Source organism: Nipponia nippon, unplaced genomic scaffold (assembly GCF_047370975.1).
Source record: "Nipponia nippon isolate SJK-2023a ecotype South Korea unplaced genomic scaffold, ASM4737097v1 scaffold_3, whole genome shotgun sequence".
Taxonomy (NCBI): Eukaryota; Metazoa; Chordata; class Aves; order Pelecaniformes; family Threskiornithidae; genus Nipponia; species Nipponia nippon.
The window spans coordinates 59,262,645-59,334,733 of record NW_028262347.1 but is presented as its reverse complement, the minus strand read 5'-3'; the positions used below and the strand labels follow the sequence as shown (position 1 = coordinate 59,334,733).

Genomic DNA, 72,089 nt, shown 5'->3' with positions numbered 1-72,089 from the left:
TTATCCACATGGGGAGAAAATACTGGCTACAAAAGGGATCTTTTAATCTAGCAGTCTACCAGAGAGAGACATAACAAGAACTAATTACCAGAAGGTGAAGCCCAGCAAATCCAACGTGGTAATGGGGCACAACTTCTTAGGAGCACAGATGATTAATCACTGGAACAAAATACCCAGGGAAATGGTGGGTTATCCATCTCTGTAATCAGGTTGAATGCCTCTCTGTAAGACCTGCTTTCAACATGAGATGCCAGACTCCATAAGGACACTCCCAGTGAAAACCTATAGCCTGTGCTGCACCAGACTTTTTGGACTCTTCTTTCATCTCACATCCACTTTCCCTCAGCATCTCTTCTGCACAAAGACCCTCAACCCCACACCAATAACGCCACTTTCTTACCTTAACTTTGCCACTTTTTCTGCTGCTTGTTCCATGGCCAGTGCTGGGAAGAGGGCTTGGATGCCCAGCCTTTTGCTGCTCTTGATCATCCTCTCCGTGGCCTGGACATCTGCTCTTATTTTCCCCACACCATACTGTAACATCTCTCCACTTTGCTCCTTACAGCCTGCTCTGTTTCTTTGCATGCATCCCTACAAAAGCTGTCTGTGCTACCAAACAGCAGAAGGAACCAGGGCAAGGAGCTCCAGGACAAAATCTGTCACTATCTGCTTCCACTTGCAGGCCACCAATGCTTTCCTCATGAAGCCGTCCTTTCTGCAGTGGCAGCTACCCTCTGAGGGACACACAGATCCAGAAAGGGCTTCCCAGGCAGAGTTCCCTTTGTGCTACCACGCACCTTACAGCATTTGGCCTTGGGGAAATGTCTGCTCTGCCTGTGCTCTGCCTCCCCCTTCTCACCCCAGCAGTCTGACCCAAGGAACGGGACTCAGTCTCACCACCACTCCCACTCTATTTACCAAAGCAGTTCTTCCCATTTTGTATCCAACCCACCACCCTGCTTCTCTGGTAATATATTCACTGCCACAGTTGGAGCATTTGCTTAGAGGGTGGCTCCATTGGTGAAGCCCATTTGTCAAGAATGGTACAAAGCTCCAGAGTCCCACCAGAATCCTCACTAAGCCTGGGCAACCAACTCACATTAATTTCTAAAAGTGCTTTTTTTCATCTTCAGCTTGCAAGGCAACTTTATCTCTTCCTTCCGGGAGTGGGACAAGGCTAACATAATCTATGCATTTATCAGCATCGGCATGGATTATTAGAAGCAACCATATCTGGACCTCAGTTTAAGGTTGCCACTCAATTCCAGCTGGTACAAAATGTTGCCTTCTGTATGGTTGGAGCTGCAGCAGGCATGCAGAGCTTCTGCTGTAGTCCCTTCCCTAGCTCGCAGATAGCCTCTGACATCAATTCAAAGTCTCATTTTTCAAAGAAGCTGAAGGATTGAATCCCTGCTCCATTAAGGACCAAATTTCAATCTGTGACCCCTGTTGACAGCTGGGATCCTCTGAGCCAATGCCTCTGAGAACTGACAATGAAACAGATCTGATCAAAGGGAAGTCTCTGTGGAAATTATTCAAGTGGGGAGCACGTGCACTCCCAAGCCTGGGGGTCTCTAGGGGATGTCACTAGGCTTTCCTTGGATACAACTTTACTGTCATCACTGACACTAACAATACAAAAACCTTTATTCTCCCCACCTCATTCCCTCCAAAGAGAACAGCCATCCATGCAGAGTGCTGACCCCAAAAAAGGAAACTGCCAGATGCCCCATGGACTCTATGTGGGATTTAGTGACTTTTTTTTTACATGAAAAAGTGCTTGGAGGCTGCAGTAATGGATGGGATAGAAAACTCTACAAAGAAGCAGGAGAACTTGACCCTGAGTTTCTAGGTCAGCTGTCGAAGAAATAACCCTAATTTCTTGCCCTCTGGAAATTAGTGCTGAATAAGGGAACTGCACAGATGAGGAGTGCAGCTTGTAGATGCAAATGAAGTCTAACCCACCCAACTCCAACTTAATTCTAACATCAAATACAGTTCCAGAGCTCACTCCAAAGCACTGTCACTATACCTGCATGATTTCCATTGCCCCAGGAAGAGCTATGTAAGATGTTGCAACTGAAAAGTTTAGGTGCAAGACTGGGATTCTCCTGTGGCTTTCCTAACATCAAGATGCCTGAGCTTACACCTTTTTTTTTCCCATCTCGTGTTGGGAGGGGTAGCAGGAGCCATGAAGGAGCAATAATTCAGTACATTAAATATACATGCATGTAAATATATATTTATAAAGAGAGAGAAAAAAAGAGGGTTAAGAAACTGCAATATCCATGAGCCAATTACAACTGACTTTTTCACCCTTCCATCTTTTTCCATTTATAGTGCAAAATGGGCCTTAAGTTCCAATTCCAAAGTACTCATTGCAGTAATTTCCTCTAGCACAGAATCATTATTTATTGCTTGCATTCTCATTTCAAATAGGAAATATCAAGTTGTAAACATAGAAGGACTGGGGTTAAAGAAAGGTACTCCCATTTCGCTCAGAATGGCATTCCTAGAAGCGTTTCTTGCCACGTAAAAGCTGTGAATTGTATTTGAAATTTTCACTGAATTTTCAGTGAAAAAAATCTATTATTTCTGGAGCCTTTATAGGTGATATTTATCTCTTGATAAATTATATGTTTATATGGCATGGAGTAAGGCCACAGAACCAAACACTCTATCACACAATCATTGAGTGTTGGTGGGAAGCAAGGGGAGGCTGTGGTGACGAAAAACTGAGAGATACCAAAAAAGAACCATCTTGGTAACAGGTGTGACCTCACTTGTGATGTCAGCAGCCGAATATTGGTGATAATGCACTGAAAGTTACTAGATATCAAGCATCAGAAGGTACAAAATTACATTAGGATCATGCTTGCAGCTGCATTCAGGATAACACACTGATGTTTTTGCCATGCTAACAATGCTAGTCAATTAACAAACCTTCCAGGCCAAACTAGCGACTGAAAAAAGAGATGCTAATCCGGTCTCTGAAGTGCTGCAGTGCACAAAGCGTGGGCTCACTCCATATGTTCTCTACCTCCTTACAGAGTAAACGTCAGTGTTGCTTTTGCATGTTTAATGACAGTTTTCTACAACCCACTGAGCCTAGGAAATATTAGAGGAGCTATGAGTGATTAAATTCAACTGGAGTGAGGCCAATTCATCTCACCATTCTTCAAAGTTGGTGGAAAATGCACATCAGTAAGACGTGCGGGTAGTAAGTTCCCCAGCACTAAACAAAGCTGCCACCCTGCTTAAAGTTTGCCCCAAAGAGGCAGTCCTGCATGTGTTCATGCCTGAGCCCCTGCCAGTCCACCATCCCAGGCCTTAGTACTCGTTGGTGGCCCCTGCACTACACCCAGCCTCACCCTGATCTCTCTACAATGGGATTAAGTCATTTATAGAGCAAATGAATAACAGGAGGCTATGAATCATGAGGCTATTATTCCTTCAAGGGTTCCTGTTCTAATTCAGAGCAGAAACCTTCTAATGATGCCATCAGCTGCAAGAAAGGAAGCTTGAGTCATCATAGCCCCTGGATAAAATGATATGTGTGCAATACACAATTGCCTCTTTGCTTAGATAAGCTGTCTTTGTTACCCGTCAGCCCTCTGGCTGCCTGTAATAAGGAGGAATCGGTTTGATACTTGCCCCCACTGCTAGCTGAGAGCCAACATGCTATAATGTACCCACTCTTTTTCTTCCACTTAAGTGCTGAGAGATGGATCACAAATGGCCATTTGCAAATGATGAAAAATGTGCCTTATTTGTGCCCAGCACAGTCCTATCATGTACTTACTCAATCTCCACAGACCCCTACCCATCCTTCTCCCTCCCTTCCTAGGATTTGTTATGTGAGTCGGGGATGGAATAGATGACGATGCTCAGCTTTGCCATGTGGCTCTGATGTACCTACAGGCCAGAACCAGGAGAGGACATAGCTACAACACCGAACTTTTGGGCTGGGATCCTCAGACTGGCAACCAGAACCTGTGCTAAGGGCCCATGAACACTATGGCCTGTGGGCAGAGGGGGTCAGTATGTCAGAGCATCCTGAATACGGCACTGATCAATGTAGTGAGCATGAGGCTGAGCAGGGTTTAGCTCTTGGGGTTTCCTGTCTTTTGGGAGAGCTCTACAGGGAGATGTTCCCATTCCCATTCCTCTTTCCAAGGATGGAGAGTGAAATGTTTGCCCCTATCCAGTGGTGGGTTTGAGGCATTCTCTTCCTAGTGGAAGACCCAAGTTTGCTTCCCTGCCCAGTAAAGACATATACCTGTCTTTCCTATCGGAAATATACCTATCTTTTCTATCATGCCTATCTTTCGCAACACTCATTTGAGTTACTTAACAACCTGCCCATCGTTTAGGCTTTCCTAGCCCTTATCCAACATGGGCCATGAGGCAGATGGGAATGGTCAATCATCAGGTCAGACAGCAAGAGAGTAAGAGGGACTATTGCTCTATACTCCACTGATCAGAGCATTTGCCTGGGCGGGAAGAATATCTGAGTTTGGCATTTTACCCTAAACAGTTGTTGAAATGTTAGGTAATGGTTCCCTGAGGCAGAGCTTATTAGCTTGGCCCCACTAATATGACTCAAATACCTTCAAACTGGAGCTTGCATCTCAATGCACTACTGCATTGTGGAGATACCCAGATGGCAAAGGGCTGGCTCTGATGCCTCTAGGCAAGTTCACCCTTGTTAGAGGAAGTGCCATACAACAGCAGAGGACAGAGCGTGTACGGAAACGATGCATGTTTTTCTTTTGCTCAGATTTCCCAAGTGAGTGGCAGTGCTCCAATAGACCCTCTGAAACGTTCTTCTAGAGCTCTTCTAAAAAATACATACTGATGTCATTCATAAGCTCTTCATCTGTGCTCTGTTAAGCTCATCCTTGCTTACTACCTATCTTTCAATGTCTGTTGCTAATGTATTGTCTCTTGTCTCCACCTCCTTTTGCAGATGCCTGCAAGAGTTGCTCAGAGACTGGAAGACAATGCCCAGTAGAAAGAGTTTCCCAGCCCTTTTCCTGTGGTAGGTGGCTTCCCTGTCACCTTTAATAGCTGTTGGGATTGGACCCCTTTGTTGCTGTTTTAACCATGCTTGCCAAAAGCTCACTGTTCCAGCTTCAGCATAGGACTTGCAAATGTTCATCTTTTGATCAACTGCCAAATGCTTCCTCAGGAATGAGGAGAGGGATGGCTGCTTAGTGAAGCCAGCCTGCATCCTGAACTACAGCTTTCCAGCTCCTGCATTTTAGATTGCACCCTTGTTCGGAGTGCAGCAAACAGAGGCCATAAATTGCAGAAGGCTATGAAGTCCAATCACAAAAAAAGATGAGAATAAAATTCAGGACTATTTTTCTTCCCTGCCCTGTATATGTATCCTATAGATCACAGCAGTAGGAGAGAAGTGTATATGCCCTAAGAAGAGTGCTTCTTTTGCTGGGAGTCTGGGTCCTTCAAACCTGTTTTAAGTTGTTAAAGCATTTGAAATGCAGCCAGGTCATTATGCATTGAGATTAGTTACAGCGTATGTCAGTAATAAAAAAAATAAGCATGTAACCCTATTTTATAAAGACCTGTTCCACACTACAGGCTGTATGCATTGTGGTCATTCTGTTGGAGCCAAGGAAACTACTCAGAGCATGCAAAGTTAAGCATTTTTGTAAGTCTTTCCAAGATCAGCGTTGTAAGGAAAAAATTAGGGGGGGAAAAAAAAAAAGAAGAAAAAGCCTTTACGGTGCATGGTTGGTATGGGATTTTCAAACATACATATCTCAGTTAAATAAAAATCAATTTCCTTCACAATAAGGCTGGACATTGCGACTTAGGCATAGCTATTTCCATGGCAAATCACAGTTTTCAACTGTCAGCCATTTTGCCCGTAAGAGTTGTTGAAAAGGGTCACAAGATACAATGGGAGAAATATATTCTGCTTTTCATTCTCACTTGAAAATGGTCTGAATACTTTATATGTAAACTTTTCAGAACTATTCACCAAGCATGGCAAATTTTAGCATAGAAGGTGGATGTTTCACAAGCTACAACTATTGGAAAATACAGTTTTATAATAAAAACCATTTTGCCATCTTAAATATAGAACTAGTTGTCACTTACTTTAATATCTGGTAATATGGTTTTATAAATATGCAAATAACATATCATTTTGCATCTAGTACCTTGATTTTAGGCTTTTAAGACTTCTCAGAAGAAAAAAGTAATCAAAAATATGAAGCAACATGATAAAAATTCAGGGCTTTTTTCCATTCACTTTTGAAGCACAAGAAGCATAAAGGTATTAGTGTTTGTAGGTGTTGGAAGAACCGATAAGGCATTGGCTTACTTGGTGTTACAGTGGGATCATTCTGCTATAATCTTGCAAGAATTTTAAAGTGATAAATGTAAAGGTGTTTCTCATGCCTTTTCCTACACTAAACAAGAGACCCCATCATCACAAACTATGTTCTTCAACTTGGGCACAGGTCTCTGCTGTGTTGCAAAAGCTTCTTTGGAAGATCAACTCTAACAGCAAAGCAAAAAGCCAGTGCCTTAAACTCCAGAAAGCAAGCTACCATTCCACCTCTTAGAAAGAAGCCCCTCCCCCCCCTCCAGAAAGCAAATATTCATCCTCACACCAAACTCCATCTGGTTAGTGCTCAAACTGAAGTAAATCTTTTTTTTTTTTTTATGCTGCAATGTTCCAGCTGAATTATTTTCTTTAATCACAAGACTTAATTAAAACCTGCTGAAGTCAGTGGAAAACCTCCTACCAATTGAATGGGAAGTGGTCAGTCTTACAGAGAACGCTTGGAGTGATAGGATAAATAGTGCAAAATGGCAGCAATATGTGGACAGATATGTTGGTTACACATGTCACAGCCCCAGTTAATCACAGTAGGATTTGGCTCACTGCGGTACCCTGACGTTATATCTGTATGCCTGTATAAATGTAGCTGAACGTGCCTTTTAGCCCTCTGGTCATGATAGCTCCCCTATTTCAAGTTGATGTTGTGCCTGTTACTTGCTATGAACCCGTACAGCATTTGGTAGGAATTCTTTTTTAATTTTGAATAGAAGGTACAGTGTGATTTCTTGTGGCAGCAGATCTGCTCCATAGGAAGGCTTGGTCCTTTGGAAACATAGGATGGCTACTTTCCACAACCACACACAAACTCCGGGTTCTGCCAGATGCAATTTCTCAGCCAGAACCAAAGCAGCTATGGAAAAACAACAGAAATGGCAACAAGCTTAACAGTCCTTTCTAATGACTGGTCAGTACACAGTACCAGAGGATATAATTCTAAATCTGCTCTGGGGAAACACAACTTACCTTCATTTGCTTGAATGTCAGGAGAGAATTGCTACCTTCTTTGTTGAGATGTATAACTCCACCTGAAGTGTCAAAGATTTTCTCTGTTGATTTTTGATTCCCTGTTCTCTCAGCATAAATGTCTTTGTAATGTCAAAGAAGGATATAATTCTTGGCCATGTGCACAGCGAATACACTGGCCTGAATTGCAGTTTCATGCAGATATGTGTGAAATACAGGGGCTGACACAGTACAGTGGCAGTTTGCCTAGTTCACTGTCCTACCTCCGACATCCATGGATGCACAGTTACATTTAAAGAGACAGCCCCAGTCCCACCCTCACCTCGGAACCATTACACCTTTCTTTCAACACTGCCTCAAAGCTTTCACAGGCACCACGGATCTCACACCCTGCCTGCATGACAGCTGCATCCCTCACTTCTGTTGTGCAAACCGTGGCTGCCCAGAATCACTGCTAGGTGACGGGATGGCAGGAAAAAAACCTTTTCAGAACAGAGGTTCACAACCAAAAGAAAAAATGTCACACTGTACCACCTTAGGCAGATACTATGGTAGCAGTCATAAGAGTGCAGCTGCCAGTAGCATTTTCTTCCTCCCCGCTAGACGTTGTACTGCTTTGGAGTGGCTAAGGTGATACTAACGGCGCGTCTGTTGCCATTTGGGAATATGAGGACTTTAGGATGTGGCAGACTTTGCAAGGATGCAAAATGACATTCAAGTCAGATCTAGCCCTAGGGCAGAGAAGCAGAAAGTCAATTCAGGCAAATATTATTGAGTGATTTTAATACATTTGTTGTTCTTAGTCTTTTTTTTTTTTTTTCCTTTCTTGTTGATATAATTGATCCTTTGGAAATTAAAAAAGAAAGATTCAGCAAATTCATTTTGGTTTATAATGAATAACAGCTTTTGGGATGATTGCCAAGTGCCTGAATTAGGACAAAATATAAATTTGTAGATGCACACAGAGAAAAAGGATAAGGAGAAATGGAAATTATAAAGTAACTTTTATGATTTATGAAAAATTCTTCATTTTACTGCTAATCATAATGGACTCCTGCTGCTTATAACCTTATTGTAATCAAAGGGTTATATTCATTTCTTGCATAGTTATGTGCACATAACTCCTATTGAAGCTAATAAGTGTTATGTGCTTGCTGTGAGGGGCAAAGAGGTGCCATACAATTAAATAATTTACTATAGCTGCATTGTAAATGATAAAAACTGCCTAGAATTTTATAATTATAGATAGCATTACCCATTTTTTAGTTTCAAAAAGGATGTATAGCATTGGTCCTTTGGCCTTGTGCTTGAGGGAAGACGGAAATGGTCGCAGGCATTGGAAGCAATGGGAGGATAGGTTTCTGTGCATGGTCAAGCTCTCTACAGACCTCCAGCAAGTCTTGTTACGTGCTGTAAGGAGACTGCTTAATCACTTATCAATAAAGCTTCCCATGGGTGCCTGCAGGGCCGGGTAAAGGCTACCCACTTCACTACGCCCGAAGCTGTTGAAGAACTGGATCTTAGTGGGACCAGACACCACACTGTAAATATCATAGAGAGCAACTTTAAAGAAACAGCAGAGATGTCTGCATTGACCAGCAGGAAATTAATATCCCCTTTTCAAGGGTATTAAGGAACCTGCAAGTAATTGTCTTGCATATCTTGGTTCATTGTATTTTAGATGTGATCCATTGGTCAGGGTCTGACATCAGAGTTCAAACCAGTGGCAGGATGTTCAGCCAGTGCAGTTATTTTGTGTTCCTTTCTGGGAAAAGTGTGTCCAGATCCACCTTGGACAGTGTAACCACAGCTGCAGGTAAACTGGAAGAGGATCATATTTGTATATAAATAGTGCCATTTTGGCCATATCATTTCAATTTTGTATGGCAGGCTGAGATGAACTTTCAATATTAAAAGCCAAAATGGTGCTGCTTAGCTATTAGACTAGAGCTAAAAGTTGTTTTGATAATGCTGAACCAAAACACTTCCAACGTGCTGACTGAGATAATTTCAGATAAGGTGATGTAGATGAAATTCATACATCCTAAAAAAATACTTTGATTTTGGTAAATTACTATTTTCCAGAAGACAACTGAAGTAATGTTCTCCAGTCCTGAGCAGTATTTTCCAAATTTCTGCAAGGAAATAATATAAAAAGAAAATAATGAAAAGTTCACAAACCTGAATAAGGGACTATACACTTATGTATCATAGCTAGTGAAGAAACAATTCATCATAGTACAGTTCAATGTGTATGGAAATATTTGAAAGACCACTGTCTTAGGCTGCTGCACTTCACACAGTCTCAGGATGCCCTGACATGAGTATTCTTGAATACAGCAGTCACAGGGCACCTTAGGAAAGCAAGGATAGTGCAGAAACCAGAAAAAAGCAGGTTCCAAAGCTGAATTCTTCAGAAATTTTGTGTCATTTTGAGTTTAGACAGCCTGATTTGGAACAAAAGGCACCTTGTGGATTGATGGAAGTCACAGCAGAACTACCCCTCCCCCTACTTCACCTTAGAAATCAGCATCATTGTCTTCTCATGTGATACACAGCATTTAATGGAGGAGCTGCTACCAATAATTAAAGCAGCCAAATCTTCAATGCTTACACAGTACACACAAGCCCATGAATGTTACAATATGGGAATAAGGACAAATATCCAAATCCCTATTTAGTTAATGAAGTAAGTAGCACTTTTTCCCAAATGTGCCAGACCACCCAAGGCTCCAGTTTAATTGCTTTCAGAGGCTGTGGACAAACATCCTCCTTCAGATCCAGCTGTGCTGCTGGATGTTACCACTGTAACTGCTCATCTGTTATGTCCCCTGGCCTCCTCTTCCAACCCCTTCTCTCCCCTAGCATTAAGCACCCTTTTGAGCCAGCCCACACAGTGGTTTATGTCAGCATTCTATTGTTTGTGCCAAGTAAAATAACCCAGGTTAGTTTAATCAGTTTAAATAGGAGGCGGGAGTAGTGACTGTAGCCCTGAGAGGCACCAGTCTTCGGTCAGCAAGGCAAGGATGAACAGTAAGCAGGCAGCAGCCTGGGAGCTGATGAAGAGAACTAAAAAGCTCAGGCGCAGAAAAAAGGCAAAAAGGCAGTTCAGACCAAATTCATCCTTTCATGGTGCTGGGGAAAAAAAAATGCAGGACACTGCACTGGTCAGTCCTGCAGGTCTGACCTGCTGACCTCATGCCATCCTGTACATCTGGTTTTTCAGCTTCTCCCATGATCCAAAGTGTCTCACTTGCCATGAATGGAAATACACTCTTCATGTATGACATCCATCCATCCACAGTACCTGGAGCACATTCCTCTGCCTGGAAATGCTGTACCAGTGACCTTTGAGATTCTTGTTTATTTGATATTTTTTAGGGATTCAGACAAACATTGTTAGTCAAATATCATTGCTTAGCACAATCCGTCCAGAAAGAGGTGGCTTTGCTGCCTCCAAGATACACACTTAGCAGCTGTGATGCAACGAGAGAGCATCTAGCTCCTCATCTGTGGTGTGTTCCCATTCAGGAAATCCCAGTCAGAAATGTGGCAGCATTACCTGGATGACACACATAACCCAGAAAGCTTGACTGGTCACAAAAGCACTGCTTGTCCTATGTTTGGGGATGCAACATCTGCACCTGCAACACATGTTCTCTTTCAGTCAGTGACTCCGAACAGCAAATCCTGCAGCCTTTCTCATTTAGATTATTCAGGCTGACTTTCTCCTCTCTCCCCTTTACCCAACCCCACCTGTTTGAAGATGCTGCCATGCAGTGTTTGCTAATACTACTAACGTGTCAAAATGTTGACATGTCAAAATAGCAGCACCTGTGTGAGAGACAACCCAGTCTCCTCATCCTCGTCTTTGAGGAGCTGTGCCCAGTGAGGCATGAAGTATACCAGCAACTTTCTCATCAAGTGAAGCTCAGCCGCAGAGCGGTGTGGAATCCCCATCCAAATCAGCAGACCAGGCTGGAGAGCTGGGGTGTGGGAGGGAATGCAGTCCATGAGAAACTGAATCAAGAAAGTATTAACTAAAGTCACCTTGCTCTCAGCGAGGACAGGTCATAATCCTCCCTGAGTCCCAGTGGGAACATAAGAGCTTCAATAATGAATCTCAAAGTCTCCTTTGTGAGGTACGGTAATGTGACACCTCTTTCTCCTCCTCAGCTTCTCCTCTGCAGCTGTTTGATTCCCAAGGAATTGCAGTGAACTTGCAGATTCTTCCCTAGTACACACAGGGGGAGGGCGCATCCACCAAGGAGTTTTTCTTACATTTTCAGTCACCTCCTGTCCTGCCCAAGCCAATTATGCAGTTGTGATAGAGACTGTTAAAAAGTAACCGTATTCTGCCCCAGAGCTAGCTGTATTCAGAGAGGTGAGCAAAATCTGGGCTTCTCTCAGTTTCCATGTCCTCTGGATTAAAAATTAAAGAGGAGATATTTGTGTTAACTTTTCTCATAACCCAGGGAAGAATTTAAACAATTTGAAACCTCAGACAGCTTCAGAGAGAGATTCTGCAATTGTGCTACCAGGCACAGTTACGCCTTGTAACCCTGAGGACGACAGTGCAAAGTAACAAGTAGCACTTTTGTGTATAGAGACGCGGATTCTAATTTCCACTACCCTTACAATGGAGTGGGACCTTAAGGTGAAAGTAAATATTATTTTTGCACAGTTTTTCCTTGCTGTTACATCAGGGATAGCCTTACAGGGAGGAGAGTTGATGGGGCTATAGCTCTGCTTATAGCATGTTCTGGTTGCCATGTATGCTCTTAGCTGCAGATTGGGGAGCAGCTGCTTCTCTTTCCCCATTTCCATAGACTGTGGTCATATCCCACTCAACTCTACACTGCCAAAATTTGTAAAAAGACCTTTCTGTGAATGAGAAAAAAAGGCCATATACATTTTTTTAGATCAATCCCTCTTTTGTTTTGTTTTGCAAGAGGTAGTGAAAAAAATTATTTCTGTAGTCACAGTTGTGTTACAGAATTCATTTGGGAAACTTTCTAGAGAGGGATGAGGGAGCAGAAAAGATCTTGTGGTCAATAGAACCTGCATGTTCCAGGGTGCCTTGAAGGAGTCTGTCCTCGTTACAGAAAATAATGAGTGGTTCTTTAAGAAGCTCCAATAAATTATGCCCTCAAATGTTACAATGATGTTACTAATTTTCTTTGCACAAGAAGAAAAAACATTAAGCAGAGGTATGAAGGACACCTACAGTATCCCTCCTTTATGACTCACGTCTGCCCATCTTCACAACCTTTTCTTCTGGAGTCACTGTTTGAAGTCTTTTTTGCTCTTCCCTCTCCAGAAAATATCCACGCTCTCAATGGCCTGATTTGCTAGGACAAATTCATCTAATTCACCATAATTAGGAACATGGTAAACTTCTACTCATGTACAAAAGATGAAAGGTAACAGCTAGCAAGTGATTATTTCTATCAGTAGGTTTCTGTACAGCATTTCAAACAAAACATTCCTGCTCTTAATAGCTTGAATGTCTCAAAAGAAATCCATGGTAACTTGATCAACAGTGTCTGAATCTTTTCACAGGCTGGATGCTTTTCAAGAAATAATGATACTTGAATCATCTTTCTTAATGAAGAAGATATAGCATCAATACAATGTGCCAGTTCTATTGCTTAGCCACTCAAAGTTGGCACTAGCTTCACATTAGGGTTGTTCACTTGGTGACTGCAGGGTGCTAAGGCCCTGATCCAAAGCAGTAATGAAGCACGTGTTCCTAAACATAAGCCTGAGGGTAATTCTTCAGGTGGTCTCATGTTCAATGCCACGCTCCTGCTTCAAGTACCTTGCAGAAACAGGATGGGAAAGCCAGGAGGGAAGGGAGATGAGTGTTATTTGCAAACACTTTTGACAAATAGATCCCAGTGTGGAAGAGCTGACATTATGCAGCACCTGGAGTGATGGTCTCCTGAGCAGATCCAGGATATGCGAATCATTCACATCAGTCTCCTTAATTGCCTCGAGGATCAGGAGGCACAAAGCCATTGTACTGAACTGCACTACACTGGACTACTGTAACTGGCACCTCTAATCATGGTGAGCTCACCGGAGCAGGGACCCTGTTACTAGTTCTGCTTTTCTTCCTGTGAGGTATCTATGACAATCAACCTAAAATTACTCAGTTAAAACGATCCCTGCATCCACTGAGAGGTGTGAAGTGGAAACTACAGACAGATGTGGAGCCTTAGAATTATCTAAGCCCAACTTCAGCCTTTGCCAGGGTCTGGCAAGTTGTTCAGGCACCCATACAGCATGCCCCAGGCACGACAGCATATGTAGCTGATCTGTGGGCAGAGAGGGGATTTGTGTCCCTCCAGCTTCTCAGGTTCAACAACCAACAGAATCTGATTTGCGCTGTCTGCAAGCCTTCCGGTGTGAGAAAATAAGAACGTTTGGCCTGAAGCAATGGGATCTGGCCACAGAAACCACAGACCTCAAGGTTCCCAGGTTGGGGAAAATCTGTGATAAATGTTGGGAGCTTACAGCTCTGCAGAGACCCAGTAAAGCATGAGTATGTCTGTGCAAGATCAGTCTGCACAAGAGCGAGGATGCAAACGGTTTGGATGCTGTGAGCTAGGCACAACTCAGTTTGTGGGGACAGTCTTGAAGGAAGAAATTGTTGCATTTTATTTCAAGCTAACTGTGTGCATATTTCTCAGCAGTATCCCATGGTCAGACTAGAATATTGGAAACCTCTCTTTTTTTTTTTTTTCCTCAGCTGCATTCCTGTTCTTTGCAGAGGCAAAATCACTCATGAATCTTAAACAGCTTTTGCACAGAATCAGCTCAACTAATGAAAAAACAGAGAAGATATTGCCATAATCTCTTGAATCTAAGGAGTAATATAGAGCACTGATTCCATCAGGATGAGGAAGAAGACAGACAGACATGAGAAAGATGGCCAGGTGCATTATGAATTTTTTTGCAATATATTTCTTTAAAAAATGTGGGGGAGGAAGAGGTGACAGTATTTTAACAATACCATTATTTTACATCATCCTTCTCCTCATTACTTATGGACAGGCTGATGCTGAGATATAGCACAGGAAACAGTTTCAAGAATCCATATATTCTTGGCTACAGTTCATGCCCTCAGACTGTGCCAGAACTCTAACTGAATGTTAAATATCTAATCTACCTATGCATTTTTAATGCACGCATTAACATCATATTGAAATAACACCGAGAGCTAATGGCAACTCTTTTTTCTTTAAAACAAATAAAAGGCAGTACCCAGAAACTATATTGAAACAGTAGGTGTAGCCAAAACTGACGTACACTGCAAAAACATATGATTTCTTCCCAGAGATGATCTGCCATGCAGAGTATAGTAAAGAGTATGGAATTAGATGTGACTACACTTGTGGATAAGGTTTGCTAGACTGGGAGATCTTCATTTGGAAGATTGAGGCAGGTATGAACTTTATTCTAGTGCTACCCTTTTGTCTGCCCTCAGCTAAGCCACTTTAGGTGTGTTTGCCACTCAAGGCAAGATGAGTGATGGCTCTTCTGCCAATGCTCTTGCTGTGGAGGTGGAAGCCACATCAGCCTGTCAGCTCTCCCACACTGACCTGGGTCAGAGGAGGGACTCCAGTACAGGCACAGGACCCCATCTGTGAGGCTTTTCTCAATCCAGGGCTTGTTCTAGGGTCTCTGCATAGTACTGCCCTGGGACATTTCAAGGCACTAGCTTGGTCAGAGGTCTCTAACCACGCACTGCTTCGGGTGGGTGTTCCTTTACAAATTATGAGGACAGTCAGAGAAATCAAACGGGGGGACATGTCTCCTCTTTCCTGCCACAGCTTCTCTTGTCTACTTAAGCACTGACAGCTTCAAGGCTAGGACTCTTCCTTAGTGTTTGTACAGATATAGCACAAGGGAGCTTCAATTTCAGTGGCAGCTGCTAAGCACCACTGCAATACATGATAATTAATATGAATTAATTGTATATACCAAAGAAACCAGCTGACTGGCAGGCCCTATGTACCCACTTCTGAAAAGATGATTAGTCCTTTATTTTTCTCTCTGCTTATAAATATATACATAAGTGTATATATATATATTTCTTTTCCACAGAAAAACTTCAGTGATTGACCATTTAAAAAATAAGGTAAATAAGGCTTGAGATCTGGAGAGAATGAAAGGAATATTCCTAAACCATGAAATGTTCAGGATTTTAAAATGGTGTCTTCTACTTTTTTAATTATTTCTGGAACAAACATACCAGGTTGTCATTACTGCTCAAGTCTCTGATCCATCAAGCTTTTCTCTTGAAAACAGAAAAAGACTCAATGCAAGGGGAAGAAATGGAGATCAGCTGCTACACAAGCAATTAAAAAAAAAAGAGAGAGATAATCTATATCTCTGGAACAGATTCCCCCAAACCTAGTCCCCTCCTCTCTGCCTTCCTAAAACATACAGCTAAAGTATTCTTTCATTTGTATTGCCTTCTGCAATATTCTACCTTGGTTTTGCCTACTATTAATCTAAAACATGTTTTCTCCAGTAGTCAGGATGGAGTTCTGAGAAGCAATGCTTCCTCACTGGCAGAAGGTCTTTTCTCTGATAAAAGGTGATGAAACCCTGACTAGACAAAGCAGTTAGAGCTCTTCTAACTTCTAGAATCAGTTCACTAATGACCTAAAGTGGGATCCCTATTCAATAATTCTGCAACAGACAGAAATATTTATGCCTCTAATGCAAATACCGTTTCTGGGTTTTGCTCACTTGTTCTGTCTTTGAGACACCTGAAAAGTATGGGTACTCTGTTACATCCCAAAGGCAAACAGTATCACATTTATTTTCCTCAGGGAAATTAAGTTCTCAGCTCATGTCTTTACTCCAAGGTGTCCAAACACCATCATCTTCATTTCCTATTTCAGGTACTGAAAAGCAGGCAAGGTGACTTATGCTCCTGATGTTTTAGTTGCTTTTTTTCCTGGGAACATAATATGTATTTTGTCCATGTTTCCTCCGGCAAACCTGGTACCGTGGAAACACTGTGACAGGAAGAAGTGCCTCAGTTGCCTAAAGAATAAGCACCTAGTTCTTAACACCAGCTAAAGTTAGCTGAAATGAATCCCACTTGTAGTCACTGCTACTTTCTGGGTAGCTCAAAGCTACCTGTTATAAGCTGCTCATGCTGTGCCAGCAGTCTTGCTTCAATCAACGCAACACCTTGCACAGTGAGACATGACCCAGCTAGAGGCAGAACTGATTTTCCTGTTCTTTAAATCAATGAATTCTGCCATTGATTTTCCTTATGACCAAAATATTTCTATATCTTTAGCATATGGATATAAGTATGGTCTTGCTGGTTAAAAGCAAAAGTCTGTGCAGCCCAACAGATAAAAAAAAAAAGAATGTTAGAAGCAAGGCTGGAGTAGGGTGATTATCCCCATCCCCATATGCCTTTCCAGCAGCTGGAAACTATGTAATTTCCTGAGCTTGTAGTTGTGTCTACATAACTCAAAAAATACAGGCTTTGTTTGGCCTAATGTCAACAGCTTTATGTAATTGTTGTTGTTGTTTTAATTTCATTACATTTGGGCTTTCAAAATTTCCTGTGGCAATGAGTTCCACGGTGCCACTGAATATTTACATTGCTTCTTTTAAACCTGCTGTCTAATAAATTGTTCCCTCCTTCCAGTGAACCTTGTCATCTTCTTCATGAGGTTTCTAGTTCTACATATTCCACACCTACCTCATACTTTTTTTTTATTCTGCCAGGAGACCAGAACTGCAGATAGCATTCAAGATGTCTTTTATTATGTTCTCTATTTCTTTCCTAATAATTTCTAATATTCCATTTGTCTTTTTGACCACTGCTAGCTTTGAGCTGTTTTTGAAGAATTATATGTAATGATTCCCAAATCTGTGTTCTGAGTGGTAATAGCTCGTTTAGAGTCCATCACTCTGAACGTACAGTTAAGGTTGTATTCCCCTATGTGCATTACTTTGCATTTATTAACACTGAATTTCATCTGCCAATTACCCAATCACTCAGCTTTTCAAGCTCCTTCTGCAAGCCTTCACAAACAGTTTTAACTTTGACCGCTGTAAATAATGTGATGTCAGCAGCTGGCTATGCCAAATCACTATTCACCTCTTTTCCAAAGAAAGTACTTCGAGGCATGCTGTGCCTGTGGGACCACACCAACAATAGCCCTCAGCTGTGAAACTGCCCCTACCTTCTAAGCTGTTAAAGTACCAGGGTGTCCTGCTGCCACAGGCCATGTGGCTTTCCCCTGCTCCTTCTAGAGACCCATGCTCATCCACACATTCTTCCCATACTAAAACTCCCTTTGTCCATTCCCAGACCCAGGCCTCCTAGTCCCAGCCCAGCGGGAGCAAAGGTATACTTTGCTTCCCTCCCCGGCCTCCCCGAAGAAGCTCCTTCCGCCGTGGCACGGGCGCAGCCCTCCGCGCCCGCCGAGCGCCCCGTGCCCGTGGTCGGCCCGGCATGTAGCGAACCAGCCCATCTGCAGAACTGCGGCCCGGCCGTGCGCACGGCTCCCTCTGGCGGCGGCCAACGGGCATGGCTGCCCGGCGGGATCCGCAGCCGGGTCGGCATGGGCACCGCCACGGTGTCTCGGCGTTACTCACGGAGCGAGCAGGAAACAGACTACTCGGCAGGAAGAAGGCAGGGAGGCTGCAAGGCCTGCGGCTGAGAGATGGCTGAGAGATAAGCCTCCAACATTGCACGGGCAGTGGAGGAAGCGCTCCAGACCTGAAGTTTGAAGCTTTTGGAGAGGTGTTAGTGCTACAGTCCCCGATTCCTGCTAGCAGTGCCAGTCATTCCCTGCTGCGCTTGCTGCCATGGTCCTTCCCAAGCCATGGCACGGTCACAGCACTTTAGAATTTATGTGGGTCCCAGCAACAGTGGGAGATGAATACTTTTACAGGGAAAAAAAATAAATCCTGTTTGCTGTTCTGTTAACATCTTCCCCAAAGGGAGGTGGGAGAAGAAAATTAAACTGAAGATCTCAAAGAGGAATAGCTAATGAACAGGGAGCCCAGGACCCTGCAAGGCTAGTACTTTTCATCTGAGAACTTATTATCTGCTGTAACTCAGAGCTCAGTGCTTTTGTTAGCATGCTACTAACTGCTGGCAGACTAGCCATCTGTGCTGTACAGTGCAGACTGAGAAAAGCTGAGAAAGAAGTAGCTTTCTAGTTAATTCTTCACTTGCTTAGAGAGAGGGCACTGAGAATGGAGGGTTCATCTCCCTCGCTCTGGGCAGCACTGTGTGTTGATGCAAAAGCCAGCATTGTGAAAGACAAGTCCTTCACCAGGCTCACTCCCGGGAACAGGACTAGGTAGCCTGTTTGGGACTCTGTGCTAACTCAGATAGTTCCATGCATCTTAGAAGCAGCATCTCAGTACAGCAAAGTTCAGCATAATCCTATGAGGAGGAACCAGCATGTTTGAAACTAGCCCGTACATCTCTGTATCACCTTCTAGGTGCTGACATGCCCTGATGCAACTAGAAGGAAGTTCAGATAAAAATGCTCAAACTACATCCATGGTTTAGCTCATCGTAGTGCAGCCCCTTCCACCAAGGGCAGCATGAAGACATAGCAAGATTTTTGTAACATTTTTGTTTTCATAAGATACTGCATTAATTGGGCACCTCTCATCTTACACTCAGAAGTGTCTCCTTGTTCTATACTTTTACAGCACCTAGCACAAGGAGGTTCTTAGGTGCTAAAGGAGAGGTGATCTGTAAACTCAGTCTAGTGCCTTAAGAAGTCCAGGTGAAAGCTAAATTTAGGACAAGTAAACAAACACAGACTGAAAACTCAGTGAATAATATAACTACAGTCTCCACATTAGTAGAAAATCACATCAATTTGGAGCATGTTTCCAAGCCCACAGTTTCCAACCTTTATTTGTGACTGCAGGCTATTGGTCTGAAGGCTACATGTTTCGACTTTGCATAGAGAGGACCTGCTGCAAGGTTTAATGCAGCCGTGATGTGAAGGAGGGCCTGTGAAGACACAGAGCCATTCCCTTTTCCTCTCACCTAGTACACGTGCTGTTTGGCCTGGGTGAAACTTCAGGTGCCAAATGAGGCATTAAATCATCGTCAATCAGAAAGCTTTGTAGCAGTTGTAATTGTAAGCCAAAAAAGCAAAACCTCACCTGATCAATACTCCAGGCCAGCCAACACATGAATCAGGTACATTGCAGAAATTGCAAATGTCTTCACTCCTTTTGTCTGTGTTCCTCCAAATGCTCCCACTGCACTGTATTAATGTCAACCAAACCCTAGTGCTTTTCTCAGCTGTGAGCTAAGTCTACACGAGCAGTACAGAAACTGTACTTGCAGTCCGGTACTTGAGCTGTGGTCCAGGGATACTCAGCTAGCACCCCACGCAGGAATCTTGGCTGCATGGACATAAAAAGTACACAGATCATTTGTTGGTCATGTTTTGTCTTGCAGAAGGTCACTAAACAAATGCTTGTTGTCATTCTCTTCCTCTCTCTCTCAGGAGGCAAATAAAAATACTCTCAAGGTGCACTCATCAGAGTTTCCTCATCACAGACAGAAGCCTGTGCAAACCTTCTCTCTCTCTCTCTCTCTCTCTCTCTGTTTCTTTAAAACACTCTCTATGTATCTGGTCTTCTAAAAGGTCACCAGGAAGATTTGTCAACCATTCACTGTGGAGACAAAACGGGGAGGAGAAGCTGACCATTAGCACTAAAGAGCAACTGCAAACTGGTCAGGCAGGAGTCAGGTTAAGCAACCAGATGGGACATGAGGTTTAAGACATTGTTTGCCCATCTTTCTCCCCGCTCCAGCTGCAAATAGAAGAGATATGCAAGCTGGATTAATCTTTGCTACAAAAAAAGTGGAGCCTGGCTGGGTCCACAGACTAAGTACCCTTGCATTCTCATTGGACTGAAGTATCCTGGATTTGATTAGCTCAGTTACACATGGTGAAAAGTTCTTAATGGAAAGATTTTTGTGGTAGGCAGAGACTGTCTTTTTTGAGGGTGAAGCAGGAAATAAAAAGCTTATGCTGCGGCTCTCCTTGATTCTCTGTATGCCCATTATCCAGGCTGGGTATTAACTGTGCAGAGTCACCCATGGATGTTCCACATGAACAGCTGTGCTATTTCCACATCCAAACAGGACACTTGCATGCTGCTGCATGGTCCCAAGTGGGACGTTGTCTCTGCTGGACATTGACTTGAACATGTATGCACTGACATGGTCTCTCACCACATCTCCTTCTCTATTGTATCCTCCCTGTATGCTCTCTACCCTATTTCAAATGCATTCAGTGCCAGCTGTCTTACTGCTTTTTGCGAATTGTGTTATGCCATCTGTATCGCTATTACCTTGCATTATCAAGAGAAAACAGTCCTTGGCTATGTATGACTCTGTTTTTATGTATGTGTGTGTGCAGTTTTTTTACTTCTGTGTAGCTGTGATGTATTAAGGTGGAGTCAACTGAATATTTAGCCGTTTAGCTTGTTATGCCTGAGGTGGATTTTTATTAGAATGTGATATTTCTATTATAAACTATAAGTCCCAAGTCCAAAATGTGCATCTTCAGAATTCTTGAATTCAAAATACAGTCTCAGAAAATTAATATTTCAGGTGCATTTGGTAGTTCTAACACTTGAGTATTAATGAAAAAGCACAGACATGCTGCAAGCTTGATCCAGCCACCATTTCAATCAAAAGAACTTTTTATTTGACTTTTACGGGAGCCAAGTTGGGCCCTGAACACACAGCGTTTCAATTTTTTTTAAATGTTTAAGTGAAACTATAGATCTTCAGGTATAAGCAGGAGAATGCTTGAATGCAGCATTCAAATTCCTTTGCAGTAGTTTTGTTTATTTAGTACAATTTCTAAATAACCAATGCCAGAATATGAAAAGAGATCTAGACACACTTCCTGTGTCACTATTGTTAGTCTAGTGACAGACTATACATATTGTTAACTGAGCACTGTTTTAAAGGTGACAGATTTGGAGACGTAAAAATAATGTGAGTTTACATTCCATATTCTTCTTAGCTCCCCAAAGGTGTAAAAGAAAATTACTATTTAAAATAGGAAGTGACGGGTAATTATAAACTGATCCTTAAACTCATCTCACCTCTACTATTAGTATACTAGCGTGTAAACGAAATTTAGAAAAGTATTTACAAAAAAAAACCCACGAAAGCTGACAGTGACTGTCTTGTGTATTCACCTAGTCATGTCAACAGTATAGGGATGGCAATTAGTATGTGGTGTCTGCAGGGAAGTTGCTGTGGAATAAAGCACATAGAAGGCTTTGCAGAGCCAGAGGAACAAATCTACATGATGCCCAGGACAGATTAATGCACAGGCATGTGCCTGGGGCTCCAGCTCTGCTTTGATGACAACATCTATGTTTTCATTATTGAGAAATGCTTTTAGCCCTCCTGGACATGAAGGAAAGCTGAAAATGGCAACCTGGATGTCACGGATAGAGCAACATCTGCTTGAATCTGCTGTCAGCATCCAGCAGAGGGAAGGGCTGTACCTAAAGCTAAAGGGAAATTACAGGGACTTTTTTTTTTCATAAATAAATAAAGAAGACAGAAAAGATTTTTCATTTTTAAAAATGCTGTTTTCATGAATTTCATAAAAAGAGCACTGAGAATCTGAAAATGTTTTCATTTTTCAAAACTTACTCCCATAATGATACAACTAAATGGAACATTTCAGCCAATTAGTTTTATTTTTGGCAACCTAAACTGCAAATGACCTTCAGTATTCAGTCAGAAAGGAAACTCACTGCCTTGTTACATTACCATTAGTGTTGGCAGGGGTAGGGGGAGAGGGGGAGATCCTGCACCAGATGCACCTAACAGCCCTCATCCATCCTTGACCAGATTTCTCTTTGCCTATGCAAGGGGACTTCTCAGTGCCTTGCTTTGCCCATGCACAGCTCAGCTGCTCTGCACTCTGTTGAGACAGAGGGGGTAAATTTTCATTTTCTCCTCAGGGTGGGCTGTGGAAACATTTACTGGATCAGAAATAGCACTACTTTGTAGCCCTTTTTCAGTGCCTCACCAGCAGTGACTGACAGCTCATCACCAAAGGAAGCTGAATGAGCCAGGAACAAACCAGAGAGAGGAGCAATCTACCTAGCAGCTCCTGAATAGAAGTATTAGCCTCAGAACCCCTCTTGCCCTCTGGGCTGCAAAATGCCCTTTCATCCCTCTCAGAGATTGTCTGAACGAGGCAATCCTCATCTGCCTCCTCCTCCTCCTCTTCCCCTGTCTGCAGCAGAGTGCCGTGGCCTGTGCCACAGCCATCGTGGTTTTCGTACCTACTGGGAGTTGCAGAGGACACAGACAATGGACCAAAATGAGCAGAGGGAAGGGGGTTGGGCACCATGGCTGAGGAAGAAAGAGTTCATACAAATGAGCCACTTTTCAGGTAATTCATCGGTCCTGCCTGTGAGACAGATCCTCCCACCTTCTGCAGGACTCAGGACATCAGCCTTTAGTATGCCCTAATGCATCTGTCTCTTAATGTATGAGCAGAAGCAATCTCAAGTCTGGCATTGCTTTAGCTTTCCAGTACTTGACTCTGCAGCCTCAGCTAATGTTCTTTAGACGGACTTTCCGGTATGTGATTTTATGGATAAAAAGCAGACAGTGCACTTGAAGAGAGGCCAGGTTGGCACACAAATACAGAAAGGTTGCTTTCCTGCTGCAAACTGCAAGGGAAAAAGAAAAAAAAGCCAACTATATAGCCCAAACAATTTTCATAGCCTGTGGCAGCAGCACATCAGAAAATACAGAAATATGTTTAAAATGTCTGTGGTTATAAAAACATGGGATGGCTTCCTGCAGGAAATTTATTTGACATGCATGAAAGTGGCTATGTTAGGTGTCACTCAGGGGAACCAAACCAGGACTTTTCTGCCCCAAAGGCACAGGCAGCTTTAGCAACTGGAGCTAAACAAACTTTGGCTTGAGTGTGTGTAGTTTGTGGGCCAGACCACAGAAGGACCTGCAGTCAGTTGCAGGTCAGAAGTGTCCATTTCCCTGAAGTCTGAGTTCTCGTGCCACTACATGAGTGGAAACACCATGACTCAGAGACCAACTTAAGAAGGAAAAGCACCCAAACCATACTTTTGCCCTGTAATCGGACAATTTATTCCATTGTGCAACTGAACTCACCGGCAGACCCCCATGCGCCCATGTAGCTTTCGAGGTGTCCTGCCCTTATTTGAACCCTAATGGTGACTTGCTGCTCCCCTCCAAAGATCCTGTAATTCCCTGAGCCACAAGAGCCTCTCTCTTCCCCTGCCTCTGCCACTTCAGCACTTGGCCTTTCTCTGGAGGCATGCAGCAAGGAAGCTCTTAATGGGCCCCTGTGGGACATCACAGGGAAGTCCAGGAGTGAGGAAGAACATCAGGCACACAATTCATGACCTACCTCAGGCAGAAGGGGGCAAATAACAACAGCAGCAGCAACAACAACAAAAAAGCTCTTGTCTCTAGAGTGGATTAATAGGAGCTCCCACTGGAGCCCATTAAACAAAACAAAATGCTGAAAGCCTAGGAATATTGTACACTTCATCATTTTCTCAGGATCCCCGGGGAGAGGACAGGGAAAGTTGCAATGCTACTAAAGTGGAGGAAAGGAGCCTGGGAGAGGGCTGGCTAGGAGGGGAGAGCACTGTGAGGCAAGAGGGGCTCATATCTCCTCAGTACGTGGATGAATGTCTCCTTTGTGTGCCTGCAGGTGATATTTTTCCTTCTCTAGTCTGTACCCAGATATCTTGTGCTCTCCTAAGATTTTGCCAGGCCTCAGTGGACTGTTTGCTTGTTTTGCCATTCTGCCATCTGGCCAGCCCGACACGACTGTCCCTGGCACAGGTTGAAATTTTGATGTATTGTCTAAATTTGGAAATGACATTATCCCCAGGTTTTGTAAGCAGAACTAATGAATCACTACAGTGCAATCTCTTTTACTCTCTCTCATGGAGTTTGACCTGAATTTTAGCACTGATGAAGATGATGTGTTGACAGCACAGGTTGCAAGGATAGTATCCCCCAGTCTGCTCAGTTGATGTGTCTTGCTCCTGCCCAGTATCTTCTCCTGCTATCCAGACTTTTTTGTCTACTGCTCTCACTCCTCTGCCAACAAAGAGTTTATTCTCCTCTTGGGACTTCCTTTGTATGGCTCTGAGGACACATCTTCATGCCCTCCTGCCATTCTTGTTCAGGACCTACAGGGAAATTCGATAATACAAACCATCCCAGCTCCCAGCTCATCCTGAAATAATACTTAAGGTCTCATGAGGCAAGAGGATGTCTGGTCCAGCAGGGCCTGGATCAGGATCAGTTCACTCCCTACACTTTGTGGGATAAATAGGGTTTCGGGTATTCAACAGGAAAAAGCATGAATTCTCACTTTTCCCATTATTAATTTCTTTAAAACTGCAGGTCTAGGGCTGGGAAGTCTGAAGTTTAAAGAAGACAGGACAGCTTCTCTTGTGCTTTCTAGAATAAGTTATCTGAAAAAAAGGGCTTTAGTGACCAGCCTTTAACTGATTTTAATTTACTGGCTTTCTTTATAGATATTGTATACTCTGTAGAGTACACTCAGCTTCCTGAGGAGGGAAAGTGGAGAGGGAGGTGCTGATCTCTTCTCCCTGATATCCAGTGATAGGACGCATGGGAATGGTTCAAAGCTGAGCCAGGGGAGGTTTAGACTGGATATTAGGAAGCACTTCTTTACCCAGAGAGTGGTCAAACACTGGAACAGGCTTCCTAGGAAGGTGGTCGATGCTCCAAGCCTGTCAATGTTTGAGAGGCATTTGGACAATGCCATTAATAACATGCTTTAACTTGGTCAGCCCTGAATTGGTCGGGCAGTTGGACTAGATGATTGTTGTAGGTCCCTTCCAACTGAAATACTCTGTTCTATTCTGTTCAGTTTGGTTTGGTTTGGTTCTATTTCTGTAATTCTTTCCCAACCTGCAAAGCTGCAGAAGCCCATATATGCAAAAAATTGAGGTTGTTCTTGGCTTGTAAATCATGGGGTTTACTGTGTCAAGTAACTGCAGGAGAATGTTTGCATGGAAATCAGGTGGATAAGAGTATCACTTCGCATTCTGTGACATCTTTTCACCATGGGGATGACTCGACTTAAAGTGGAAGACAAGGATGTAAGACAATTTTCACTTCCCCACCTGGGCTGTTGCAGCCCCTGTGTGCTGTCCCACAGGACACACTGTCCTCTCCTGCTTGGCTTTGAGAGGTAGAAATGGTTCAAGCAGTGATCACCTAATACGGGGTCTGTCAGCCTGAACATTGAATTAACTACTGGTAACTAAAGCACTGTTTCACAATACTGTTTGCAAAGCCTATTCAATGAACTGGTGTTGACTGGTTAAAATCCATGCAGGATGTCAGAGCCAGTTGGGAACTTTATGACACAATAACGCTTTTTTCTTGCGGAAAGCAAAGCAATTTTAGAGAAAGGTAAGGTTGGCAAACCGGTACACACTGAAATCTGTGACCATTCCAGACAGATAAAACCCCTGTTACGCATGCAATATAGAATTTCTTTATTCCCACATAAATTATCTATGCAATAACTGCTTTCCAGGATACCTCACAGACTGGACTACTGGATTTGAGAAAAACAGCCATGGAAATAGAGGAAAAGCCTTTGAAAAAAGTGAGTTTAACAATATAATATGATTAGGTAGTTAACTATGCCTCCTGTTAATCAGGACAGACAGCAGCCTTAGGAAAATCATGCATAATATAACTTTTCCTGAATGTTTTCTGGCAAACAGCTGATTTTCCAGTTGCATCTAGGAGACCAGGAAACTGGGTCAGCAGCAAACACATGCATTTGCTCTGCACAACCAGGTTGGTGTTGTCTGGATTCACTATTCATTTTAAAAAAAAAAAAAGACTGTGCAATTCTTCAAATTCTTGAAACATGTTGTTCCAATAGTTTTTAAAAGGTTGGTTTTCCATGTTTGAGATTACTTGTTTATCTAAAAATAGGTAATTATGGTGAAAAAATAATTGAAAGTTCAATAGCAAGACATAACATTTTATTGTTATCAAAATGAAATGTTTTTATTGAGCTGAGGTTAATGAACTGGAAAAAAAAACTTTTTTTTTTTTTTTTTTTTTGAGTCCTAGAGAGTTTGACCTTTGTTCTGATTTGGTGTAGGAGCATCTCTTGAAATCTCAAAATACTCCCAGCATGTAGGAGGCTACTTCCCATGAAACTGTACCCAGGAGGTGAATGACTCTAGACCATTCTTCTCAGGAATGAGACAATAGCTGGCAGCTCCACCCCATTAGTACAGCATAAACGTTTCCCATACAGCCAAGACACTGATGGTCAGCTCAACCCCACTGACTTCTGCCTACTGCTAGGCTCACTTTGTTTGTGTGCACTTTTTCATATAAGCACTTTGAAAAAAGCTGTCTACCAAACCCAAACAGTCCAGTGAACACATGGCTAAGAACACAGGACAAAAAAGGTCAGTCTCACACTCCCAATCAGTGCATTGCACAGTCGATTTGAAGGGGTGGGGCAGGCACCATACTCCAGGCACCTAACTTTCAGATAATTAATCTAAGCTATTTCTTGAGGCTTTCTCTCATGAAAATACAGACAGACAAGTGCTTTTGGGGAGGTTAGGAATATCTCTCTCAGGCATTTACCTGAGGATAGCTTGAATTGCCCATTTGGAAGTGCCAGTCTCCTCCCCATTGGCAAATGAGACAGCTTGCCATGGCACTGTTAAAAAGATTATCTTCTGCTGGGCATCTCCATAATGGAAAATGCAGTGAAGGTCTAATTCTTTAATTGCAGTTACCACTATGAAACAACAGCAGTCCAGCATAGCGCTAGTGATTCATGGGAGGATTCAGTGCCTTCTCCACATCTGGGTGATGAAGAACCATTCTGGGACATGGGAAGTTCATTTTCATGCATCACTACAGACATTTATTCACTACCAAACTACAACCAATTTGAAATAATGAGCTAGAGGTCAGGGATTTCTGTTTTACTCTGTTATCGATTCCTGGAGATTTTTTTTTCCTGGAGAATTATTTTTATTTCTGTACATGTAGCCTCTGTAGCTGCCTTCAGTAGGTGGGGAGAGAATTGTTGTTCTTCCCATGTTTGCAAGGATGGGCTACATTAAGCACATTACTTATTTATTTTTAACTTTCTGTCAGTCAAACAGCAGATGGATCAAAGCCAGTTTATAGCCATGCCGGACAGTTCTCCATGGCAATTGCTGCTCAGAGGCCTGAATTGCTATGAAAAGGACAACCTTTGATCTCTCCAGCCCTTCCCAGATACAACAGCTCCTGCTCCATTCAAAGCAAAGAGCCAGGCTCCCCATCATGGATTAACTAAAGATTTTTGATAGAAAAACCTCTACAAAGGGATGAGGGGCCTGGCAGGGGAGAAACAGCATTATGAAATACAAGAACAGGTTAAACAGAGGGTGAAGTTACTAAAAAACACCTTCAAACTATGTAATCAGTGACCTGGACTCAAACTGTTTGTGTGCTTCCTCTCTTGCAGTCCTGCTGCTGCTGTTATTATTTTTGGCCTGGGAGAAATATCTTTCTGAGCCCATTTCACCTTGATGGATGATGATACCATTTTAAATGTCAATTGATAATAATTGTGCCATAAAAAAAACATAATAAATGTTATCAGTTTAAACCTACAGTGTCCCTTTTATTAATATTTCTAATTTATGAGCTTGTTGAGAAATCTACAGAGACAACAAGGCTAATAAATCTGAGGTTAAAAGGACTCCAGAAGGCAGGCTGCATGGGCTTTCTGCTAGATCATTGCCAGCTGTTGAACTTTGAGAAGATCAGAGCAGCTCAGCTGTCACTGGGGAGATTGTCAGAGTCCAGTAAGGTATAAAGGATGGAAGACAACCTACAAGGACATGAGGCTCCAGAGGTGATGTGGGCAATTTGCAGCTGCACCATCACTGGCAACTGCCGGTGCACCTATGCACCAGTGCCCCTGACTTCCTGAGCTCGTAGACTTGCTCTGAACAGCTGACTGAGCAGAAGCCCTCAGAGGTGAGGTGTTGTGAGCTGCAGAATCCATGCTGTGCATAAACACTGGACAGCTCTGACTCCGATTTACATACAAAAGTGGGAGCTTAAAGGAGATGTTTCAGAGGCATCGGGTGGAATATCGTCCCTTTATCGTCTTTATTCAGAGGAAGAGACCAGTGGGGCAGGAACGGTCATGCTTCCTGACTGACAGCATAAATACAATTCTTCTTCCTCTTTGAGACAGGCCATATAGGACAAAGAACTCCCAAGTATTGATTCCAAGTTGATTTTGAGTCCACACATCCAGGATTTTTCACTTTCTGAAAGCACACCATATTTTAAAAACCTCACAGGCTTTGTGGACCTCTAGATTTGCCTGGCATAGGCAGGACGAGTTGAGAAAATCAACACACCATTATTTTGTTCTAGACAGCTGCCTTCTGGTGTAAAGAGTTGCCTTCAGAGCTCAGCAAACCCAGGGGAAAATGTGTTTCCTGCCTCAAGGAATTTATAGACTAAATTAGACAGGTAGCAAAATAATTGTAACAAATGAGAGTCATCTGCATTTCCAGGTCAAGCAGAAATGTAAAAATATCCCCAAAGTACCCTACAAAAGCCATCATATTAGAACTTGGCAGAAAAATAACTTCTTCATTCTTTGGTAGTTTAAAAGTAAATAATTTCTTGTTTTGAATATAAATAATTTGTAACATTTCAGCAACTCAATCATTTGAAAAAGGGGGTCAACTGAACTATTTTAATTTGCAAAATGTCCATTTGCATTTCAAGCTTCTATTTTTTACCACTCATCTTTATTTTAACATAATACAAAGCAAAGAAATTCCAAACTAGCAGTCATTCCAAAGGAAGTATTTCATTTTTTAGTTAATGAAATAGTATTTATCATTATTTTTCCATTTTTGTATTAAAAAATACTAAAATGTTCAAGTCTTTTGGTATTATTTAAACATTTTGATATCAAATTGCATTTTTTTCTGAAGAAACTTCTGTACGCAAAACATAGGATTTATGCATCATTACACTGCTGCTTTCTAATCCCCTTTCATGAGTTGTCACTTATGCATCCTATTTCCTACTTTAGTGCTTGTTGTGTTTTTCTGTATAGAAGAACAAAAATATATTTCTCAGTTGGCATTGCCCTCAGTTTTAATAAAAAGAACGATACAATAAGACAGAACAAAAGTAAAGCCTTCACAAGGAAGCTTTCAAGTTGTAAATTTGCATGTGCGCATCTCATTTAAACGAACACAGAAAATCAACTTGTCCCTGCAAGCAGCAGGGAGGTGTAAAGTCGCAGACTAAGACAGAATAGTTATACAAACATGCACGGTTTGATTTTGTGACAGAGGACTACAGCATTGTCTCAGCAGGTGCCTACCCAGAGTAAGTTGGAGGCAGTGGAGACAGGCAGCATATACTCTCTGAATATGGAGATACTGTGGTTTCACTTGGTATGTGTTGTCAGTGTGATCATTGAGTAAAGGTATTTCACTGAGAGGAAAACTTGGAGTGTGCCTGTCTCAGCTCTCTTTTCTTCAGAAAATTTTTAACATGGAGCCACATGGATTTCTTTGGGAGCTGGTGAGCATTCATAGAGACATAACTGTCATAAGGCTACATTTCTTCCTTTCAAAACGGTGTGTATTTAACTCAGCAAAAATGGAGCTGGAGCAAAGAGGAGGGATGGGAGGTGTATTTTTTGCCCTGAGAGTCTCTAGACTGATTTACCCAGTCAGTGACCTCCAAAGATATAAGTCCTCCCATAAGCAGTGTTGGGACCTATCAGACTTTCCCATTAAATCCTCCTCCTCCCCCTGCAGCAAGAAATGAGCCCCTTAAACACAAACAGGCTTTAGTAACAAACCAAAGCCAAAGCTTTCCACAGCAAAGGGAAATGTGTCCTTTCTTGGGCTTCACTTGGAAACTGAAGCAGACAAATCCATGGGCTTCACTCCTGCACCTACATAGAGCCTTTGGAAAAATGGACAGCAGGGGAGGCTTAAAAAACAGAAGCTCCTTGTCCCTAGAGCTGGTTGCCCTGTGCCAGAAAGCTTTCAGATAAAAGGTAGCACAGTAAACATTAGAGAGTCCAGACACTGTCATATGTGCTAAATTAATACACTGGAGGCTGAGTCAAGGACATTCAACTCATGACATCTGGGAAGTAAGATTTGAAGCCATTGCTCTATAGGAAGCCAGTAAAGGCAAGAAGAGTGGTCCCTTTTCTAGTTCCTTAGGCAAGCTGAGTAGGGAAAGTAAAGCATTTGTAAAAGAATGCACCAGGTTTCTCCTTGCACTTTTTCACGGGTTTTGAATCAGGAATCACACAGAAAAAGGGGAACCCTGTTATTAAACAGGCAGTTTTCATCCAGGGTGTAGATTCAGAGTGTCTTTCTTTCCCTTCCCTCTGCATATAGATGATATACTCACCTCTTCTCAGCCCATAAATTACCCACTGTCTCATTCTGCCTAAGCAGAGAAGGGAAAGACATCCCTCTTTGTGTGTCCAGCCAGAATTACAGGCACCAGCAGCAAAGCAGGAGAGGATGGCTTGGCCAGAGCAGCATCCCCCTCCATGCATCAATTGAAATGGCAAGGTGTGCTCTGCTTACAGAGAGAGCCAGAAGACCTTTTGCACCCACACAACAGCTGCCACTTCATCACACAACCAGGAAGGCTTTCCCTTTACACAAAGGGGATCCTCCTTTATACAAATGGCTCCATTGAGCCACTGGGCAGAGGGATGCAAAGGGAACAAGGAGAAGCACTTCCCACTCTGCCCCATGCATTTCATCAGTGTGAAAGACACTTGCTTGTCTACCCTGTCGCCTGGGGAGAAGCTTGATTAATAAAATCAGATAATTAAATATGCTTCATTACGACTGGCTGCACCATTTTTTACCTCTTTCATTGTTCTTTTCCCCGCCGCCCCCACCTCTTTTCCAGTATCTCGGATCTGGAAAAAGCTGAAAGCCTTTCATCTTATCAGGTGTTGTTTATTGCCCCCTGGTTACACAGTAATTTTGGTCTCCAGTCCATGAAGCAGTCATATGATGGGATATCAGCTCAAGAATTGTCAGTTCATTGGATAAATAAGGCAGGGCCTGCCAATACAATTATAAGAGCCCGATAAGGAAGGTGCAGAGGAGAACCAGCAGGAGAGGGAGACACAACCATAGAAATTTAAAAGGTGAGGGGCAATCCCAGAAGAAGGCAAGAAATGCCAGTGGGGGCAGGGAGAGGGAAGGAATGGGACTGTATCTAACCACACATTCCTCCCAAAATAAAAATTAATGAGAAGATAGAAGCGGCTCAGGAGAGGAATCGCTGGCATTCATCCACATTATCCGGGAAATCTTCTCCCCCTGCGGTGGACGCCTGGCTGGGAGGTGCAAGCGGCTGGTTGCGATTATCAAGCTAGCTTGCCTCACAGCTCAGGAGAGAAAGAAAATAATGTTGTATCTTTAGGAGTACAGGTGGGGGGTAGAGGGCACTAATTCCTATTCCTAAGCATGTTGCAAGGGGCATGTCTTTTTCTCTTGTGACTGATAAAATGGGATGATGTTGAAAAGCACTTGTTTAGAAAGTTCAAAGTAGAAGAAAAGAGAATCTGAACCAAAGCTGATGGCTGGGGGGGGATGGCTGATGGATAACCTGGGGATTGCTGGTGAGGGAGGTTTCCATGTGTGACACCTCCTTGTATGTAAGAGAAGTTTACAGGGTGTCTCTCTTGCTAGTAAATGGCACAAGGGACAAGTATTTGTCCTGCCGATTATTTTCTTAACTTTGTAATAGTACAAATCCAGTGGGCTTGTCACAGATTTCAGCCTGAAAGCAGAAGAGGATAACTGCCCCACAAACAGGATTTACCAACAAGAAGCAACCCTTCCCAGGGCATTTTTTGCCCAGGTCTGCGAGGAGCACACCTCCTCCTGGGATGGCCACATGATTGTTCAGAGCTCTGCAAATCTACACTGGCTGGGGGACGTTCGGCAGTGGGTGGGGTTGGTAAGATTTTTCACCTCCACTTCTAATGCTGTCTTCCCCAGACACGGGAGCGCAGGTCTTGGTCCCAAGCTGATCGGCAGAGAGGAGCACGCATGTGTGCTCACTCGTGGGTCGCCTTTGTTTCTCCTCCCAGCACTCCTGCAGGTCAGCCGGGCACAGGTCGGGAGAGACGCGCACCTTCCCAGCTGCATGTTTCTCGGGGTGCATCAAGAGCCAGGAGAGCAGAAGAGGACTCTCTGCCCTCTGGCCACTTTGGCAGGAAGATGACAGACCCCCAGGTGTGTGCTGGCCAGGGGAAGCCCAGCCTGTCCTTTTCCATTGAGGAAATATTAAAGAAACCTTCTGCCAGCACCACCCCAAGCAGTGAAACCAGGAATAGAAGTAACTACGCTGAGAGACCTCCAGCCCTAAAAGCAGGGTCACCACTGGCCTTTGGTAAGTACCAGTTATAACACTTAATGAAAATACTCCTTTCTTTTTAACCCCTGAAGCTATCCCATTGGATTATGTAGAATTTTTATTCTTTAGCTTTTGTAGGAATCTGGGATTTCCCTAATCAGGTGCAAATCATTCATTATATAAACAGAAATAATCTTTAAAAAATAATTTGCTTTCAACCTTGCAGTAGACTGGGCTCTGCTTCCAGCCTTTGGTGGGATTTTGTACATTATGAAGCTCCAGTGTCATTGAAGAAGTGGGTATGCAACCTGAACAGTTATTGCGGGTAGCTCTCTTCATTAACAGTGAGAAGTGCTTATTGTAAACAAATACAACATCCTGGTGTCTCTCCCTTTAAAAAACAATACTCTAGTTATTAAAAAAAAAAACTGCCTGTCATAAGGAAGGACAGGCGTTCAAACTCAGGAAGCTAGCCTAAAACTGCTGCAACTTAATGAAGTTGTTGGAGTCTCACTTGTACCAACAGCTGACTGTTGTCTGGAATTACAGCCAAATCTCATATCAGTACAATTTTCTGATAAATCCAACCACTCATCTTCAAGCAGAAGAAATGGTCTGTAAGGGTAATGGTAGCTAAGGAGTATTAGAACTCAATTGCTGGAACAAGAAAAGAGAAAGCATTTGTGTTTAATCATTTCTCCTTATCATCATGGACACTAGATCCTCTCAAGAACTAAATAAAACCAGCTAGTAGAAAACTAGCATGACTTCAATCTTAGCAAACCAGGAAATGCATTAGCCTTTTTGACTTCAGTTTTCTCAGTTTAGTTACTTTGGCCTTGAGTGAACTTTTACCCCCACAGAAATTGTCTCTTTTTTTCCTTTAACAAAGACCAATGGCCAACATTTTCTGGATTTAGTATTTCTTCTTCTTTTTTAATCTACATCTTCTGTGAAAAGGAGATGTTTTATGTATACAAACACATCCACTTAACTGAAAAATAACCTGTAGTTTTGACAGAAAATTTTCTCTCACCTCTCGCTCAACTGCTTTCAATGAAGCTTAATGCTACACTTCATTTTTTGTAACACAGAGAGATCCTTTCATGGATCAGGGCCCCATTTCCCAGGACACTGGATGAACCACCCAGTAGTAAGGGAGAGAGTCTTTTTTCAAAAACCTGGCAGTCCAAGTAATCATTGCTTAATCGCATAGTTTCAGCTCTTTTTATGTCCAAACTGGATACTGACCTGGACTGGAAAGCAAACAAGACCTAAATCGGCAAGGAAACTACAGTGAAGCGAGCACCACACTGACTAGTGTAACGTTAGTTACCAGCTGGGCTCGAGCCCAGTCCCACTATCACTGCCTCTCAGCCATGCTTTGCAAAAGACTTGCACTTTCTTGTTCACCTTGAACACAGGGCAAGATCACTGTCTCTGTACAGAGCTTCTTTCCTGACCATGGGGCAGAGCCAGCCCACAACACATCTCACAGCCATGGGAGCCCCAAGCATTGGGGCTGAGTATACACTCACTGCCGTTGTGCCAGTACCTGCGGCTTTCCACAGAAACCTGTGTATGGGGGAGAGGGATAGCGTGCTACTGAATTTTCACAGAACTGCAGGATAATTGAGGTTGGATGGGACCTCTCAAGGTCATCTGGAAGTCCAGCCTGCTGCTCCAAGAAAGGGCAGCTTCAAAGATAGACGAGGTTGCTGAAGGCCATGGCTAGCGTTGCTTGGCTGTTTCACCACTGGTACTGTTGGAGGACTGCAGCATTTAGAGGTTTCCTAAAGTTGCCAGTGCAGGTTGGACCTGAACAACAGCAGACCCAGGCCATGTTTGAAATACGGTCCTGAAATAAGCGAGAGCTTGGTAGTTTGTAGAGGTAGACAAGGACGTAGTTGATGCTGGTGCAAGCGTAATGGGGCTAGTGTGCTGAAGGAGCCCAGTTGCCAGGTTGCCAAAGGGGGGAAACGCTGGCGTGGGCTCTTGTGGGAGTGAGCTTTTGTGAGCTGAAAGTCCTTTCCAGAGGGCCCATGGCAGTCACTTTGTGCCACGGGATCCAAAATGAGACTTTATAACACCACTGAAAATGAAGTCAGTGCTGTTCATAACATGGACCATAGAACTGCATTTTAACAACATGAGACTCTTCTCTGGGAACAAAGAAGCGTGACACAGACAGGACCTTTTTATATTGTCTGTTTCGTGATCAATATGTTGAAGCCCTGTTTCAGTGCATGTCTCGGCTCAGCGTGCTGCTCCAAGCACAAGGTCTGACAAATCTGTATGCAGGATGTGGTGGGTTCCTAGGATTACATTACTACACTGCCAGTACTGTCTCATCCCAAATTGCTCCACCTGAGAGTACAGTCAGTTTTTCACCTTGAAAGCAATGCAGGCAGAACAGCTAGGCCTTGCCTCTGACTTCGCTTCATCTCCTAGCCAGAGACTGTAGCTGCAGCAAGAGAATATAGTCTCTTCTCTCCACTGCTAGAAAGCAAGGTTGGATTAATATACTTACGGCAATGTAAAATGTTAACTAATGAAAATAGTATATACACATGAAGATTCACTTAACTGTCACTGGAGTTGGGAAAACAGGAAAGATGTAGAGATATTCCAAAATGTTGTTGTATGTTGCTTTTGCAATTGATCAAGGATGTTTAAAAAAAAGAATGAAAATTAAGCTTTTTCACTGTTGATTGCTTACTAACACCAAAGAGATGCCTAAGCTTATTACCCTTTGCTTTCCCAGCAGAACTGACGATTTTTGCAGATAAGGTTAATTTATTTCAGAAGTGCAATACCCTATGCTGCACATCTTGGGATAATTGCTGTATTTCATCAAAGTCATTCAACTTCATGCCATATAACACTGGTATTAAATAAGTTGTGTAAATAGTCAGTCATATGTAGTTTGGCTTGGTAGTGGCCAAGGTCAGGGAACTTAAATGAGCTAGGGAACTTCTTGGAAAGTCCAGGACGGGACACAAATCCAGCTGCTTTCCTGGAACAGTTCAGCAGCAGCAAAGAAGGAAGTACTACAGGTCAGGGCTGAATTATATCTTACTATGGATTTTAAGAACATTTCCCACATCTCATATGGTATGTATCTGAGTCAAGCCATGATCCATATGAGAGCAAGAACTGGCACCACACGCATACTCATGGCTACCAAAAGGTAAATACCCAGGCCAGAAATTATCATCCAGCTCATCTGCTGATCCAGGCAGTCTAGGTACCAAGATCACACTTGTCCTGAAGTCTAAATCTAGCCATTAAGAGCTGAGGAGATGGTTAGGACCGGAGGACCAGAAGATGCAGAATGTCAGAAATGAGGGACATAGACAAAGCTTACCCTGGAGTCCTTTCCCAAGAAAACCCAGGGGTGCAGGACTGGATGACTTCTAGAAGTTGCTTCTAACCTAAATTATTCTATGATTCTTTGACAAAAAAGATGTTGTGATGTACAGTGCCAGCCTCTCATGGAAAGATGGGGCAGGACTTGATCATGTATGAGAAGATCTCTGGGTGTGACTCCTAAGTTCACAGGTTTTTGTGAGTGTAATTCCAGTGGCACTTGGAAGAAGGAGTGTGCAGTCTTCTCAGGAGTGTCCGACTTCCCAGTTGCAGTATTAGCCATTTGTGAGTTTACTGCACAAACACAACTACTAGACTACCTGGAATAGCAGCTGTTGATCTGAAGTCTACTGAAATTTTTGAAAGACTCTTACCAAGTTGAAAAAGGAATAGTGAACAAGAAGACATTTTAGTATTCAGTCTATGCTTTCCCTCTCTTCTTTTTGTCACAGTGCCTAGAAAGCATAACCATGGCCTTTGCAAGTGACACAAATAAATACCCAGCAAGTGCTGATCTCTTCCCTAGTGCCAACTCTTTCATTTTACACAGAGAAGACTAGCAGGCCTATTTCAGAAGAAATCCTTCTTCTGAAATTCCTGGGAACTTGATTTCAATGTGCTTGAAAGTACATCTGAAATAATTGTTCATTACTCCCCCGGTTTCTGTCAGTGAGGTTCCACCAACAGGAGGTTCTTTATCAAGTCAAGGAGAGCTTAGGATAAGGATGTTACACCTAGGAAATTAATAGTAAAAGCAGTAACAGATACAGTAATTTTGTCATTCTGCCTGTGTTATGCCCCATTATGTTAAGGACATGCAAATTAATAGGAATACAACTGCTGCTTCACACACAAATGTCAATATGGTGATTGCTTACTTCACCCTTAGCAACACTCCACCCAGATTTATTGCAAAAGAGGAAATAGCTGAAGGAATATAACTGAACAGATACCACCTGGCCAATATCGCCAATTCACCCCACCTATTACAAGGGAAAACAATCCACCTAAAAAAAAATAGAAAAAAAAGGTATAGAAGTAAGAGAAAAACAGCACAATAAAAAGCTGCTTGCACTTCTCAGTGACAGACTCTTCCCTGTTCACAGCCTTAGTAAGACCCTAAAATCATAAGCCTTATGCTTACAGCAGGTCTGTCTCTCTCCAGTGATTACACAAAAAGGCTTAAAAGGAACTTAGGCCATCTGAAATAACCTCCTGCTTCCAAAAGGAAATCTTACTATCTTGCCTGAAATTTCCCATCTTTTCCTGGGCAATTGAAAGTCAAGACAAAAAGACCATTTTGAGCCACAAGTCAAAGTCATTTTTGTGCATGACAGTAACAAATATCTCATGTTGTGCCAGGCTGAAATGCCATTGCCATCCCTGAAAAAAAAAAAACCAAAAGAAAACTGCATTCTCTGGAGGAAATTTTACCCCGTGCCAATTCATAGGTATTTTTCAGAGGTCTCTGCTGGAGTCACATGAATATGCACTGAAAAACACTGGCTGGCCTAAAGAGCTACCACCTCAGACAGTCTCCTTGCTTGTTCAGGACAGCAAGCACCAGAGAAGGTTGCAATGCAAACAGGGCTAGACCTTGGGGCTCCTAACTCTCAGATATGTGCTTTAAACTCAGTATCAACTACCTTCAATGTTATCCTCCAGAAACTTCCTTGATTTTTCCAGTGTCTCTTTAAGGTTCATGACACTCTAATTTGCTTCTTTGATCTCAAACAACAGATCCTCCCACTCCTTTTCACCAGTTCACAGAGACATTGGTATTTTCCCATCTGCCTAGGACAGTATTCCATTCCCTCCCTGTTTTTTCTTCTTTACCTTATCCATGCTCATACGTAAGTCGTGCTCATCACTGGGGTATGTGAGCATCTCAAAGAAAAATTTTGAGGAGGAAAGTTGTGTATGAAGCATGAAGACATGTGAAAAGTCTTCTATAATTTAGAAAATGCCAGCGTCATTCTTAGAAAGCTTTAATCACTGCCCATAAGAGCACTTTGCTCAGGTACCCTTATGTTCTTCATTACTGTAGGATATAAGCACCATCAATTCTGTAACATATTAATCTTTGCAGCATCCCATCTAGCAAGGGAGTGCAACTAGCCCTTAATTTAGGGATGGGGGATTGAGATAGAAACCTTGGGCTAAGAAGCTATGCCAACACTGATATCCTCTGAGTTCTTGAGCAAATCATTTAACCCCAGCCCCATGCTAGTGACCACTCCTAGGTCTATCCTTCCCCTTTATCCCACAAATATTATTCAAAACCTCACCTGTTTTCTCATCAGAAAACTCAAACCTAGTTGATCCTAAAGGAATTAAATGAGTCCCATTTTGCACAATATGCCTCAAACACAAAGGTGGACCTCATACCACGTTTTTAAGGTCAGCACAGCTGGACACATGCAATTGTGTTTAGAAGTTTATCCAAAGACTGGTGATAATTTGAAAAGATAACATTTGAACAACCATCCTTTATTGACATGAGGCTTTGGCTAATTTCCAGAGCTCTTGTAACTGCATTTTCTTCATGTCAGCCTTCTGTAAAATTCCTATTGTGTGGGCTTTTACTGAGGGCAGAATTGGGCACTTTGTCTCCAGATGTTATAATTATCATTGCTCCGAGGCTGGTTACAAATAGAACTTGTTATTTCTTCAGAAAATAAAACTCTCACAAGTCTAAAAAGTTAGATGCTTTGCCAAAGCTAGATACTGCACCAGAAGTAAAATATGTATTAAAAAAGGGAGTTTCTTCCTGTACAACCTGTTGGGGTTCTTCACACTTGCTGCTATTTAGATATGAGAGGGAAGAGGGGAACAGCCACAGGTGCTGCAAACCCCAGAGCCTAGATGTGGGTGACTGCTCAGGAGTGCAGTCCGTTATTGCATTAAGATTTTAATGTTCTTTGGTGGTAATAGCAGACAAACCTGTGCTGTCACATTCAATTCAGGGTCATGCTAACCATGGAACCTGAATTCCCCAATGGGTTGATTATGCTTATGTGTTGCCTCTTACTCCACCTTTCTAAGCAAAGAAATCCAGACATGAAGGAAAACTAGATCAAATTCTAGGTTTGCCATTAAAACAGCACAGACCCAGTTATCTCATCTCTGAAGAGTCAAGCCTGAGCCTTGATTGCATCTACCAAACGCAGTGGATAAAGCACTCAGAATTAGGGCTTGTGGTGAGGCTTTAATGTAGAAAAGAACGTGTAAGAGAATGGGAGTATTTGGTATACCGCTCTTGGGATGCTAACAGCCACAGACAGCCCACTGCCTTGAACTACGAGGCTTCCCAGCATGTTATATTTCAGTGCGTGGCTTTACAAGGTTACCTTTATAAAGAAGAGTAAGGACTCATACTACATTAATGAAGGCAGAAAACTAATCTGAAAAATCTTTGCAGTGGCCCTGCTACACATGGAGATGATGGTGTTAGTAATAAGGCAACACCATGGCAGAAGAAAGATCATGGCTTCTGTGACCAATTTCATCACCACTCAGGGTCAGGTGTCCTAGCACATGTCACCATTGGTTACTGCTGAGGTTACCTTCAGCTCCCACTGAGACTGTTTGTAACACCCATGCTCAAATCTAAGATAACCTTATGGCTGCACTTCATAAAAATGGGCCAATATACACTTCTCTTATGTTTGTTATGTCAACAAGATTGTGCTGATGATTTCATGAAGATGACTTGGCTGTCAGTGTCACCTGTCACAAAGGCAGATGGGAAATTTGACAGCCTGGGCAAAGGCTGCCTTTAGAATTATCCAATGCCTAAATCTGAGCAGCAGGCAGCCCAGATGTAGAAGAAACAACAAATGGACCTGAACTGGGGAAGACACTGACCTTTAGCCTGTTCTCTGACCCATCTTCCTATAGGGTAGATGTACCTATAGGGATGTTTAAGAAAGGACCACATTTTTAAAAGCATTTGGTGTCCAGCAAATTCCATGATGATCTTGCTGACAGATTTTCAGAGCAGCTCCATGTTGAAGAATTTTCACCAGAAAGTGGGTACCTCTAGGTTTGCTTTATTAACAACTCAGAGTTGGGCCATCACCTCAGTGAGTGGCAACTAAGCGTTACAATTGTCACCTTATATATGTTTCTATAACAATTACATGATTATCAAAATCCACCTAGGGTTTCCACTGTGTTCTCAATTCTTCATTCTTCTGGTCAGCAGAAAGTTCTTGATTTTCCATCAGTAAACTGCTTCTTTGCATTCCGTTTCAGTTCTTGTTTATTGACCACATAGACCAGTTCAACCACTGGTCTGATGCAAGATCATAAAAGTCATTTATTTCCCTTCTATGTCGTTTCACAATGCTCTATTTAAAACCATCTTTAAATTCTAAGAATCTGACCTCTTAACTTATATTATGAATGCTTACCTTACCCTTATTCTCATCTAATGTCTACATCAGTTAAAATGTCTTAATCAGCTGTTCAATTATTCATCTTTTCTTACTACATCTATCTTTATCTACTGATTAACTCAACTGGTGATTAATCCAGTCATGGGATAGGGCTATACAGGGACAAAATGAGCAGTGTAGCATGGACTTAGATTAATATAAAACACCTGTAGTTATACAATTCATGTAATATATCTTTTCTGAATTACCCTATACAATAACTATTCTTAAATGCACAATAATATTCAAAGCCTCGATTAACTATTTGCTAACACTCCATGTCTACTGTACTTCTGAGTTCTTCAGAAAAGGCAGCCACCAATTTCGATACTGACAGGGAAGCTGAGCTCCCTTGATCATTTGGTTGTGTATCCTTACTTCTATAGTCCTTTTTTTGAAAATCTCCCACAAAGACCATTGAAAGTTTTAAGGTGGAAGGAAGCGGAGAACAGGCTAGATTTTGAGGATCATGCCCCTGCAACATGGAGTCATCCTGGCATTGATGCATAGCACAGAAGGATTAAGGCCATTTTAAATATGATCAGGTTTGAATGGTAAAGTATCTAGACCACACCCATGTTTCTTTTTTTCACACAAACTGGAAGGTGCACCGAACAACAGTTGCTTTATTGAAAGCTGTCTTGTGCTGCATCCTTCACAGATTCCAGCAGCAGGAGTCAGTTAGACTGTGACTTACCTTCAGCCAAAATGCTTCTCCCTGCCACATGTGCTACACCCATGGCCAGGGCAAAGAAAGTGCAGGCAGCTCGCTGCAGACCTACTGACAGCCCAGTTTCCCTCCTGGGTGAGGACATAGGACGTGAACACCTGGAAGGCAAAAGAAAACATGAGGAAGAAGAAGATCAGCTATGCGATTTCCCAGCGGGCCATCCACTTCATGGTGAGTGCCTCTATATCCAGACTTTCTCCCAGAGTACCCAAAACCACTGCTGTTATCTCACAATGATGTACATGGCAATACCTAACAACAAACACCACGAATATTTCTACTATTAAGCTCCTGGCTGAGTCACAGGGATGGTTCTTCAGTCTCACTCTCAAAAACATAGACAGCCACCCTTTGAGCTAAAGACCTATCTCAGGTCTGCCAACCCTACCAATTTTAGCGATAGGGACTGCTTTGGGTATTTATTGCCCTCCTACTTGGGTTGGCAATCTACGGAGTTACCATGTTCAGCAGCCTTGCTCCCCAGGTCATGCGACGCCCATTTCTTGGTAAATGGGAGTTGCACAATGCAAGGAGCAAAGCTGCTGAACGTGATGAATCAGCTTGATGTGTTCTGTACACCTTGGACCCACTGCATAGGTGATGAAGAGGTCATCAGCATGCACACAGGCAAACTGTCAATGTTCAATAGTCTCTGGCATGCAAGATGTGTCAGGCACAATTTTCAAGCCTGGCCATGTTGGTAGGTCTGCTAATTTCATTAGTTGTGAGCACTGGTAAACAGCAGTCTATTGCTTAGCCAAAGCAAAGGACAACACAAATATATTTTGCCAATATGTTGCACAGGGACTTTAAGCTAAGCAGGATGCATGGCACCTGAACAAGACAAGTTCCTAACAGTCAGAGTGCAATTTATTACTAGCATGAGACAAAAACTTCTTTAAGTTCTTCAAGTTCTAGGAAAGGTTAATACAGATGATTATACTACACTCCAGAAAAGAGGTTCTCAGTAGCACCAGTAAGGTGTTTTCTGCATGGTTTGTTATTATTCACTTCTTTCTGAAAGAAAAAAATAAGCAATTTCAATTAAGTCCAGTGAAGACTCCTAATGGGCTCATGTGACTGCAGATGCAGGGTAACTCAGCTGGCTTCAGTGAGATCCACACATCTTCCTTGGCCCATACTCTGCAAGTTGGCAAAGGAAACATTTATTTCTGTGAAATACATTTGAAAGAAAAGCCTTGTTCCTGCTGCTGCTGCTATGGTATACGTGAGTCTTGTGACAAGCTGCTGTCACCTCCTCCTCATGCACGAGACAGCGTCTGTCTTGAGGAAGAGAGAAACCTTGTAACATAACTGGATATTTTAGCCTACCTCTGCCCCGTAAGCTGCAGGCAGCTGATGGCAGCTGGGCAATATCACGTTGCCTCCTTGCAGAAGAGCCAGGGCAGTATCTATCTGATACTCAGAGCTGCCTGTGAGTGCTAAAAAGGAGTACATTTCATGCGGGAGGGAGTCCCCAGCCATGGGGTTCACACCAGAGCTGGGAGGTGGCTTTCCCAGGGTGACAGAGGAGGGAGGCAGGTGTCCCAACTCAGCACTTAGTCTCATTGACCAGTGGTCAGTACCAGCCTCATCAGCAAAGTGGGGGGGAAGCATGTAATTATCTGCACAAAACTGAGCAGAGCTGAGCAGGCATTTTCAGCAGCAACTTATATTTTAAAGGCATTTTAAACAAAATCCCTCTGTTCCCTGGTGGCAGTGGGGTTTTGAAACCAAGCAGAGGTTTAATGATCTGCCATTTTCTAGGCCACTGGTTCCCGCAGTTGCCGAGCCTTTGATAGAAACTGGCTGAAGGAGAGGGGAGGATCCTAAAGCACTGGACTGGCATTTTCCCTGTGGTGCACAAACAATGATGTTTTGGATCCCATTCACGCACTGTGTCATTCTTAGCAGAAAGCTGGAGGCCTGGGTTTAAAATCTTTTCCAGCATCATAAGCTTCAGCCTCCTTCACTTTACGTTAGAGGGGAAGAGCTGGCATCTCTTTTTCTCCTGCCTCTGGCTGTGGCTGGTGTCACCTTTCCTAGATGACGTTGGCAGCAGCACCTGCAGGAGAGGTAGACTGGCTCCATCCATGGGAGCAGTCTGTAATCCTTACAGCTCGAGCTGATAGCAAATGAACTTCTGTTTGCATGCCTATTGACTCTGTGGTGCTTCAGATGCACTTTTGGCATGGTTGCTATAGGCCAGTTACGGATCCTCTAACAAGGCACCCAGGCAGTGCCAAATGCCCATAGCATATGCCATGGAGGTGTCCCCAGGACCTCCCTCACACCCACACTGAGGATGCCTACAAATGCCCAGGGAAGTGGCACCAACCTCAGCAGCAGGAGAGCTTTCTGATGTGAAAGATATCAGAAGTCTTGGCTGGGTGTTCCCTCATCCCTTTCTCACAGCCCACCTCTATCTACATAAAACACCTGCATAATTTGTGAGGAAGGGCAGTAGGCTCTGACTAAGCATACACATCTGTATAGTTGTCAGGGAGCAGAAGAAATCAAGCGTGCTATGCAATCACCTTGGAGGCAGGAGGGCTGGGATTTGCCTGGTGCTTTTTTGGATAGGAGGAGAAAGATGAGGAGGAGGCTATGACAATATGCCCTTCATGGGCAGGTGGTCTGAGATAGCAAGAGCACCCTGACTGTGACTTGGAGTGTGAATTTTGAGCATATTTTCCAGGAAACCCTGTAACACTGTAGTGTTCCTAAAAATTTGCTTTTCCCACAAAATGGCTTCTGCGACTAAGTGGTTTAGAAATGCAGTGGCATTTAAACTAAATGGATTTATGCCCTTATCACAAACCATTTTCAGGAAGGAAGCCTCTTGCACTTTGAACTTAGAGGCTGCATTGGAAGCAAAAAAAGAGAAAAGCCCTCATATGCTAGAGATATGCTGGTAGTGGCATTTAGTTTTGCTAAGCCCTCAGTTGAATTTGGAAGCCTTCATTCTGAATGTTGGGTGCCTTCACCTGTGGCTTTCTGCGCAAAAAGCTCAGCAGAACTTCTTCGGAAAAGCCGGTTTTTGGGAAGCAGCACTGATAAAACCCATTTTAGAAGGAGACCATTCTGAGAGAGGCTTTACTTCGGAGCTGTGGGTACAGACTCTGCTTGGGCCAGCTCTCTGTGAAATGATTAATTGCTGCAATTTTGCTATGTGCAACCACCATCACTGCCAGGGTCTTCAAAACTTAAGAACAAGCAGGGCAGACTCCTGTGGCTGTCGGTCAGCATCACAGCAACATGTCCCTGGAAACGCCCAAGTTAAATCCTGAGCTCCCATTTTCTTTTTAATTCCTTCTCTCTGCTCTGTGTGATGTCCTTGAGACTTGACCAGTTCAGAACAGCTGAGCACTGGAGCCTGAGAAGATTACATGCCCCCATGCCTGCCCGACCTACGGCAGCTCCTGCTGGAGACTGCCATGTACAAGATCAGAGCCTAGCTCAGATCCTCATGGGCAATTCTTTTGCAACGTCTTTTACACATGCTGGGTCTGATTGTATACACTTGTGTGTGTGTGCTGTAACTATTTACATCCAAAGGCAGTGGATGAGCATGCCCAGCATTGCACATGGGTAATGGTTCCAGTCCTCTGCTCCAGTGAGGGAGCACTCAGTGCCTTGGAGAAGCCAGATAACAGCATCACCTTAAGACACTGGCAGATGCCCAGTCTTGTGGGATTACTTCTCTGGGCAATAATTCAGATACAAGGTAGATCAGGCTTCAATAAATGGAGCTGGCTCCTAATTCCACCAGAAACTGGGGGTTTCAGGCCATGGGAACAACTGGACAATGTTATTTCCTGCAGCTCATGTCTTCATTATTCACTGTAGAGGAGGCTGCCATAGTGAGTCAACATCATCCAAATATTTCCATAGCAGAAATCCTCCGCACATTGCTGACTGGGAGCTCAAGGATCTTGTTATTAATCTAATAGTTTTATTATTATGGTAGCATCTCTGATCCCAAAGCATATTGACAAAATTCTGGTGGCAATTACCATAAAGACAACAGGAAATATAGAGATGATCTCAGTCCAGGAGAACTTCCAGTATAAGTCATGTTCCCTCTGTATTGATGCCAGTTGCAGGCATCTTCAGCTTAGTGTTTATGTTTTCTCTGAAGCTATAAATTCATTTGTACTGTTCATTTATGGACAACATGGTCAAATCCACGTACCCTGTGAAACAGCATGGTTTATCTCTCACAGAACAGTCTTTTCCCCAATATGCTGACTTATCTTAATGCATGTATAATACACCCAAGAGACAATGAAGCACTGTATAATCACAATCACAGACAAATATTGGCTGCCCAGAATATGCCAATGGCACTGCGAGAAAGGGCACAAGCATCCCATTGTCCTGCAGAACAAAAGGAAGCAATTCTAATTGAAAAGGAAAAGCAGGAGGAAAAAATAAATGCCTATATATATAATTTTGCTGCCATTAGCTGTCTTACCAGTCTTCTGTTTGTCAGTGTGAATAGTCCCTGCAGCCCTGTGTCTCTGAAGTGCAGTATTCCTATATACATTTAGAAATGCAACGAACAATTGACCTTGTTTTGGTGGGTTTACCTGAGGCATTGTTGAAGACTGGTTCTTTGTTTTTCTCCCTCTTTGAAGACTGGCTCTTTATAATCACACCCTGGACATTAAATGAAAGGCATGAAACCTGAATCCTTTACTCTCACCCTTCAGACTATGTTCACATAGATGTCTCACTGATATAAGTAAGCACTGAAGAAAGCAAAGCTGTCAGCAGTTGGGGGACTATCACAAATTCTGTTTGTGTTGTTTCTTCATGTTTTTTGGGGTCTGGTTTTTTTCAGTTAAAGCAAATGTTAGCATTCAATGCTTTCCTTGAACAGCCCCTTCTTTCCTGGGAATTTTGGATCCGAAGGGTACATTACACAGGACCCAGAGGTTAATTTGTTCCTGCTAGTCAAATCTGTGTAATGTGACCACTTGCAAAGTTGATGGCACATCTTGATAAGCTTATTTCAAAGGTCTTACAAGTACTTATTGGCTTCTCCTAAATTGTCTGAGAACTTTGCATTACAACCTCGGGATTTGGTGCTTTTAATTACTGTTCTTTAAAATTGAGGGCAGGCCTTTTACCTACTGTAAGTGCTTTATGCAAGTGCTTTATGCTGAAATGGGAAACAGCAGAGACTACGCACTGAAATAATGATGGAATTATGCTTTCTTGGAGGGAGAGCAGACTCTGAGGCAGAGATGTAAACAAGCATGCCTGATGTCTAGAGGTTGCAGGTACAAATAACCACAAAGAGCAGGAATAAAGTAGAAAACAGGCTGCCTGTGCAACCTGCAATAAGCTCAGCTTTCTGCATGGGCAAATGGCTCCTTTCTGACAAAGGTGGTTGACCAGTGAGTGTGGGGAGAGCTGTGGGGAACCTGTTTTCCTCGGTGCAAACCATTATTGGATTAGGCTGGTCACTCCTTTCTCATCTTTAAGGTGAAGTTTGGCAACAGCTAAACATTCGAAGAAAGTATGTTTCGTGCCTGAGATTTAGCTGAATGGGGAAACTACACATAAATCTACCCCAAATCCACTTTGACCTGAAGGAGTTCATGAAGGTGCAGGTCATTTAGCCTGGGTACAGAACTGATACCAGGTGTTGGAAACTAACATACGCCCGTGTCAGTTAGGGTCCCTCAAACCATGGCCTGCATGCTCCCTCCAGATATTTGGCTGACCACTGGCTGTGCCAGAGGTACACACAACACCATCTCAGGGCAGCAGCATTTGTAAACACCGTCATCTCTTTGCTGGCAGATGGAAAGAGTGAAATTCACCAGGGGCTCATGCTGATGATGAGCACCATCCTCTGCAACGAACTGCCCACATGAATGGTTTCATACGTACTGTCTACTCCTTGCCAACACCTCTGACAAGCAGACTAAGAAACTCCCCTGGCCGCTGCCATGCAGCTTGCTTAAACAGATTTCTGGCCTGGTATTTTTAGCATTCCTGCTCACACTGCCTGAAGTCTGTACCTCTCTGCATTTCAGCCTTGCTGTCAGGTGATTAGGCACTGTACTCTGCACCAGGGTGGACGCAAATCTCCATCAAGGAGTTTTGGACTGAAGGGAAGGAAGTCAAGCCTTTAAAACTTCAGGTCGTGCTGCTCTGGCTTAACTTCTGCAATGCCTGAATGGCCAGGAGCTGTATACTAAATGTTGCATTTCACTAGCAGGAGGCTCTATTCAGAGCACATTGTACATATCCAATTAGGATTAGTCTCTCTAGCTATGCCAGCCTTTCTTAACAAAGGCTGGAAAACCACTTTAATAAAGATTAGCCATACTGCCATACTCCCACCTAAATACAGAAGCGCAAGCTCTTTTGAAAACTGTGAGCCACCTCTTTAGCTAGGAGAGGGACTGCCATGGGCACATGTCTGTACACAGACAAGCACATTTTGTCCTGATGCCATCAGCGCTCTATAATAATTCTTTGACAGAGTTGCAATTGTTTTTGCTGTGGTCTTGGCTGCCATGAGCAGAACGTCACCACAAAAGAGTAACATTCAGAAAAGCAATGGGAGGGAACCAGCTGGGAGACCCACATATCTATAATTGGGTGAATTAAAAAGAAGAGGGAGATGAACTTCTTTTAAAGAGGCTAAAAGGGAAAACCAGAACTTAGCCAAATATAATGAGGTTCTTTTTCAACATTCCTGATTTTCTTTCTGAGAAACAAATGATACAGTCAACTTTGTTAGAGAAAAATATACTTCTGAGGATATGTAGCTAAAGCCATTTGCTTATTTACGATGTGACTGCTTTCTCTCTTCTTGTCAAAGAAGTAAAATCTTTGGATCTGGTTATTGCATAGCGTGAGAGGGTGTCTGTCCAGAAACGACAAAGAGGATTGCAGCAAGATAAACTGGTCCCACCAGTTTTCATCTACCTAGATTACATACTCCAAAGCAAAGATATGCCAGCACTGACTTCCAGGCCTTCTCCTGGGTTTCTAGTTCCTTATCCCTCCAGTGTACGCACCCTTCTAATAAGACCAAGTAGGCTTGATACAGTCTTGGCCTGCTAATGGGCTAAGTGCAAATGGGAGATGCAATTGCAAAGATCTCCCTGAGGCAGCATTTATCTAGCTGGATCAGGTATTCAGGGCAGCTGAGAGACAGCAGTGTGAGATGTACCATAGGCTATTTGCCTACTATAGACTACCGTCCAGAATGAACTTGCCCAAGTATGGCATTGCTGCAGCTGCATATCTTTTACTTAGCAAACTCAGGTACAAGCAGTAGTCTTTGGTATTGATTTGCTCATACCTCTAATATCTTGTAACTGTGTTATACTGGACAGTGGAAATAAGCCATAATATGCTAAGCTGAAACTGTATAAACAAGCAATTGCAAATCAGACTCCTTGAGCTTAAATTCCCTTACTTTTTAGGAAAGGAATGATGGGGGGGCTTCAGACCATGTGGATATTTGGAGGTCAGAGATCACATAATAAAATAAGTTAGGAGGGACCTCTGGAAACCATCTTGTCCAACCCCAACTCTAAACAGGGCCAGTTTAAATCAGGTTGCTTAGGCCTTTGTCCAGTCAAGTTTAGAATACCTCCAAGGATGGACACTTCTCAGCCTCTCCAGGCCCACGTCAGACTACCGTTCATGGTGAACACATTTTTTCCTGTTATGTAATCAGAATTTTCCTTGCTGCAACTTGTACCCATTGTTCTCATCCTTTCACTGCGCACCTTCAAGAAGAAGCTGTATTTCTACAAAGTTCAAATGTTTCAACTTGCTCCAAGTCTGACCTAGTAATAAAGCCAGATCTGCAGAGGACAAATGGAGCCTGTTACTGAATTTAAAGGAGCTATACTGCTTTATCAGCGTGGAGAATCTGGCCCTTCCAATGTCAACGGTAAGGCAACGTATAGACAGCTGTATCTCTAAGCATCTGCAAATGCTGACATATTTAGCTGCCTGGTATTTTCAGGCTTGGTTTCAGCAGTCAGCCAACCTGCAAACAACTTTCACAGAGCATAAAAGCACACTTGAATATCCCCAACTTTTACATAGAAAATAGCTCAGGAAACTCAGACAGAGTCTTATTTCCCCAGAGACTCTAGAGCCACGTTTGTAAAGCCAATGTTACACTTCCAACACTTTCTAGTCTTATATCTTCCACCCACATTCTTTATTAGACTGTAATCCTGAACGCTGTTGTTTGCTATGGGATCTCTAAGCTAAGGTCCCAAGGCAAAGGGAAGTATCAAAGCTACATTCAGAGAAAGTTTCATCTTGCAAGGGAAAATGTTACCATACAGTCTTAGATTTTTTGTACTTTTTCAAAGTTTTGTTTTTTTTAAAAAAAAAACAAAAAACACACAAAAAAACCCCACAAAAATAGAATGACTGATTACTTATAGAAAAAAAATGTACTCTTCTAGATTTCCTACTGGCAAAAGCCTTGATTAGTTCACAGGAGTCTATTTTGTTAGCAATTTAATTTTATTTCCAGTTGAAATCAAAGCCTGTCCTTCAGTCTCTACTGGCCCATAGCTGACCTCATGTTATTGTATTTTGTTTAATCTGATGGGTTTCAGCTTTGAAAAATCTGGTTTCAGTAGGATTGACACTTCTGAGCACTGTGTAGATCCTTCCCTTACATGAGAGTCTTGTCTGTAAAACAGTTCACCTTTCAAGAAGGAAAAAAGTGGAGGATCTAAGAGTGAACTGATATGGAGTTTCTTTTGTCCATCACCAAGTTATCTGAGTCATTTTTATACCAAAGAAGCTGATGTGAGACACCAGAAACTCACAAGCTTGTTCTCTCTGAAGCCATGCTCTCTAATCCTGGACACTTAGCTGCCAGTGGGACAGAGTACAGTAAGATTATCTGGCAGATCCATTCCCCATCCCATCTCCAGCACAATTTAAAATAGTCAAGGCAATGGGTCCGACTCTCATAAGATGTCTCTGCTCAGCTAAAAGTTTCTTCCCAAACTTACACCAGCTGTGCACAGCCTTTGTCTTCTCATTCTCATATATTCTTTGTAGGATAAAGTTTGCAGCTCCTTCTAGACTCATGATCTTGACTACTCAGTTTGTTCCACACCTTGGCCCTGTAGAGATGGTATTGCATGGTTTGTAACAGCTGATTTCTTGAGTCTATCTAGGCTGACTAATCCAATGGACTTTGCACCAAACATCCTGCCAGCACCCACAACTAAGCAAGCTGGTAGCCAAGGATAGATATCCGTATTATGGTCCCTGTCTCTGGTGTGTATGAACATACTCTCTATGGAGAAGTCCTGCAGCTAGCATGGCCTGATAATGTAAATCATTTTTTTCTAATCCAGGTAGTATTCTCTGGTTTGGGCACTAAAAGTCTTGGCCTTAGCTTTGATTCCACACTACGAAGAGGAGGTGATGGCTGTCATCATCTGTGCTTACAGGCAAGAACTAATGATGATTGCTGTTTGCATGATGCCCGCTGCAATGACATCTGATGCAGTTGGTCTTTGGCATTCACTTCAATCCCATCATGGTCCACTTCAGTCATCCCATTTCTATAGAGTCTAATTAATGTATGAGACAGAAGGGTTTATACTGGGATAAATCATTGTTTGCTGTATTCTGATGGGATACTAAAATATACTTTTTTATCAGATGTGACAGATTTTAAAATGCAGAAAACGTCTTTCTTGCTTTGTATAGTCATGAAATTATATTTCAGTTCATTAATCTAATATATTAAAAAAAAAAATGGGGCTTTTTTTTGCTAATTCAGAAATCTTCCTGGAGGTAGGTAGGTTTGTTCTCGTTCTCCTGAAGGCTTTCTGACTGCTAGAAGGTACATAGACTGCCTGGGCATACAAAACCTGGCAGGACAAGAACCCTGCCAGAATCCCAGATATTTATGTACAGTTGGGACCACAGGAACAAGGACGTGGTCACAGTTCGAGCTTGGATCTCTTCCTCCACTCAGAAAATGCTGGAGGTAGACTGCAGCTTCTCCCAGGTTTGTGGAGCCAGTCTTCTACCCTGGATAGACACAGGAGCTCAGCTCAGTGTTCAGGGAGACATACCGAACATCTCAGGGCCTCAAATTTCTGAGACCATGACAAGGTCAGAACAAATTTCACTTGTTGTCGGGATCTGCCATATGAATTGCCTAGTGCTAGAGAAATATAAATTCCATACGTTGTAATGATACAAATATAGCAGAGAGATTCATTACTGTATGACAGAACATGATGTGCTTGACAGAATATCACCTTGGTACTCAATCTATCTAACCTGTCTCCCAGGAGGATATGGAGGCCAGCCCCCGCAGAGAGGTGTGAAGTGAAAATCTTCCAGACAAGAGACACCATTGTGAAGTTAGCTCTATCATATCTACAGGGGACATAGTGTCCTGAGATTCATATTCTCAGCACTGATATTTCCCTTTTAATCCATATAGCAATAAATCCCCCTTACAGTCATCTTTTGGGAAGGTTCAAGTAGATGCAACTTTGTAATTAGGGCTTCTTAGGAGAGAGTGCCCATTGCTATCTTCAGCATAAATGCACAAAAATATTTCTCATTTCAGATCTCTGCCCCAGTAGTGCCAGCAAGATTCAATGTAAATAGCATTTTTCCCTTGGGGCTGAAGCCAGAGCTGCAGTCTAATGAGTAGTACTTTGATAGGCTGGTGAAAAGTCTAATGATATGGATTTAACTGTGTTGGACATCAGCTTTATTAGGCTGTTACTGAGATATGGGAGTATCGACAGTGTTTATGATAAATTACGCTCCTCAGTTATTCTTGCATGACTGGTTTCCTTTCAAAGTACCCAAAAGATTTAGAAAAGATGAAATATTCACAATGGAATACATTTACTTACTGATCCCCAGATATTGTCTCCTAGACACCTTCCTACCAAGTCAGCGGACAGAATTTTTTATTCCTTATTTTCTGTGTCTACAAATTCACAATGAAGTTTTGATTACAAAATGAAAAATGTCATTTTCTGGTTGGCACAAAGCCCAATTTATACTGGCCAAGGCGCTTAGTTACCTTTTTCACTGCTTTAGCCCCCAAAAGGAAATGTTTATACTAACGGTTGAACAAAAGGGAAAAAAAAGTACAAAGTCTCTTTGAGGGACTAAGCTAACCTTCTCTGGTTAACTGTTCCCATTAGGAAATGTATGCCTCTAGTTACATAGTATGAATTGGTAGTTGTCATCAGAGAATGGAAGACGAAAAGCAGTTATTCAAAAACATAATTTTCTCGAGCAACATAGTGTCATTGCCAATTACTTCAGGTCATTGAGTAGCAAGCTCATCATAGTCACTAGTGATATTAGAATTTTTATGCTCCTATCAGGCTGCAGTTTTCCAAGCTCAGCAGAACAAACCCTGAGACTCACAACACTTGGGCGATGACTTTTTGCGCTGGTCATTCAGTGTCAGCTGGAAGATACTCCATTTGTGTATCAGAGAGGATTCCAGCCTTGGGACAAGGCTGAACTCCACGTTCTGCAGATCAGCTACCTTAGCTCTCACTTCTGCTGCTCTTTCCTCCTCCTTCTTGCAAGACATCATCCCTTCAGCATCATTTCAGAGCAACCTAAACCTTATTCTAACTTACACCAAGCAGCTTACAGAGTTCATGATCTAAATAAAATACCATGGTGTAGGAGGGCATTTTCAAAACAGTGTAGGAGTGCTGAGGGAAATCTTTAGAGTGGTCACACCACAGCAGGTGAAGGAATGAAGCAGTCTAAGCGTCCCCTTAGGAATTCACAGCACCCAAAGTTCCCCATATGCTGCTCCATGGGTTTTAAGGCCTTGTAGTTCTTAAGGTTAAGCTTGTTTAGAAAGTCCCCACACCACAACTGTGTAGTCGGGAGAATACCATGACTTTTCTTTGTAAGGTAACATTTTTAATGCCACTGTCACACTGCAGTGAAACTGCTGGCTATCCCTAAATACTGCCGAAGGAATGGTATGGGAAGAGAGAAGCAGTCAGTCAGTCTGGAATGGCTGACTTCCTTCCACAGCGTTCATGCATTTTGGGTACTCTTTGATCTTGCTGGCATACAGGAGGAGGAAATTCATCAAAATTGATAGAGTGACAATGGAATAAAATAATACCTCAGAGCTTGAAGAAAGCCTAGTAAGATCAGTATGACAGGAAAAGACAGGGATGAAAAATTTATGAGCTGAAAGAACGATGGTGATTCATTACAGGCATGAGAACAGCACCCAGACAAAACGGCGTATCTACTCTTTCATTCCGTTTACATTAAGGATTTCTTCACAAGTAGTTAATAAGGGATTATAAATTAGCAACAGATGTGTGCATGTGACAGGCGCAAAAAGGGGTCAAAGGTTGGTCCAATACTAAAGGACTTTGATGACAAACCCATTGCAGGGCTAGCCTGGTTAAAATTCATAGGGTTTTGTAGCTGTTGACATGCAATGGATCAATGGAATTAGCACTTCAAACGGGCACTTTTGACTCACTCCTTGAATGATAACGGAGTTCATTCACATTCACTGCTAGGTCAGGAGACAATCACCTATGGTAAGTAGATCTCTAGAAGGTGCTATCCTAGTTGCATAGAAATTTACAGAAATTGCTGGATCTCTGAATCTTCTTGTGGACCTGTGAGCCTTTTCCTATAAAATGAGATACACCTTTCCTTGTTTGCACAGTTGAGAGGAAAGGGAAACGGAGAATTCGAACAACATTCACAGCTGAGCAGCTCCAGGAACTGGAGAAGATTTTCCAAGTGACTCACTACCCAGATGTCCATATTCGCAATCAACTGGCGGCAAAGATAAACCTCCCAGAAGCCAGAGTTCAGGTACATTGTGTCTCCAAAAGCCTATGCTCACTGCACCAATTCTTTATTCAGAGTACGTTCGTAATAGTTTATGCCTGGGTGACAGCACTAATGAAATACATAACCTTTCTGTTACCTTACGGAAGAGGCCAGTATCACTGTTCTCATTTTACAAATACTGAAAAAAGTATTTGTTACCCAGCTGGGACTAACCAAATGGGATTAATCAAAGGGTTAACAGAAGCTCTAAGCATACTAAATGCATAGCAAATAGGTGTTACAGATGGTTATGAGCAACCTGTTGGACTCTAGAGACAGAGCGTCCATTTATGAAAATATTTATTAATCATTTATCAACCTTTTATAGACTAATGTACATCCAGTACAAACTGTCATCCATATCCGTCTTCTACAGGGTCTCAAAAAAAGTGAAAATAACTGCCCAAATGAAAATGCTTTCTTACTGTTCTGTATTTTGATAGCACAGGCTATAAATGCCCTGGCTGTAATTTCAGTGCACGGAAACTAATCCAGTTCCCCCAGCTGTAACGTAGTCTTGCTGACTGAGCTCAAAATTGACCCCAAATGTTTACTGCATATGAAATCTGCTACATTAAAATATACATAACACCATGTATTGGAATTTGGTGTTGTTTACCAGGCACTGTTGTGATGATTTTTGCACAAGGCAGTTTCTGTACTTGCCATAATGCTAGAGTCATCAGTGTACTTCTACGCACATATCTCACTCTAACAATCAAAGTTCAACACAGAGCAGTTTATTGACTATGACATGCCTGGGACTATTGACTAACCATGATAATATTACTTCATAGTTAGGTGACAGGAAGAATTGGAACAGCATAACTGTAATATGCCCATTAGTGATACCAGTGCACCCACAACGCATTTCCAATGGTATAAAGCACAAGCTGGGCTACTAGTCAGTGTTCCCAACAGAACAGCAAATCACATGAAAGAACAGGACAATCTTCTGTTTAAAAAATTATTTATAATCTGTAGGGGGAAAAATAAAGAAGAGTTATCATAGGAAACATCAACCTGAGACATACATGAAGGAAGTAAAAAGCCCCTTGTGTACAAATTGCAGATGGCAAATTCCCAATTTAGACAGTGTCACACATGACACAGTAAATTCTGCGTTTGACCTCATCTTGGCTGATAAAGGGAAAAAGGACCACAGAACTAAAAATTAGCAGTAGCTTAGGTACAAGTTACAAGTTGTTATAATTTTGATTGATTGCATTTGCAATATATAAACAAAATAGAGTGCAGAGAATTCGTATATGCTCTTGGTACTTTGAAATAATAGTTTTGACAAAGCTAAAAGCAGTATAAGTCAAATAACCTCAGAGAGATAATTTAACTGGGAAAGAAAAAGTGAGCAACTGTTGGCTAACCAAGTGAAACATTTCATAACCATGAAAAAGCTTGTGTCCTCCAATCAAGAAACAAAGGTATGATTGCTGTGAAACAGTTTAAGTGGATAGACGGAATTATATCTCTGCATATGTGCATGCCTACCTGCAACACAAAATGAAGGATGCTGAATGAGTAAACGTTAGAAACAAGAAATTATAAAAAATGAATAAGCAAAGCAGAAGGATACAGGCCATAATTTTGGTCAGAAACATTAAGGGTCATCAAAAACTCAATAAAAGTCCATTAAGAACAAAAAAAAAATAAGTGAACAATTATATTGATCTGTTACTTTATAGAAACAGTGGGACTGTCAAGGATAATGCAGAAATGGCAAAGATGTTCAGTCATAATTTCTGCTCTAACCTTGGAAATAAGTCAGGTAAGGTGGTAGTATCACACGATGATGATGAAACACTTTCCATAAGGACAATGTTGAACAGCAGCTGCTACAGACAGATATTTTTAAATCCAGACATCTAGGTGACTTACCTCCAGTAGTACTTAAAATGCTGCTTGAGAAGCACTTTGGGTCATCAGTGCCGATATTTAATCTGGCCTGGGGCACAACACACATTCCAGGGGCCTTGAAGAAATCTAATGTTGTGTCAGTATTTAAAGGGTAAACAGGACAACCAGATAATGACTGGCCTGTCAGCCAAACCTTGATTTTTGGCAAAACAGTAATAAAGCTGATATGAGTCCCTGTTAATGAAGAATTAAAGAAATGGTAATATATTTAATGCTTTTTATTATGAGACTATTGGTGACAGTTTTAGACTGAAAGAGAGTAGATTTAGATTGGATATAAGGAAGAAATTCTTTACAATGAGGGTGGCAAGACACTAGAACAGGTTGCCCAGAGAAGCTGCAGATATGCCATCACTGAAAGTGTTCAAAGTCAGGTTGGACAGGGCTTTGAACAACCTGATCTAGTGAAAGATGTCCCTGCCTACAGCAGGGGTGTTGGCCTAGATCATCTTTAAAAGGTCCCTTCCAACCCAAACCAGTCTATGGTTCTATGGTTCTATGATTCTATGATTCTATGATTCTGTGATTCTATGATTCTATGATTCTATGTATTTGGTTGATAAAGGTAATAACATTGACGGCATGTCACTGTAAAGACCTTGCCTTGGTCCTACACTCTACTTGGATTAAGAAAACAGAGCAGATCAAATGGCATGTGCTAGTAGACGAAAAGCTAGGTCTGCAACAGGTGTCCAAACGCAAATGAAGACATTTCAAAGGTGGTCTTTCATAGGAACCATTTACTGGCACAAATGAGAATTTGAACTACATAATCAGTAAAATCTTTAATGGTAGTGCTATGAAATGGTAAGAAGATTAGGGGACTGGAAAATAACGAAAAGGTTGATTCCTTAGTACTGCAAGCTCCGGATCACTGGTCATGTGTCTGCAAGATAACAACAAAGGGACAGTTGTACAAAGCAACAAATGGAGGCCATTCCTACAACATGGGGCATGCCACTCTCCTTCTGCATTTGGTTTTAGTCCTTGGCCAACCTGCTGACCACTGAGAGGGCAAATCAGTCTTTTGTGAAATCTCAGGCAGCATTAAGGAAGCACTTGTCCCTGGCTTTAGCACTGGTGTGACTTTTGTGAACACACATGGGAATACTGTGCTCTGTCTCAGTGCCATAGCTCAGGAGCACTGGAAAAATTGTTAGTAGCATGCAGAGAATAAATTATATCAGTAGCTTGATGTCTGTGGTAGACAGAGCATGGAGGAATAGGTTTCAGTCCCCCCTCTGCCCTCTGCCCTCAATCACTTTGTCGGTGTTAAAGAGGAGTCGTTTTTATGGTGCTGTTTCATCATATAACTCCTGCATGGTAGAAAGGGAATGGAGCAGTTCATACAGACTAAGCAGTTCTCAAACACGTGCAAACCCAGATAAACAGGACTGTCCTTTCAGTAACCTCAGATACTGCTAACTATCAGCAATACAACAGAGGGCTCCTGGCATTCCCATTACTTCCTGGGCAAGAGTTGCAGAAATAACTGAGCTGCTCATTATTGGGTTTAAAATACACACATATTTACATCCAGCAGCATCTGGTTTTGGTCACTAATACCTTGTGTTCATGTGAATCACTTGCCTAGAAAGAAATGTTTACATTCAAGCAGCAAGTTCCAAAGCCAGCTAGAAACTACAATGAAAGGGGGATTCAACTTTTCACAGCAATGCAACAAGATGCACTACTGTGGCTGCACAATAAATACTTGTGTGCCTCAGTCAGAAGCCAGGCAGGTCAAATCAGCTGCCAGATGAAAGAAACTCCCTTGAGAAAATTAGTTGTCAGTTTTCCAGTGCAAAAGACATGGTGGATAACATACTCAGACTGCTGAGTGATTTAGAAGGTGGTATCCCCTTGGGTCTTTTACTTAGGTCCCTTATGTGAATTTCAAAATGTTACCAGCTAAATATAGGAAGGACTCTTACTACGTCTCCACTGGTGACACATTTTTATTGCAGCCCAGCAAAACATCTAGGTGGGTCTTTTCCCAGTCTGTTCACCTGAGAACAGGGTGAAAGATCCCTGTCATGCAACAAATCGCACCTCCTAGAGAAAACAGAATGCTGTGTGCCTTGACTGCTGCAAAGCTTTGACTGTGAAAGGATCTGCTTTTCCAGGAGAGCCCTGGAAGACCTGCTGCACCCTGTGATGCTGTCTTGCCTTGAATAGGGAGATCCTAGCCTTTCTGTCAGCTGTGAGAGAAAAGAGGCTGTCATGATAGTCCAGAGATCCCACATGCAATGCAAAGTGTGAAAGGTGCTCTGTCGTATCCAATGTTTTCCTGTAGGTTCAGTCCCTGGTTCTGCTGAGCTGGAGGTGAATGTTTTCTGATGCTTATTTAGAGAGTAGGGAAAGTAGTTGGATGCGAGCAGTTCCTTCTGCACCTCCTGTTCACTTGTGTGCCTTTTCTTTCTTCCCTGTATCCAGATCTGGTTCCAGAACCAGCGAGCAAAGTGGAGGAAACACGAGAAATCTGGCAACTTTGGTGGCCTTCAGCATCTGACAGAAGTTGATTTCATTCCTGCTCCCAAGTCAGATATCACAGTGAGTATCAAAGGCTATGTATAAAGCCACTGAGGGACAGACAGCTATCCTTCCCCAAGTCATCTCTTCGCATAGGACTATGCCAAATAAGGAGGACTGGAAAACCAAAAACAGCAATATGATGAAGAGAAATTCCAGCAAACATGGTCAAATAACACATTTCTTCATGAAATGAAACCTGTTTTGTAAATATGCCATAAGGTGTCTCTTGCAGGATGCCCTTCTGCATTTTACTTCTAAATCACTTCCCTGTAAATCATGCTTTGGATCAAAATATCTTTACCATCAGAAATTTCCTGAACAGGAAGAAATATGACATTTGCAGCCACAAAGCCATGTTTCTTTATAGACAGTATCTCTTTACAACGTCCAGCCTTGTTAGGCTGACCAGCACTTTTTGCTGTTGACCTATGTCCTTAGTAAGTCCAGGACAGTTAATATTGTCTAGGCTGGCACACAGGCTCTTTCCATGTCGAGAGTTTTTCCATGGCTAGAACAAAGGGTATTTTGCCTTGCTCACTAGGTTTTAGGGAGTCTATTCTTCTAAACTTTTCTTAATTACAGAGCACCAGGGAGATGAATAAGGTTGATCGTAAATTGTATCTAACTAAAAGTCTGTATTGACTCACCTGACACTTCATTTTTATTCTTGAAAGGCTCCTAGCTTGATGCCAAGAAAGCTCGCTGCTACCATCCCTGCCATGGGATACTGCTCACCACTGCAAGGGCAGCTGACAACTGCCTGGCTGCCCAGCACACTCTCCTTCATCCCCCACCGTTTGGACCTGCTGCCCTTCCCAAAACCATACTTGCTCTTCAACATCCTCTCCCCTTACAGCACACCACTACCCCACAAGTTGGAAAGGAGCAGTATCTGTGCCAGCTCCACATAGAGGAGGATACAGGGGAGTGGGGGACTTTGGAGGCATGCTTTTCTTGCCCATGACCATTTTGGGGGTGTGCGGTTCCTCTCCTTGAAAAAGCTTGCCAGGATGATGGGCAGCCTGTGACACAACGTCAGCTTGCTGCAGAAGTGCCACCACGAGTCACCATAGCCTAGCAAATATGGGCATGAGCCACCAGGGACCAGAAAGGAGCTCCCCGTCGACCTGAGGAGCAACATACTCTGAAGAAACCCAACTGCTCAAATGAGAGCCTGCCCCTGGTTCACCAAGCAGCCCTGCAAAAGGACTGGGGTTTTACTCAGCCCTGAGACAACACTGGATGACCCTATTGCCCTGATGGCTTGGGGTAGGCAAGATGCCTGCTATGAGGTGTGTGTGGCCCCAAGGTCCAGCCAAAAAGGCTTTCCTCCGCAGGTTTAGGTCGCTTTCCTCATACATTCTGGTCCTCATGTACTGGAGTGGCAAAGAACATATTTAGGTCAAAAATCAAACTTCCAAGGTACTTTTTTTTTTCCAAGTCGTCAATGAGGGAGGGGGATGGGTTTGATTTGCTGTCTGTGTTTTTGACTTGAATAAAGGGGCACAAACACAATTTCAGCTTAAATATGACAGTCTGAGAGGGGTAGCAGTGCTGAGCTCTGGATTTGGTATCATGAGTCTCTGGGGGCAAGAGAATTCTTCAGCTGGTTAATTAAAATGGTTATGAGGAAGCCTCTCATTTTTTGACCTGAATTAAGGAAGCTCTAAAACTGCATCAGAAACAATAACGAAAAGAGACAGCCTAACTGAGTTTAATCTGCTAGACATAATAGGTTGGTATGACCCCACAGTTTGGTTTAATTGTAGATCAATAATGAGATCAGCCTGCCCACTTACAGAATGTCTGTATGCTTTATTATTTACATAATATTAATCTCCTTCCAACATATGGTGGTTTTTTTCCCCTGCTTATTCAGGGTCCAATCCTGTTTCCACTCATGTCTCCATTTTCATGGGAAGCACTTTTTGAAAGCACTGTTTAAAGGGTTGCACCATCTTCCATCTTGCAGCCACAGCACATATTGCACACTGGCAGGGAAAGCTACTGAGCAAAGCCATTAAAAATGCTCCCAGACACATCACTTGTAAGGGTAGCCATTCGTGACACAGTCTAAAACCAAAGCAAATCATGACCCAAAGGCTTGGTGGGGATGCTGTCCTGTCCACATGGGAGTGCAGCTAGGTTAATGACTCTAAATAGTTTGCTTACTTAAGAAATCCCTCTGGCCAGACTGTAGCTGCCAGGTCTTCAGCCTTCCTCTAGCCGATAATTGTCAGTTACATAGTGGATCACAGTGAATCAATAGCTTTCTTGTCTGATTGGTACCAGCTTTCTGTGTACTTCAGGTACCTGTAAGTTTGCAGGAAAAAGGTAAATCCCACCCTATATGGGTTTCATTTCTTTGGGCCACAACTATTCAGCAGAAGTCAGATATACTGTGTCCTTCCACCTACAGGTCTTACACAAGACCTTTTTCCCATGCTTGGATCTTTACTCTATATCCTCTTCATCCCTGGCATCTTATCTGTCAGCTGAAGGACAGTCCAGTCAGATACAGGACTGCACTTCAGCTCCAACAAAGGGGTTTAAGCACCTAACTGATTAAAATAAACAGGAATTACTTATGGTGTTTAGCTGATGCAACTTTAGGTGACTGCATTGCAGCCACACATACCTGAATTAAGCACCCTGGGCTCACTTTAAAGAAGAAAAAGTGATCACACTAAGGTTTCTAGGTTAGGTGAAGTCCACACATTAGTGCAGTTTCCAGGGTGTGAATTGTCCCTGTGCAATGATTAGCTTGAACATAGACACTGGCATTGTAATCATCGAAAGCTACGGGAGCATCACTCTTTGCACAAGCAGACCAGGGCTGCAAGCCAGCACCTGTGCTGGGACAGCTTATCCTGGGGGAATATTTGTGTAGCATAGAGGAAGTTCTGGGATGATCATAATGTGACAATTTTTCTTAGCGAGGATATGGAGTGTTTGAATTTCACAAGTCTTTTAATAGAAATCAAGCAGCTTTCCAGGGTTATTGTTTACTTTCTGTCCACTCCACATGTCTGTCTGGTAACCTCATGGCCAGGGTTCTTACACGTCATGATGACTGCCCAGAATCTGGAAGCTCTGCTTCATGCTTCTGAGGTCCTCTAGAAGCCCTGTTTTTGAGCAGAGAGGTGAGAAGCAGAGCTGCTGAGCAAACTTCAACTTCATCCTGAAAAATCAAAGGCTTAGAATTCCTTTTTTGCTAGCAGGTTCAGTACTTGGAGGGTTTGTTTTGATGTAGAACAATTTTGCTTGGGCTTTCTTGTTTATTTATGAAGTTTCAGAATTTCCCACTGAACAGCAACTCTAGGTTTCAGGATATGTATAGCATCTCCATCCATATGCAGCCGGTCAAATCCCAGAGAAACTTAATACTATTACTTTGTTTTTCACCCATTTCATAATTTTATTCTGAGGTGCAACCAGAACAAATTAGCATGGAGTGGAGCAGTTTCTGGTAAAGGCATCTTAGAATCATAGATTCATAGAGTGGTTTGGGTTGGAAGGGACCTTAAAAATCATCTAGTTCCAACACCCCCCTGCAATGGGCAGGAACACCTTCCACTAGACCAGGTTGCTCAAAGCCCCATCCAACCTGGCCTTGAACACTTCCAGGGATGGGGCATCCACAACTTCCCTGGACAACCTGTTCCAGTGCCTCACCACCTTCATAGTGAAGAATTTCTTCCTTATATCTAATCTAAATCTACCCTCTTTCAGTTTAAAGCCATTACCCCTTGTCCTATCACTACATGCCCTTCTAAAAAGTCCTTCTCCACCTTTTTTGTAGGCCCCCTTCAGGTACTGGAAGGCTGCTATAAGGTCTCCCTGGAGCCTTCTCTTCTCCAGGCTGAACAACCCCAACTGTCTCAGCCTGCCTTCATAGGAGAGGTTCTCCAGCCTTCTGATCATTTTTGTGGCCCTCCTCTGGACTCGTTCCAATATGTCCATGTCCTTCTTATGTTGGAGGCCCCAGAGCTGAACACCGTACTCCAGGTGGGGTCTCACGAGAGCGGAGCAGAGGGGGAGAATCACTTTCCTCACGCTTCTTTTGATGCAGCCCAGAATACAGCTGGCTTTCTGGGCTGCAAGCACACATTGCTGGGTCCTGTTGAGCTTCTCATCAACCAACACCCTCAAGTCCTTCTCCTCAGGGCTGCTGTCCCAGCCTGTATTTGTGCTTGGGATTCCCCCGACCCATGTGCAGAACCTTGCACTTGGCCTTATTGAACTTCATGAGATTCACACAGGCCCACCTCTCAAGCCTGTCAAGGTCCCTCTGGATGGCATCCCTTCCCTCCAGCGCATCAACCGCACCGCACAGCTTGGTGTCGTCGGCAAACTTGCTGAGAGTGCACTCAATCCCACTGTCCGTGTCACCGACAAAGATGTTAAACAGCGCCAGTCCCAATATCGACCCCTGAGGAACACCACTTGTCACTGTTCTCCACTTGGATATCAAGCTGTTGACCGCAACACTTTGAGTGCGACCATCCAGCCAGTTCTTGTTTCATGGGTGTGATGGTCCCCAGGATGCTATTTTTGCATTGTTTTATACTCTGATGTTTCCAGAAAATGCCAGGTTGGGACACCCTAAACTCCACAGTCCTTCAGATATGTAGGATTTCCTTGGGCATAAACGTATCTTAAACCTGCCAAAGGGTTGCTAGAGGAACAAGTCATTCGAGGAAGCTGACCACACGCTAGCAAGACCTGTGTATAGAAATGCAGTCATAGTTTCATCCTATCTTCAGAGTAATAGTCTGTGGTATTCCCTGAGCAGGCGGCTGGGAAAAAAAGGAATCGGATTCCTCACCACCAGTGTATGCCTCTGGCTGTCCTGTCTTGGACTGAACCGGTCCATCTGATCTCCCAGGACATGCGCTACACCTGTCCCAGCCAGAAACACCCTGGCCATTTCTCAGCAGACTCATTCCATTTCTCAAACAAAAATGTGTGGTTGTCGTCTCTGTCCAAAGGGCCTGGCAGAGAGCTCAGGCTCAAATCCGGTCATGATAACATTTTGTTCCCTCAGCGGATCTGAATCACTTCTCCAAGGCAGTGGCAATGAGTTGTGACAGCGTGGAGCTACACACTACCCATCGATGGACATCCTGGAAGGCTGTTGCCACAGTCTGCTGGATCAGGTCACATTAGCCTAATAGCATCTCGGAAACGAGTGATGGGAGAGCCCTGTCTTGTCCTAGCCCCTGACAAAAATGAAGGGCCATTATTTATGGCAGATGCTTAGAGGTTTTGCCTCACCTGATTTCACGTAACTCAAACAACAGTGCTTACAGACCCCTTGGGGGAGACCCCTCTGCAGTCTCACAGCTCTCCACGACACTCCACTTACATTTTCCATATGACAGTTTCATCCTTTAATCCCCCATAAACCCCCTTGTAACAATTCCTCCCCCCAGCTTATGGCCCTGATTTCCATTTTCACACTGACTTCTCTCAGTGATCCAGGCCACCAGTTTCAGTGAAATTAGTCTTCTTTGGGACGGGGAAGACACAATCCTGCCGATAGTGTTTGCACACCACAGACATCTCTGAGCCCTCAGACCGCCCTGGCTTGTTCTTTAGCTCACCTAGCTATCTGGTGTCCTTAATCTTTCCTTGTAAATCCCTCTGGGACAGAGATATTGAGGGCAAAATTCTCAATTGGATTAAAAACAATTAGATGGATGACCAAGGTCCGAGAACTGACATAAATTAGCACTAATCAAGAGGGCAGAGACTGGGACGAAGTCCAAAGGGGGTGGTAAATATGCATTGGGGAGAAGGGGATGGGGAGCACAGCAAGTTGGCAGGGTTGGGACCAGCTTTGCCCACATATCAGCTACGTGGGAGAAGGAGCCTTGTGCTGCTGAAGGGGAAGAGGGCATGACTCTACAGGAGGACATCTGGGCTTAAAAAGGACCCCACATAAAAAATGGATGATGAAGCTACTTGACTCTCATTTAGAAAATTTAATGTGGAAAACTTGCTGCATATCAGACTGAAATGTACACCAGTGGGCAGAGCAAGAAGATGCATGTGCAATGATTGCTCTTCTGATCAAATGCTCATTTTGGGGGTATTTTTTACTCTTAACCGGAGTTTCCAGATTGGATGGCTCTTAACCATACCACAGTAAGAGATCCCAGGAGCCTCTAGAAAGCTTTTCTGTTATTGTTGCTGCTGTTTTTTTGTGGGGGTGGCTAGAAAAGAGAGCTGGGGTTTGGAGGGGGTTGTTTACTTTTAAAGGTTTCTTTTTTCTTTTTTTTTTTCCCCTGTGATTACCATGTGCTCTGATCACAGTCAGAAAGAGAGCACGCAGAGAGGGTACTGCCTGCTCTGCAATTCCAAACAGGTACACACTAGTCCTTGGGTCAAAAAAACCTGTGATTTAAAGCAGCCAAACATCTGGTTCTTCATGCTTGTTGACCAAGCTCTCTGTCCTTTCCCTGTTCTATGCTCTGACCTGACTTTGCTAAGCGACTGCAAAGTTTCCTTCCTCTGTTACCTCACATCGCCCCTTAGCCTGGACTACAGGTCTCACCTAAGTGCCTACTTTTATTTTCTTGCTCTCCTCCCTTTTTGTCCCTTGGTAGTTTGGTGTATTTTTGTGTTATGAGAAAATGCTGTCACTTTTAGCTCAGGGACCAAATGAGCCCACATCTGTGCATCTCAGGGAGATCAACCAAAAAGACTGGGTGGAAATAAGGGCTTAATTCAAAATATAATGGTCAGTGAAATAGTTCAGGTGGACTTTTATCCAACCAGGAGAGCTTGGCTCTTCCAAGAAGGCCTCTTGTGGTACTTCCTCCTTGCTTGTGTCCTCATGCAAACCTGCTCTGTTCCTGGGCCAATTTTTACCCCACTTCCATCACATGTTCTTGCTTTTGCTGAAATCCATCATTTACAGTGTCTGTCTCAAGATATCTGCACAAACTAATTTTATTTTCAAGTGGCTAGCAATAAAAACTCACCCCCTGACCTCCTGAAGACTGGCAGAATGGAGAGGGCAGGAAGGGAAAATGCCTTTCATTCCAGTTCTTCAGAGCTGGGGCTTCTGAAAGGACTCCAGAGTTTGATCAAAAATTAACATGGTGTCAAAGCTATAAGGTGCGTTTAGATTCAATGCTTTAAAAGGAAAACCAAACAGATTTTTTTTGGTCAGCTCAAAGAAAAAAAATCTGTGTCTCAAAGTAGCAAATGATTCATTATTCTGACAGCCATTTTCATAGGCCTTTCAAGGACAGGATGTCCCCTCATGGGGAAGCTTGCATTGGTGCTGCGACCCTTCCTGGGACCTGCATATCAAGCAGTACATGTTGGCCACCTGACCAATCTGCCGCCTGTTAAAGAATTAAAGAGTACCAGCCAGCAACCGCGTGCCAGGAATTCATAGCAGCTGCCCCTGTTTCTTCATTTCAAAACTCACATAGTCACATTCTTTGTCATTGCGTTCCTCATCTTTGTCACACAGCTGATGTTGAGCTTATGGGACAGAAATTCACTGAATCCTTCATCATCTTCGATTAAATATAGATGCTGCTATTTACAGCCTTACAGACCCCAGACTTGTCAGCTTTTAATGGTTTTGAATGCTTCCAATAGCAGAAAAGAGCCATTTCGTCTGCTCCTCAACAATAGGAAAAGCCAATTTAACACTTTTCTTTCTTTCTCTGCAGGAAGCACGTTCCTGACTCTGAGATGGTTCCCTTTGCTTTGTTTGTGTCTGGAAAACGTTTAGGGCTCTCAGCAATATCAACCTTGCCTGTTACTAATTTCCCACTCTCTGAAACCTTGCTATTCCCCCTCTCCTTTCTTTTGTCTCCCCCCCACATGAACAGAGCACATGCTACTGCTGATTTTGCTTTATTCCCTCGGCTAATCTCTTTTTGCTGCTCTGAACTTAGGGCTGTCCCATAAAATGCTGCCAGGATTTCCCAGGCAGGAATAGGTGCGCACTCTTTTAGGGGCACCAGGCAGTGGTGCCAAGCACCTCCTCACTGCCATGAAATGGTTGCTGGTGTAAGGAGCTACTCAGGAGAGGCTTTCTCCTTTGTTTGCCTGGAGGACAAGTAGATAGGCATCTGTTGTTCAGGGTCTACCATATGATTCCCAGAGTTATCCTTCTTATAGTTAAGGAAAAGCAGGTCCCCACCAAGGGGTCTTAAATCTCAGCCTGTGTCACAGGTGTTTGGGCAATCTTTTATTGATGGCATTTTACAGCACTCCTCAGTGCAATTCCCCTGCTCTCAGACACTTTGAATTTTACCAAATTTTAACTTTTGAAATTGAACGTTTTTGTGTGTTATCTGTCTGCCTCAGGCTGATGTCTTAAATCTAATCAATTCAGTCCTTGAGGCTGGGGAAAATGTCTTTTGCTCATGATGACAAAATTCTGGTACCCTTTTGAGAACAGCACTTGGAGCGGGAGCTTGAAATCTGGCATGGAGGTGGCCTTTTCTATTAATTGTGCTCTTTGCCATCATTGTCACCAACTACTATCGTCTGGCCAAAGTATCAGTCTTTGAAAAGTATTGGTTTGCACAGGTTTATTCCATGTCCTTCACATTATAGCAATTACATTCCTTGTGGGGTCGATGCTCCCTAGAAATGCTTATACTGACAGCTCAGCATGACCTCCTCCACAAGCTCAGTTCTGGGCTTGCTGTGAACAACACGTGACCCAGACTCTCATGATAGCCACCAGAGCACTTTTCCCCTGGTTTCTGAATGTCCCACCACCTCAATCGCAGGATCAGGATGGTGGAGCAACCTTCTCAAGACTAATAATGGGAACACATTCACCAGGGAAGGTGGGATGGCAGGGAGGGGTTGTGGCTGGAGAGGGAAAATGGGACAAGGACTGGCATAGGCAATAGAGGCTGGCTGGGCAAGGAGACTCTGCTGGGGAGCCAGGGAGGTGCAACCAGAGGTGATGCCAGTGGGTTCACGGAGCCAGGATGGGTGGGTAGCAGTGGACTGCACAGGGACAAAAAGCTGATCTGAGGTGGGGTGAGGGGCAGGTTTGCCCCTACCTGTTCCTATGGGATGCTTAGCTAGTGGCTTGAACTGCAAGTTTCACTCATGCAAGGCTCCTTTTCCACAAACCTGGCGTGGCTGGATCACACTACAGCGCTATTTGGCACTGCTTGACTGCAAAAATAAGATCCCCAAAATCTGACAGTGGCATGGCAAGCTCAAGAGTGCTCCCAGCCTTTGCCCTAGTTCCTGTCTGCAATATAGGGATTGCACACCCTTGCAAGATATGAGTCTATGGGGCTCAGACACCCCCAAGGTGGAGCACTGCAGAGAGCCTGGTGGGCTGGGAATACTTCTAAAACCAGAGCAGGCAGCAGCTAAGGCTGAAAGCTCACAATTAATAATAAAGAGAATAAAACAAGTCCTACCTAAGGCCTGTTTTTCACTAAGTCCTTCCATCCTGTGCATTCAATGAAGTCTGATCCTGCAGGGAAAAAAGCATTGTGCAATCGTTTAATTAAGGACTCTGTCACAATGCAAGCACAAAAGGGGGCAGAGCTGAGGATTCACTCCACCCTCTTGGGGTTTCCTACCCTTTTCAGCGCCGGATTTAGCTACCTTGATAGCTTTTTCTTTATTCAGCTTTTGCCTGGGGTGGTGCGTGGAGCATCACTGGAGAAGGGTGAATGGTGAGGAGGGTAGGAATCCTTTGTGCCACGCAGAGCAGAGAGCTATAAACTCTCGTTGACTGATGCAAAAAACTTGACCAGGCTAGGAGGTATTTTATTATCTAATTATATCATAGTAAAAGGCAGCAATAGAATAACATATAGATAGCTATATCTGATGAGTGTATGTGTGTTTTCAAATGTGGGTGTATATGTATGTGTGCATTTCTTGAATGAAACTGTTTAGAGTCTTCTGGGTCAAAAGATAAATTCCACTGATAAAACTGCTTATTTTATAGAAACTGGGAATGAAAGAACACAAAAAGAGACACACTGGATCAATCCCAAATGAACACCCTGCCCAGTACCAGAGAGTGCTCAGATGATCAGCACTGGATGTTTTTGGCATGTGTTTCAGCATTCCACATTGTGTTGTGTGCATCAGGTTATTCCTGTGCATTCATCCAGCTCAAGCAAACAACCTGATATGCTGTCACTTCTCAATGGCAGCCTCTCTGTCCTTGGCATCATCTTGTGATGTCAAGATGTGAGCGCTGTGTCAACTGAGACAGTTGTGGTGTCTCTCCAGTCACCAGAAACCCTCCATGAGGAAGAATATCCTTTTCCTTCTCTGGGCAAAAAACCACCCAGTCACAGCCTCCTTGCTATGCCCATTTCAGAACAAAAAAACAGAGTATCTCCTCATCCTGCACAAGCACCTGCCTCCCTGGGTAGTCACAGTCCACTCACTTTTCACCCAGACTCTTTTGAGGACTGACTGAAGTCTGAGGTGGATGCAAGGTGTCTTATGCCAAAAGCAGATCCACTTTCAAACCCCAAATATGCAAAATGGTACCCAGATGTCATGAGCCTTTGCTGACTCTTGAAACTCACAAACTACACATAAAACAAGTAATTTCCTATGATCAGTGACAAAACAAGTAGGGTGCTCTGTGGCAAACACTGCCTTCTGATTTACACCTTGTAAAAATCCACTGCTCAGCTTTTTGTAACTGGGTGCTAGTGATGGCTCCAGGAAGGATGGTGAGTCTAGCTGCGGGAGTCTGGCTCAATCCCTGTTGTTATCAACAGGAAAACAGGAAAACATCCGTCGTCTTTGGCAGAACCAGACACTAGTGTATGCTGGGAAAAAAAAACCCTCTAACATCTACTCACTGAACAAAACTACAGCTGGAGGCCCATTGATGTTGCACTGGGAGTTACTCAAGTACAGACCAGCATTAGCACAGCATTCCGTGACTTAATATTATTCCAGGCAATTTATTGCTCTCCAATATTAAAGTAGCTGTCCTTAGCAAGTGATAGTGTCTCCTATTTTCTGTGTTTAGCTGAGCTACCTTAGAAATGCTGCTTTAATAAAGTTAAATTTTTACTCATGTTACAATGAACGACAGTGCTGAAGGAGCTATGAAAATTAGTTCCTCCTTGTGTGAGCCGACACAGGCAGGACACAAGAACAACCACAAAACCACAGATGAAATGCAAAGAGTAAATTCATTTTCATTACCTCACAAACAAGGGGATCCCCGAAGCAGCACCAGGGCAGAGGCACACAAGCGGGAATGCAGGCACCGTGGAGCTCAGTCCTTGCTAGAAGATCACTGAACCTGCGGCTTTTGCCTGTATATCAGGGATTCATGCAGGAGCAGTTTACCACTGTGGTTTGATCTTTCCACAGCAGGGCAGGAAGCTCAAGCATGTTCGATAGGGTGCCTCTGAGTCTATCACAGGCCTATGTTGTTTGAACACAGATGTTCTATTTGTCAAGCACAGAAGACTAAACAACGATTAGTATGATATACGTATTTTTCTACACGCCAGCTGCAAGTCACTTGAGCGTGTTTACAATTCTCCTTGCTAATCTTCCGTTTTTTTCCCACGCTCCTCTTCTGGGCAACCAAGTCTTCTCAGCTCTTGTAGGATCTGTTGCAGCACACAGCACTAGCCCAGGAAATGTTTTATCGCACTGTTATGCAATAACTGTTCTTACTCAGTATATGTATTTACTAGAAACAAAATTAATCTTGTGCCTTCATTTTCCATGGGGAGGATGCTGATCAGGGAGACAAACCCCGGTCCTGCTTCTCCCACCAGACTACCCTAACCATTAGGTCCTGGTTGGGCTCTGTGATGTTTGCTCTCCTTCTGGCCCCGCAGCCTTTGCATTCCTGCCTGCACTGTGACCCAGCCTGAAAAGGGCTCTTCCTTTACCCTCTTCCCCCATACCAGAGCTGTGCATCCCATCTTCCTCCAGGCAGAGAAAACTTAGGGCACACATCCTGGTGAATAAAAGCTGTAATCAATAGGTCTGAGGTTCAGCTGTGGCTTTTTGCCTGGGGATTGCAGCAATGGCAAAGATCACACCCTCAGTGTCGGTGGTGGCAGATACCCTCAGCGACGCTGGCTGCTCCCACCTCTGAGATGAATTACGTACCATGTTTAAGTGGCAGGGGCTTTTGGACTTCAAGCATGCCTAAATCTCTCCATAGAGTTATAGCGAGACTACTTAATTCAGACAGCCCAGATGTGGCCACAAAACTATGGCTCTGCAATGCCTGTATCAGGCAGGGACTTGATACTGTCCTCAGTGTAATATATATATCTTAACAATACTTATCTTCTTAGAAGGCTGTCTTCGCCATCCAGCATGGTAAATAAGGGATGCAGCACTATACCTTTTCATCCAGGCTCACAGAACACCTGAATCACACATAAAGAAAGAGGACAAAAAAATCTTTAAAAAAAATTAAAAATTAGATGAGGATAGCTTAATTAAAAGATAAACACAAATGAAATCAAAACAATCAATGGTAGTTCAACTCTAATTGAATTTTATCGTCAGCAGAGCTGCTGTTGTTTTTCCCTTCCTCCCAAAATAAGAAGCTCTGGAGAGGAAATTTCCCTCATTAAATTTCACATTCAGTTGAATTAGTCTGGGAATCTTTTTAATAAAAAAAAAAAAAAAAAAAAAAAAAAACACCTTGAAAGAAAACTCTTTAATTCCAGCCAAGGCCCTTAAACCAACCACCCTGTGCCAGACTGTTCAGTGAGGGAACTGGACGGTGTCAGCACTAATCGTCTGCCCCTGTTTTCTGAGGGTAAATTCAGCATGTGTCTCAGAGCTGGGGAGAAGAGGCTCTGGAGTCCTCCAAGGAATTGGATTGTAATTCTGATGTGATGGCATCAGCTAATTAGCAGCTCTAACAAACCTCACCTCCAGCCCCTCGCTGGATTTTTCTCCAATTATGGCTAAGAGTGAAGCCTGCAAGAAGGGGAGGTAAGGTGTGGGGGAGTTGTCCATAGTTATTGAAGGTTGCACAGCTGCAAAGAATAAAAATGACTGCAGTATTTAATGACACTCCTGTTTAATTCTGACAAACAGGAGCATTAACATCCTGCAAACAGGAACAAATTAACGTGGAGGATACTAAGCAGAGACAAGTCCCAAAGCCCCTTCTCTGGCCCTTTGCACAGAGCTAAATTATACCATTATTGACATAAGGGACTTGGCAGCCTTTGAACATGATTACTGCTTTACATATGTGTGTGACTATAAATATATAATTTCCTTGAGGTTCTGCTTTATTAAAATTCTTAACTACAGACGTTTTCTTGCTGCACTCTTTTCTCATACCTATCA

General features: G+C 43.1%; 1 protein-coding gene across 1 annotated transcript; it reads left to right on the top strand.

Annotated features, from left to right (window-relative positions):
• Nucleotides 1-32,737: 32,737 nt before the first annotated feature.
• ISX (intestine specific homeobox) lies at nt 32,738-59,885 on the top strand. Its single transcript, XM_087767882.1, has 5 exons — nt 32,738-32,909; nt 41,343-41,582; nt 54,130-54,281; nt 58,668-58,784; nt 59,441-59,885. The coding sequence occupies exons 1-5, from the start codon at nt 32,738-32,740 to the stop codon at nt 59,675-59,677; spliced, it is 918 nt and encodes a 305-aa protein (XP_087624008.1). The 3' UTR covers nt 59,678-59,885.
• Nucleotides 59,886-72,089: the final 12,204 nt, after the last annotated feature.

Coding starts and splice junctions, on each gene's coding strand:
- ISX (XM_087767882.1), top strand. CDS start 32,738: ATGACAGACCCCCAGGTGTGTGCTGGCCAGGGGAAGCCCAGCCTGTCC. Junction 32,910..41,342: donor AGGGTCACCACTGGCCTTTG/GTAAGTACCAGT, acceptor CATCCTTCACAG/ATTCCAGCAGCAGGAGTCAG. Junction 58,785..59,440: donor CTCCCAAGTCAGATATCACA/GTGAGTATCAAA, acceptor TATTCTTGAAAG/GCTCCTAGCTTGATGCCAAG.